Source organism: Amphiura filiformis, chromosome 2, assembly GCF_039555335.1.
Source record: "Amphiura filiformis chromosome 2, Afil_fr2py, whole genome shotgun sequence".
Classification (NCBI taxonomy): domain Eukaryota; kingdom Metazoa; phylum Echinodermata; class Ophiuroidea; order Amphilepidida; family Amphiuridae; genus Amphiura; species Amphiura filiformis.
Window position 1 is genome coordinate 20,315,560 of NC_092629.1, and position 72,089 is coordinate 20,387,648.

The window sequence follows — 72,089 nt, forward strand, 5'->3', positions numbered from 1 at the left end:
TCTTAGGTTATAATTATAATTAAGTTTATTTATTTATTTATTTATTTATTTATTTATTTATTTATTTATTTATTTATTTATTTATTTATTTATTTATTTATTTATTTATTTATTTATTTATTTATTTATTTATTTATTTACCGGTAGGGCCTATCTATTTATTTATTTATTTATTTATTTATCAGTTTATTTATGCCTTTATGCCTATTTATTTACTTATTTATTTATTTATTTCTATATTGCTTTATATACCGGTATACATATTTTTTTCTTTTCTCTTTTTATATGTTTTATTAAAATACTTATACTAATTACTATTTTTATCATACTTATTGTTGTTGTTGTAACAAAATGTTGTTGTTATTGTTTACATTCTTAAATTATTTTCTTTATTTCCTTACGTGTACATTTTGGCGCGTGTTTGCGGTATTTTGCACGTGCCTGGGAGCTGGCATGTTTCTACAAGTCCTCCATTTCCGAATTGCACAACAGAAAAAATTTGAACGACGACCGCGGGTAATCCCCGAAAAGTTCATGTTCGGTCAAACTCTGGGCGTAATCATTTATACATATTCATTACAACACCAAACCAATCGCTGCGAAGCCATTCAAGGTTGTTTATCCATATAAGGTAATAAAGGCGGAGATTATAATTACACCGAGCCAATCACAACACCTTTCATGAATAATGCATTACTTTTCCTATGAACACGTTGCAGGTTCCAGCCGTGCAGGTTTATGGTACACGTTTGCATAACGTTGGCATGTGACAGCCAAATCCGGCATTCTTTACCACAACTCACACAAATGAACACCGACCGAATGTAGGCTCCGTGAATATGTCACTTCTATAGCTATTTTATAGCTAGGAATATTGCTTCAAACCGAGGAATACTAAACAGGATTATAATCATGACTCTCGAAGAAGAAAATAGCGTTTCCCAAGTTGGAAATCGAGTCGAGTAAGTATAAATTTATCTTTGTTTTTGGTCATCGTATATTTTGTGTGTAGTAACTTGGCATGCCTTTGTTGCCTTTGTTTGTGCTAGTGACAGGCATTGCATCAGCTGGTTTATTGTGGTGCAATTTTTAACTGGGATTTAATCAGCCAGCCCAGCTGCTCGATGCACCCGGTTTTTAAACACTAAACAAAGACACTTGTCCAATTTTCTTTTGTGCATTTGCAACTTTATTGTTTAAAATATAATATAAAGGTTTGAATTTCGATTTTTGAAAATAATTTAAAATTGTGTTACTATTTATTTGTAATATTGTTTACTTTTATAATGTTGTAGAATGTAGGCCTATTTGCATTTAAGATTGTAGTAATCTAATTTATAATTTGTAAATAAGGTTGATTTATAATTATTTATATTAAATTGAATTAAATTTGTATGATTTCATCATATGAACAGGCATCATCAATCATAAAATAATCATTTATTCCATGTTTTAATTTTGAAATAATAGGGCCTATAAATCAGTATGTTTGTGTTCCGGATAAACATTAGCTCTACATTTAGGCCTATTTTATGTCAATTAAGTATTATCATTACATTTTAAGAAAAGAACTAGTTTGGCAAAAACATGAATTTAGGCCTATATAGTAACATCCAATATTAAAACTAATTAATGAACAAAGTTCTGAGTGTAGTAAACAAGTTAACATTTAAAATATGTTTACCAAAACATTAAAAAACTAGCCAATTAGTTTTATTTTGGAGTTATTAAGTAAATTGTGGAAAGATAACTCATGAAATATTATTCTTCCCAGCTTAAAAGTTTTAGTTTTGATTTTATGACGTATTAAAACAAGGAAATAGGAAGTGTTGCAGTAATGATGTTAAGTACCACGGTAATTGATAATTATCATGTAGAATAAAAAATGCAAAACTACTAGCAATAGCATGCACATATTAATTATTATTTAAACTTTTAAGTGACAAATCTGAAATTTATGTACTAAAGTGTATTTATCCTAGACAATATTTTGTAAGCTAAGATAAGAGTTTAGTAAACTTTTTAGTGAAGTACCATTTATATGCCCTACCATACTATTTCACTCTGGTAAAATTTTAGAAATTAAACAACCATAGTTTTCTTAACTTGAGCTTCCTGTGCTCTATGCAAGAAAAATACCACATGTTGCATTGGCTTAAATTCTATGCATACCTGAAATTCCATCCACAATTGATCCGTAATCGATATTAAAATTTCAGAGCAATGTCTATTGTTTTGCAAAAGTTATTTCCAATATTCACAACTTTCACTTCAAAAATGTGGTTTCCTTTGTTGCATCAAAATATGCAGAGTTGCAGACTGTCTCAAAATATGCCACTGGAATGCCAGGGTTTCCATGGGTTTTTGATACAGGAATGTGCAGAATGTTTAGTAGTAAAATGATGACAATGGTGCTTTGTATGCTAAATAGATGCACTTTTCCTTTTGTTTTAATTGATTTATTACAATTAAATGGTATTTTTACTGGGTATGCAATGTTACAATTTAGATACTTAGTTGACCTGCTATTGTCTATGTGTAGGATTTAATCACCTGTTCATGTCTGCAATCATACTGTAGGCTATATTTTATGTTGATTGAATCATATTGAATACAATACCGGTCTTTTCAAAGATATTAATCTCACAGCAGGTGCGAGTGACCAGCATCGGTATATTCAAAATTTATCAAAAATTGTTTTCACCTATTGCTATGGTAGTTCAGCATATATTAATTATTATCGTCACCATCATTGTCATTATCATCATCGGGTTCGTCGTCATCATCATCATCTCTATCATCACATCATCATCATCATCACCATCATCATCCCAGTAAATAGATAATTTTTCAAGAAACCTTATATTTATCAATCAACATCAGGTCCATCTCAAAATTATTTCTCCTCATCTTCATCATCTTCATTTTTGTTTATCATAAACACTGGTACAATCATCACATCTGACATTTCTTTTCTTGGTAGCTGGTCCCTGGATCATCTTAAAGCGTGGGCGAACACTAGGCAAAACATAACACCATCACAACCAGGTTCTCCCTGATTCACAGTGAATCACCTTCATAATAAGCTGTGTAGTACTCACCATGCTTACTGATTCCTATGCTGGCGAAGGTAACAAGCCCAGCTTCGCCATATAAGGAAGTGTGTTACGCATCTAATACATAATAATTAGTCACATGATGTGTGTTGAGATGAATTCTGCAGGTGCTCTGAGGGTGAAATAAAATATAAAAATAAATAAAATTTTGATCCATGAAATAAAAGAAAATTTAACAAATTAAATAGTGATCCAAGGGTGAAATGTAAAGAAAATTTAACAAATTAGATTGTTATCCAAGGGTGAAATAAAAGAAAATAAACAAATTAAATTGTGATCCCAGGGTGAAATAAAAGAAAATTTAAAACAAATTAAATTGTGATCCAAGGGTGAAATAAAAGAAAATTTAAAATTTTGAAATATTGAACTGCCACGGAATGTTGTTTAAGCCCGTCAATGTAAAATTAATATTTTATAATTTGTTTAGACAAAATAAATTCCAATTAGGACACAGTTTTACGTAAAACATTGTAATTTGTAAGACTTTTTTAATGAGAGTTGTCAATGAATGATAGCTTACATGCATTGAAGCATCAGATTGTGAATTCACTTGATGAAGGGGCATCATGTGATGTGTGTTGATTCATGATCCTTGTTACCATGGCAACTGGTGGCATGACAACTAAATCAACAGTGTGTTTCCAATCCAAGTCATGTGATTGATCCATACGTATACGCCAGAGCGTATACAACTAGTGCTTCGCTATCGAAATAAAAAAATTCTTGATTAATCGGTGCATGATGAAATGATCAAATTTTACATACTTATGTTGCCTGTAAATTAAAGAAGAAAGATTAAAAATATCTTTGCTTTAAAAATATTAATTTAAAAACTTGTCCAATGCTCACACATCATAGATTTAGAATACACATTTGTGTTGCAAAATAGGCAAACTAGATGGTTTTTATCTGTTTTCATCAGCAGAATCTCCTCATGAAGGGGCAACATATTGCCAACCTTGACTAAAAGAACAAAACTTGGATGGATGTGCAGATTAAATTGATATTTTATTGAATTCTTTGTTGACTTGGTTCTTATTTTATTTTTATTTTGTTCATTTTAATTTATTTGTTGTTCCCTTTTAAAAGGTAAATATCACTTTCTTTCTACGCAATAGAAATTACTATAAAAGGACCTGAATCTGTCAAGGACCCATGACTTTTCAAGTCCCTTTTCCCTTTTGAGTCATGTACCAAAATAAATTCTTAATTTAGGGTCATTCTGTGGTGTTTACATACATAGTCATTCACTAAAATAAATTGTAAATTTAGGGTCATGTGACTTACAAACCTGTCTACAAAATCAAAATTGTAAATACAGGCAAGGAATCATAATGCCGACTGAATAGGCTTTTGACGCTCGAGTAAATATGAAAGTAGTCACTTGATTGTCATGAGTCACCTATGACGTCTGTACTACAGTGTAAACATTAATATGGTGTGATGATCCAGCAGAAAATATTGTAGGGAAAACTACATGAAGGAGGAAGTAGATGTTTGATAAAAAATCCATGGAATAAAATCTCGGGGAAAATAAAATGGTAAAAATATTCAAAAAAGGTGTACAAAAGATACTTGGGGAGGTGAAAATGATACCGGTATTTAATTCAAACATTAATGTACAGAGGGGCATAGGGGACCTTAAGTCATGTTGACGATCCCAGCAAAATATTGTAGGGAAAGGATTAATGAGGAAGTACATGTACATGTAGATGTTTGATAAAATCCCTGGAATAAAATCTTGAGCAGGCAATGGTATTAAAAATTAGAGATATTTTGGGGAGGTGAAAATTTTAAACATACAAGTGGCATAGTCATGATTCTCCAAAGGTAGGGAGGGGGGGGGGGCAAAGGAACTTTCAGGGGGGGGTTTGATGTGATGGTAAAGAAGGCCTGAAAAATAGAAATATCATGTCAGTTAGCATTGAGGGAGAGGGGGGAAGGGGTGTGAGAGACCAGAAGGAGAAAGGAAGACCAAGAAGCCAAAAACTATTAGGCCTATAATTCAACTGACATTTTGCATTGAATTTACTAACAAAATAAAACCATCTGGCACTATGAATCTCAATGTGTGTGTGTGTGTATGGGGGGGGGGGGTAGACTAAAGGCATATCATTTCTTAATGTTATAATCATGATAATCAGCATAAAACAATAGGATGACTATGAAAATGCTATTTTAAACTTTGCAAAGGTGGATGCAAAATCAGGACTAGGGTGGAGTCCCAGCGCCTGCTGTCAGGAGAGCAATACAGGGATTTTTTCTCCATTCAATCAATTCCAAATTTGGAAATCAAAATTATATTGCCTACAAATGATTGCATTGCATTGATCCAAAGTTTATGTCCATGAACTTTACAAATAGGTGAAGTACTGTATAAAAAATAAACAAACTGCACAACAGGCTTTGCAGGTCTTATCCTCACCGGTCTCGAGCAACACATAGCCCTACATGTGTATCATAAATAGTATAAAAACACGCTTTGCACAGTCTCATGAACAACACGTAGTCCTTCCTACATGTGCTACATGTAGAACCGATGGCAATTTTCATGCTACATTTCATTTAGCACTTTTTGCATTCCAAGCAAGTACCAAGTGTCCTTTCATTTGCTCCAATGCAGGAGGGGGTGGGCAGTTGCTCCTTGTATTCACATTTGCTACCTGACAACAGTTCCAACACCTGCTACATTTTAGGGAGGGGAGGGTGGAACTGTATAAACTTGATAATGGTATGTACAATGTATTGGCAATAATACACACCCAACATAGAATAGGCCCACACCAGATAGGACTGCCTTCAAAATCACATTGCTACCGTTGTGTCTGAACAAAGTCCAATAATTTGTTAAATGCAAATGAATGATTCATTAGGTGAGAATTTGTATCGACTGAATTCCAATACTGGGGAAAATGTCAATTTCATGGATAGGATTCTTCCACTGTTCTTAATTCGATGAGAAATCATTATAAATTTGAAATTCTTGGTGTATTTAAAATTAAATTTTTTGAAGATGACATCTATAGATTGTGTTACGAATTATTTTAGGCCAAGTAAAATAAAATACATGTAGGCCCTATTACATGATTCACGTCTGGGTTTTTGAAAAAAAGGAGGAGGAGGGGCTTTTTAAAAGGTAAAGAAAATATATTGCTAAATGAGTAGGATGATGAAGATGATTAATTAAGTGTCGGCCAATTTCCAGAAGTTAAAATCGGAGTGTGATACTACTTTCAAGATCACTATGGACCACAATGGCGCCTCATCCCATGACATAGTTCAATAACCTCAATTAAACAACAATACTGCAAAATTTGACCTCAAGTTTGACAGTACTATGAGTTTTTGTACCCAAATTTCCAAAGGTCATTCAATGAATGTACAAATTGTATTGGGGTTAAAGAAATGTGCCTTGATGAGCATGTTGTGGATCCTAGTATCTTTCTTGCCTTTACTTTCAATTGCATAAAATGGTGATGAACTGTGTATCAACTGAGTTCCAGACACTAGGATCCCACTAACATGCTCATAGATCAGTACACAGTTCTTTAACCTCAATATATTTCAGCATTCATTAAATGACCTTTGAAATACATGTGGTACAAAAACTCATACCCTGCAACTTACGATCAAATATATGGTTAGCACGCAGACATGCATTATTTAAACTGTGGCACTGACAATGAGACCAGAAGTTGAAACCAGAAGAACAAGAAAGGTGACATATCATTGTCTGCCTGCCTGCCTGCCAGGGGAAATTGTTTTGGTTTGCCACAGAATTTGACAACCTTTCATGCGTCACCTAAACTAAGGTTCCCATTAAACGAAACTGTTTGTGTGTGCATGTAGGATCCAATGCCAATACCCAACCATGGGAAGCAAAAAGGACTTCCCCCAATGGTAGACACATGGTAGATAGACATACACACATACCATACTGCCAAAAGTTTACAAGCATTGTATAATCTCCGGCCCATGGTCCAGTGGGTTGGCCTAAAATATACATGGCCCTTGCTTGGTCCTTAAAAACAGGATGTGTTACCGGTATCAGATTTTCCTGTTTTTGTTTTGGTGCTAAATTTGTGAAAAACCCCGGTGAGAAGTGGAAGTTATTTACTTGTTGCTAGGAGATAAAAATCAATAATATAAAACCATATAAGGAAATAGTTGTGGGTGATGATAGTGCTAATTGTTCAAATTAGGCCTACAAACAGTATGTGGTGTGAAGAGTTAGAGGGAAGAAGGTTTTTGACACAGTGGCATTGTTTAGAATCAGACTTATTTGTGGATTATAATAATGTGGATTCTAAGGTATCTTTTGATTTCATTGTCATTAGTATTTGTTTTGTCTTAAAAAGTTTTGTTACCACTGATGATCATGTAATATTTCTTTTCTTCTTTACATTTTTGTTGAAAAATTTGTTAATTGTGTTATATTGGATATTAGTAGGCCTACTGGTCATCACCAGCATCATTCATTATCATCATCATTGTTACATCGTTACGTCATCACCATTATAATCATGTCATTATTACCATCATGAACTGATAGGCCCTACATCGTTCCATTTTTATAAAAACATGTACCGGTATGTAAAACATATAAATTATTATCATGAACATCCACAGTCGTTACTTTTTATAAAACTTTTTATGCATGTTTTTGTCACATTATATGACCAATTAACAAGGAAATTCATCTTAATTTTGTTCATTTCAGTAACAAACCTCAGATGGAGATGGGAGAAGTCTTAAGGGAAGTTCTCCTTCGTGCTAAGGATGACGGCAGGATAACGTGTGGTGTCTACAGGTCTGCTCATAAGCTGGACATGTAAGTTACAATGTAACATTATTTAAGTTTTAAATTCTGAAATAGCCCTTTGGAAGAAAGTGCACACTATAAAATTAAAATAAACAAGGCTTCGTCCGTTTCGAAATTACTTCCAGATCTGATATAGACTTTTAATTATCAGTTGTCACACTTCAGTAGCATGTGGGAACAAAACCCGAAAAACAAGGATGTCTTTTATATTGGAACAATGGGGAACAAAACTCTGCCTGCTGATTTGACATGCACCTGTAATTATTTGTCACAACAGGTATTGTGTGAAAGGCAGAACAATGGAATCTTTATATTTTGGTTTCCTCTTTTATTAAAATTGAAAAATTGCTTTTTCCAGGATAATGCCCATACAGCTGAATTGTAAAGTTATTATTTAAAAAAGGACACTTGTTTTTTTTGCCCATAAACTGTTTTGACCAAAAGTAACCTAATTTTTATAGTATTAGTTAGTGTTAATGACCTGTGTTTCAGTAGCCGCTGTATCATGTCAAAATCCGCAAAACTATTTGAAAAACATCACACTGAGACCAAAATTACAATGAAGTGTAAAAAAAGTGGATACCCTCTGCAAAGGATTGCAGATCACAAAAGAAATACGGTTGATTAAAAAGCAATAAATATCATGGATTTAATATGTGAATTAGTGGGTACATGTATAAACATTTGATGCATTCCAGAAAATGTAAATCTTTTGAAAGTCATTCACCTAACATGCCCAACATTGGTTTATAATAATACATATTGTATGATGTGTGTTTGATGTGTTTTGTTGTACAAACTCCCTGTTGCCTCCTAACAGTAGAATTCAGAGAAATCTGGATGCTTGATGTAGGGCGTTGAACCCCGCTACAAGTCTGTAGCACACATGGAGGGAAGTTGAAACACTGTGTGTTTGCAGGACACACAAACATTGAAATAAATGTTTAAAAATATATTTTCTTTACTGGGATTGAAGTGATGTACAAAGTGTAATTTAGGGTTTATTGACCTGAAAGAGTTACGGAGTGCAAAATTTGTGAAACAAAATTTGTACCTGGTACTTATGTAATTTACATTTTATAATCCTATAATATTTTCTTTGAAAAATATGCAGTGGGGCTCGATATTTTATTCAATAGTCATTTCAATTTAACTAATAATTATGCAAAATGTATGATCATCGAGATAAATGGTATGATATATTTACAGAGACAACCAGAGACTGAGACAACCAAAGATAATTAGTACCGTATCTCAAATCGTCGTCCCACACCTCCCAGTAAACTTTTGAAACCTTCTCTGGTATTAAAGAGGCCGATGATACTCAGAATTCAAAAACAATAGGAGATAATTATCTCCCATCTTGATTGTACCTCCTCGCTTTCAGCTGATAGGCCTGGGATGAGACCTGGAGGTGATGAATGACAAGACAATAGAATAGATAAGCCACCAATGTTGTAGCATAAACTTGAAGTCGCCAGCAAAACCCAAACAATATTGACATTAAACTCTGCCCATAGGCGCTACATGTTTATCTAGTCTACCAGACTTGTTTTGAAATCAATTTTCTTGAATATATTTTAAAATAAGCATTTTGTTTTCAAATGAGATGAATCATGACCATGCATCTGCATTTGTCCTGATTTTGATCAATTCCCTGAAATTAAGTTCTTTTGGTCAAAAAAATTAGAAAGCCTTGAACTGAATTTTGATTCTAGATAGCCACCAGATCATGACAATGTGCTTCAAGCCAACATCCAAATAAACATGCAAACCATGAGTTGACCTTTGGCACAGAAATGGTCAAACAAACTAGAAAGATGGATAAAATAATGTAGGGAGAAATTGCCTTTTTCTTGGGATCAATCTGTATATAAACAGAAAATATATGGATATCCAAGGCCGCAGCGTTACCACAGAAACAATAAATTCAATGGTATGACACTCCCAATCTAATTAATTACATTGTAGTATATCTATTGTCTTTCCATCTCATTGGTTTCTGGGCTATTCCAGTTGAAAACCACCCCCCCCATGGAAGACACTTAATCTGCCAAACAGGGGGTGTAGCTTTCAAATGCAGTCACCCATTCAGGTAACCCCTTTTGAAATTCATACTCCCTGTGTGGAAGATCGGGGTGCATGCATTTCAACTGGAATAGCCCAGTAAGTGAGTAACCAAGACCAAGTGAACAACAAAGGCCCAAACACCTGTCTCTGTCAAATCCTCTCAACCCTCCAGGTCAAAAAGTCTCAATAGAAACAATACAATGCATCAATATCTAATCATGTGTCTTTATCTTGTATCTTTCCAGGGACCCAGACCATGTGATGCTGTGTATCCATGCCGACAGCTCCCAAGAAGATGTTGCCCTCCATATCCATTTCACCCTCATGGAGGCGTTCTGTACCGAGAATTACATCAGGCTATTCAAGGTAAATGTTAACCAAAGTTGAAAATTTTCTTTAAAAAAATTCAAAATTTTAGAATTGTATATTTTCATGACCATATTTGGAATCAGTGCGAAAAATGCATTCAAATGAGTACAAACAAGCCTAGTATTGGTTCAGTGGTTCTTGAGATAGCTGTTGATATTTTGAGAAAATTGAACCGTGATCTCTTTAATATTGTTGGCGCCTATTGCCAGCACACAAAGCTTAAATGTCCTAGCAGCCTTTGTTATCATTTCCATTTAAACTGCGGTTGATTTTCTTTTTCTTGGCAACACTTCAAATTGGAATAGATCACATTATGTTATGTATCCATTTGAATTATATTACCAGAAAATTCATAATAAATTTCAGTAAAATTGAAATATTAGACAGTATGTAGGCGTAGTTGGGGCAACGTTCTTAATAACAATCACTTATTTGTTCAATCTGTTGCTACCCCCCATTATAATTATGTAATTCAGAAACCATCATTTATGTGATAATCAAATTTGCATGTTAATTGCCAAAAATGATTGTTATGAAACTCAAATATTAAAGTACCATTGTCCTGGTAGTTATTATCATTTTATTGTGATGCAACAGAATTATTTTGGCAATTTAGTTCCAATTCAGTATGTATTGGTGCGTGCACTGTGCCGAATCGTGCAGGGCATGCAGATCACAAGACATGAAACGTGCTAGCTTGGTTTTCCACTTTGTTGGTTTTGCTTATTTTATGAGCCCATAGTATAATTATCTTTTGAAAGAAATCTACCTTTGAACTTGATTTAGCCATTGTCTTTTGAGGGGGTCAGTATTTAGTAATTCTTACCATTGTAGCATTGTCTAGCATGCAGTGTGGTTTTGACTTTTTGCCAAGAATTAATTGAACTGCTACATTGGACACTGTTTCCATAGACTCTGACAGTTTCCTAGTCCTCGCCATAAACATGTTTATTTAGATAATTACTTTGAACTTGAAATCTTTATACTTTCAAGAAAATATTATTTGACATTTTCTAAGTGGTCAGTGCTTATAATGGTCATTGACATTTTGTATTCATATTTAATTTGCATATTTATTGGTGACTTGCCAGAAAAGCAGTAGCATACAACTTAAACCAAGGTCTTTCCAGAGAGGCCAAATTTTTTGTCCGTTTCTATGAAAATAGGTTTGAGTTTGTGATACATATTTTCTTCATAACTGGTGAATCAGCTGTCTCCACACAACATGAATTTTTGAGTAAAATACATATATTTTTGTACACATAGGCCTACACATTGCATTTAATAATAGACCATTGTTTTAAATGGTCTATGATTAGTGGGTCGGTACAGTACATGGGAAATTGAGATTCAAGCATTTTTTGTTGGAAATGAACACATTTCTTAGAAGCAAAATAAGGAAACATTCTGTTTTGATGTGAAATTATATCTTTCATTTGCCAATTTGTGGCATCAATAATAATTATTGATGGCACACTTCAATAAGGCCAACAAAAAAATTGTTTGTTTGTCCACGTCCGACGGACCGTGTACCCTGGTCCCGACCGTGTATAAAACAGTGGTTAGTATAAATTAAAGAAAGAAAATGCAAAGAAAATAAACAGTATAACATGCAGAACCATCTCAAGAGTTAGACCAGTAAAGTGCTGTGTGTTTTGACTTATTTACCAGTCTTCAAATTGTCAGTTTCAAGTGCAATGTCTAAAAAAAGAAATTTAAAAAAATCCGACCTACCGACCCAACTGTTTCATAAGCCTCTATGGACAAACAAACATTTTTTTTTGGCCTAAGCATGGCAAAAAGTAAAGGATTGCCCCAAAATTGTCACTTTCACAAAGGTAAAATCATCAGGATACATAAGACCCTTTAACTGGTTGGTCACTAAACTGTAGCACAGTTGCAAATGTTTTCTCCTTTTATTCAATTTGGGGTTCAACTCATCCATAAACAAATTGCTGTGAACTTCAAATGAACTTGATTGTCAGTTGTAAAAAAGAATATATTTCAAATAACAATTGTTGTACAGGAACAGTCACATTTGGCTACCATAACCTTTGAAAGAGGAGTTAAAGAATTATCAGTTTCTCCAAATTGAAGTCATCCATTTAACTACTGTACTCATCTCTGAACTGTGGATGAACTTTGTTCATCTGGATTTCATAGCAACTTATAAATGACAATTGATTGAATAAAAAAATACAATATATGATAACAATAACATAAACTGGTAGTACTTAGTAACACAGGAGTGACAAAGACCAATTTACATCCCTCAGTTTTTAAAAAATAATAAAAAAGCAATTACAATTTCTCCAAATTCAACTCGACCATACAAATGACAACTGCTGTAAACTATGGATGAACCCAAGTTAGTATTACCGCTGCTCGACTAGTCACTGCCTTTACCAGGAATTGCATAATACTCATGAATAATGCAGCGGATGGCATTTATATATGGGGCTAGGGAAAACGACCTTTTGATATGCTGTGCAGGCCGCTATCATAGAGTGATTGAAACTGGGAAAGTGCCGGTTTAACTATGTATGATACAGCTTTATCTTTAGACTAAATTTCTTTCAAGAACCACTACTCCAATACTAGGCATACAAAATGTATTCATATTTGATGCAATTTGCTTGTAGAATATAAACCATGATAAATTTTGTGCAAAGATTAGAATAATTTCTTGTGATTTTGTGATGACTCATGGCACAGGACAAACATAAACATTGCATACAAGTTGGGGCTCATTGTGGGCTAACTACTTTTGCAGAAGGAGTCATGTGATTATTTTATTTTTGAAATCAAAGTTTTAGTAACTAGTGAAAAAATAAGGGAAAACAAATCAAGAAAGTGTTTTGGATGAATAATGATTTTGATATTTTAATTCAACGTTAGTCATCATGACAGCCCTTCAGTTTGCACATGTTATCTTATCATTATCAGCGTGCTGGTGTAGACCAGACATGACTGGATGCAATAAAATGTGATTCGGAAGTTTAAATTTATTTTGCAAGATATGCAAACATGCACACTATTAATTTGTATGTTTTTAGGATGCGCTGTGGCGAAATTTGTATAATTAGCCATTTTCAACTGCCAATCAAAGATAATGCCAATTCATTGCAAAAGAAAACAATTGTACAAAATATTCTGTAAAGTTGACAAAAAGAGGAAAGTTTAATTGATACAAATAATAATTTAGACATCATAAAACATATTGGTAGTCATTTTGCTCATCATGACATGTAAATAACGGCAGGAAATAAACTAAGAGATAAAAAAAAACAGACTGAAAATGTTAGGGACCATGACATCAATTTTATGAAGTAAATTGTTTTCCAGACATCCCAACTCAAGACTTGATTGTGTAAATGGAATTAAATATTCTTTTCAATTCAATTTGTAGCGCATCCCGCCCAAAGTCACAGTACTATTTCCAGTACACACCCATGATATTATTTAGCTCACATCACATCTCGTGATTTATTTAAGCCAATATTTTCACTACAGATAATTTTCACATAAACTTGTGAGTTTCACTAACATTTTCGCAAGGTGTTGGAATTCACAGTTGTATAATTATGCTTCATTATGAAGCACATTGGCGGGGCATTGATGTTGGATTCGGGGTTGTTGATAAAACAGTGAAATGCATGAAAATAAAACTACAGCAAAAATTTCAGCTCTGGCAGTAAATGAATCTCACATGACATCTTGTGATTTCCAATAAAGCAGACTCATGAGGAGGTTATGTGAAGTTCACTTTGTCATCTGACCAATTGCCAGAACTGCAAAACAAGTACATTTGGGGGATTATTTTATTTCATAAATTTTGAATTTAGTTCAATTCACAAACTTCATCTGCAAATTACCCCCCCCCCCAAAAAAAAAAGAAATCATCATTTACCATATGTGGGAATCCTCCACTTGCGTCATGGAATTGTGCTTCAAAACGTGTTCTGTGAGCTTCTGTGTTTACCCGTGTTTATACTGCTGTGTTTCCATGGAGCGCTATTACAATTTATTTTCATGGCAGAAAAATTTTAGTGCACAGAGAAATCTGTTATTTTGAGAATGAGCTGAATAATTTGGGCTTATGAGTACAGTTTTGAAGTATAAATTGATCAAATGAAAAGTTAAATTTCCCATTGAACTTGAATATTGACATGGTATGGAAGTGATCTTGAGTCTAAATTAATGAAAGCACAAAATTTCCAGGTACACAAAAAATTCTTGCAGCTGTAAAGCGTTGTTGGGCTGTATCACCATGTTGAGCAGTGTAGCGAATGTCTATACAGCAGATCAGGAGATTGGGGCGAAGGAGACGGGCCAAGCGACTTCCAAGAAAATTATTATGGCAGTAAAATAAGAAACCAACTTACCTAGAAAGGGAGACAAACAAATTGAGTTTAGTGAACTGCCAATGGAAGCCTAATTGAAATGTCATTGATTTTAAGAAGACAACTGTTTAATGTGACAGAATTCCTTCAACTCATCGCATTTTAAAGGAAAGAAATAACAGATCAATGTCTTGCAGTACATTAAAGTCTTTCTTAGAATTTGGATGGTACTACTAGGAATTGTACATTTGTACTAAAGTGCAGACAAAACATGATGTGCTTTTAATTTTTCCTAAAACAAGAAATTAAATGAAGTACATAAAAAATTAAATATTAAGTAAAGTCATTCTACATTATACATAAATGTTACCTGAGGGAGCGACTCAATTTAAAATCAGCACCCCTTGTGTAGAAGATTAAGATTGTGTCTTCCATAGGGGGTGTAATGGATTTCAACTGGAATAGCCCAAAGGTCTTGATTTCCTCCTTCCAGTTTCAAATTATAAAAACAAAACCTCTTTTGTTATGAATGAAAACTGAAAATAAAATAAGTATGTCAAAAGTAAAACTTGTTGGAAATCATCCATATGAATTCAGGATGTGAAAATGAAACTTACTGCTGCATGCTGAAAGTATCACAAACTCAAAACCTGATTGACACAAATTTATGCAATCTTAAAACTTCAATACCGGTACCATTTATTACGTTTTGACAAAATAGACAGTGTGGACTGTTAGCCTATGTAGTAATTACAAATATACAATCTAAAAACCATTCAGTAATATTTATTTTGCTTTCAGTTTTGACTAGTCAATTTATATTAATCGCAAAACATTTTTTTATTTTTGTGTGTATTCCATAGGTTGATGGTCATGAGCAACTCGCCAAGTTACTAGGGGATATGAAACACAAATCCAACATGGCTACCGCTGATGACAACTCTCCCGTAGAAGAAGCGCCAAGGATATCAACAGAAGACTGCGTCTGTTTGCTGGTTGAAGTAAGTACAAATTGAAATACAAAATATTTAAATTTGCAAGGACTTTTTTGGAACTTTTGAGTAAAAGATGGGGTGACATTTTATCCAAAATAGTTTGTTCTTGCTTAATGGACTTTGCTCAGCAACAAAACAAAAAAACAAAGTCTCTTTCAAGGACTTATTATTAGAGTTGGGCGACTATCACTTTTTTCCTAGTCGACTAGTCGGCAGCAAATAGTCGCGACTACGACTATAGTCGCGACTATCTGTGGTTAAAATTGGACTGAAAAATCGGGTGAAAGATTGGTGGCAATTTAGTATTTATAATGCATGATTACAGGACCCGTGATTGCCGGCATCGCATCACAGTTTGCTACACAAACCAGCACTGTTGCGATACAAATTGCTACACTGTATCGCACGTTTGCGATGCAAATATTTGACTGTAAAATGCTGTAATATAGGCCTAACTTTTCTGTTTAATTAAATTCACTTGCCACTTTCCAGCAACAGCACAAGAAACTTCAATATAATTTCTCAAACCTTCAATATTCCAATAGCGATCTTCGTTCGTTTCCATGTTTTGCTGTGCATGAAAATATGTAAACATGCCGGTACGGCAGTGCATATTTTCCATGGTATGCTCATGAACGTGTTGCATCGTGCATGTACGATTAACTTTCACCTCCGACCTCACGCCACCTGACCTCATCTAGACTACTGCATTTGTCGCTACAGGGGTGGCATTGCAACATTACGACTGTTTGTCAGCTAATTTGTTTATTTTCCTGTTGCTTTCTAAATATTCTGTTACCACAATAAGCATAACTTTTTGAAATTACGTGAAAAGTACTTCTAATCTAATAATATTTTCCTAAATTTTCCCTTTTGGAAAACACTTCTCGGAAGTTCTCGCTGTTTCTTTCCAAAGTTGAAATAATCTCATACCTTCAGTAGTTGGTACAAACACCCAACCTGGTCTGTACATGCACGCTGCTACACCTGTTATCGCTGCATAAATTATAATCATAATGAGATGTTCGACAGTTCTAAGTAATTTGAGTTTTTTAACGGCTTTTATCTTGTGGGAAAGTAGTTCGACAACAAGTCAATAACACCAATTTAATGATGATTTATGGACATTATGATTACTTGTTGGTTAGTGTTACTATTGGTAAGACAATGACTAACATTTTTTCACATTTTTCGCAGTTTATATGTTAGTATTTGGTTGGTTTTGGTGCGAATAACTGGCACTTTTAAAGTAATTTTTTACCACGAAAATATACTTGCATTAGGCGACTTTTGGTTTTCAATAGTCGTAGTCGCGACTATCAGTAATAGTCGCGACTAACGACTATTGGCGACTTAGTCGCCCAACTCTACTTATTATAAATTATAAAATTGAAAAAAAGGAAAAAAACTGTAGAAAATCAAGCAAAGTTCTTGTTATATTTTAATATCAAAACATTGTTTTGACAATTAATAGAGCAACTTCTTAAAAGTGAAAAAAGTATGCATGAATGGTGTTTTTCTGCAGAAAAGTGACTTAAAAAGTTACTTGTGAAAACAGCAATTATTTTTAAAGCATTAATTTATCTGGGATATCATAATGTGACAATACAGGTTACTGGGTAACTATTATCATAAAAAACAATACAATAAACTACAATAGTGCACAACACACTGCACTTTGAGCACATGATATTGTTTGTCTTTGCCATTGGAGGTCACTAGTGTGGCCATAGGCCAACTTTGTGATAAGTTCCAAAGTAAAAGGATATTTGTATCATTCTGTTCCTAAGCTTTCTTGGAAAGATATGAAAGGATATCATATAAACCCTGAATATCACAACAAGGAAGTTCCCAGGGAAACTCAATTATGATATCCTGGTACAAGAATATTATACATACACACATGTCAAGAGGCCATTAAAGACAGTGTTTCCAGAGAACAGTTTTCAGTTGCCTGAGGTTATGTAACTTTAGATCTCGATTTGTTTATTATTTCACAATAATTATTGTTTTTAAAAAGTTGCTTCGTAAGTGGGATAAAGTTTTGGATGCTTTCCTGAAATCTAAGTCACATAACTCGTATTATTAGGGAAAAAAGGGGAAATAACATTTACAATATATTCCATTTGAAATCCATACACCCCCTGATCATCTAGTACTTCCATGCCCTGATGAAGACATGATGTTAATCTTCCACACAGGGAGTGTGAATTTCAAATAGGGCTACCTGAGTAGGTGACAACTTTACATAAAACTACATGTATGCACACACACATCTAACCATTTTCTGTTTTTCTTTCTTTTTTTCTTCTTTTTTTCTTCCAGTATCCCAAAGAAATGGATGCAACCACGACAGCACTGCTTGAATTCTACCAGAGTCACATACAGATGGGACCTTTCCCACACATCAAACTTGCGGAGTGAGGGAAACGTGACAAACTCTCACTTAACCAGGGTTGAACTTGAACTTTGGCCTGTAAGTTGGCGCCAAGCGGGTTTATAACTGCAGAGTGAGGGAAACGTGACTAAATCTCACCAAAGAACTTTAACCGATATACCTATTATCAGTAGGTGTCTGTGATATCGTGAATATCAGCCGTGAAGGTGCTTAACCAGGGTTGAACTTGAACTTTGGCCTACATTGGCGCTACCCAGGTTTATGACTGGTATCACTAGGTGTATGTGATATCTTGGATATCAGCCATGAAGGTGCTTAACCAGGGTTGAACTTGAACTTTGGCCTGTAAGTTGGCGTTACCCAGGTTTATGACTGATATCACTAGGTGTATGTGATATCTTGGATATCAGCCGAGAAGGTTCTTATAACCAGGGTTGAACTTTGGCCTGTAAGTGGGCTCTAACCAGGTTTATGACTGATTAACCATTGGTGAACTCTGCCTGTGTTGGTCAATAGGAGGATGAGTAGGCTGTGTGGAACAGCAAACTGTTGATGAACATCAAAGCATAACTCTGGGTCATCATGTTCCACAAGTAAATATGCTCATGTCAAAGGGCACAGTTCTGACCTCCATTCATATCTCAAAAGTTGACATCACATAGTGGGTATGAGTTTTTGTACCCAAGACATTCCAAGGTCATTTTATGAATGTACAATCATATTGAGGTTAGAGAACTGCATCCTGACAGATGAGCATGTTGTAAGTGGAAATGGCTGGACGAGGAGAAAGGGTGTAACATGTATATCGTCGTCTGCCGTTTCTCAAAAGGCTGCCTTGTGCGATTTTTATTATCAATGTTGTATTTCATATTGTTACCTTATATTTCAGCATGCTTCTTTCTTTTATGAATGGACATGAGATTGTAATATTGTGATAATACCTCAAAATTAATATATAAAAGCTAATTTGACAGTGTATCTCGATCATCACAATTAGATGACAATAAGAAAAAATTCACAAAAGGCAGCTTTTAGAAATATGACAGTATGTGAAGCAGACCACGATATGTTGAACATGGTGTGTGCATGTTACACAAACTTTAAACTGAACCATGTGCTTGGTAATGGTTTAGATGAACTAGTCGAGAGAAGGGTTTTTTGGAAAGTAGAAACACCGGTAATGGTGAACTATTGGGGTGCATCGTTTTTAGAAAGAGACGGTCTGCACTTTTTGCAGCTTTGTTTGCAAATTTGGCTGGTCCATTTGGAATCCATACACCCTATGGAAGACTAAAATCTCCCACACAGGGAGAGTAAGTTTCAAATGAAATCACCCATTCAGGTGACCCCATTTGAAATTCACTCCCTGTGTGGAAGATAAGCTCTTCCATAAGGGGTGTGTGGATTGTAACTGGAACAGCCAATTTGCAATGTGCAGAGTTGCATTGCAGTAATGGCATTGCATTTGCATTGCAACTTTTTATAGGAGTTTTGTCTTTTGTATGTGACTTGAGAGTTATTGATACTCGCAAGTATTCAATGTCGGATGACATTCTGCAATTTGGTATGTAATATGATGGGTCTAGAGAGAGAGAGAGTGAATACAGTTTCATGCTGATACACAGGACTTTCCTCAAACTGGCAAGAAAAGGAAGCAAGGTTGCCAGTCTGATGAAGTGATCTCTTGAACATACCAATTTTGTAGGCAGTGGCATGCACAGGGGGGAGGGCACTCCCCCCCCCCCACTTTTGTCAGTCAGTCGGGTAACATTGGGTTGACCTTCCACCGTTTTTGAAAGCCTGTGCATGCCACTGTTTGTAAGCATTTTGCTACAGTGAAATTGTTGGTTCAATTACATTTGGCTCATCGAGGTATAAGTGCCAGAAAGTCCTATCTGCAATAGCTGCCCTATAGCCATTTGACAAGTTTCTGTATCTATAGTGTATGCATCTCAAAATATGACACCTGGCAGCTATTGCAGGTAAGGCATTCTTGCCCTAAACCCTTGATAAAATAGATTCTTATTGTGCTGTTACAGTTGAAATCCATATTCCCCTATATGGAAAACATGACCTTAATCACCCACACAGGGGGTGTAGATTTCAAATGGAATCGCCCATTTAGGTTACCCCATTTGAAATCCACACTCCCTGTGTGGAAGATTAAGGTTATGTCTTACATAAGGGGTATATGGATTTCAACTGGAACAGGCTTTTTTTGGTCATACGTGAAGTTAAATATTACAAATTAAAAAAAAAAAAATCATTACTTTTGATAAAAACAGTAAAAATAACAACTACAATTGTAATGAATTTTGTAAGGATTTTAAACTGCCTAATGTAGTTTTTAAAGTTTACCATTGTTAAATAAATGTATGCCTGGCAATAATTTAAATTGATTAAAAAATATGGAACGAGACAATACAACTAAACCGGATCACTATTTTAGACCAAGTGAACCGGATCACTATTTTAGACCAAGTGAACTGGACTGATATTTTATTACAAACACTGCCAGGTTGCATGAAAAAAAAATATATGCAAAAAACTTAAAAATCATTTTTGCCTAAAATTTCTCATGAGTGCAACATATTTTGATAGGATGGACAACCTATAAATTATTTATTGTGTTCAAAATGTCATGTGTTACAGAGAGGGATTTTAGGGAAATGTGACGTTTGTTGTGTGAAAATATATTAGAAACACTGCCCCTACGATTGTGCACTTAATGCAGACTAGGCCCCAGTGACTAGGCCCTCTGCATTTGATTATGAGTGTCTGTATTACATATTTCCAGAAAACACACATTCCCCTTTTTTACCGCAAAAACATCTTTTCTGGTTTTAATTAGTGAAAAATTGCAACAATATGGATTCAAACCTGAGAGTGAATTTCAAATGTGGGCATGGTCATGTTCACAGTAAATTTGGAATCAAGTGCAAAGGGCCTTAAACATCGACAAAGATGTGGAAGATAAGATCTGCAAGTCCTGTTCATAATTTGAGGGGGGGGGTGAGAAACCAAATTAAATGTAATGTAAGAGGTGAATTCTCAATCTTTTTATCAGTGTGTTCAAACAAAATAGCATTTTATAGATAGCAAAATAAGAACATTAAAGTTAAGCTTTTGCCAACCCTCTCCACATGGGTGTCGACTGCAGACGACAAGATCGAAATTTTGCGTACAAATTCAAAAATGTCAGAATTGTACATTTGCATGACCATATTTGGACTTGGCATGAAAAATACATTAAACAGAGTACATTACTACAAACAAGCCTGGTACTGGTTAAGTGATTCTTGAGATAGCTCTTGATATTTTTAGAAAATATCTCAAAATGTGAGCTTTTTATATTGAAGCCTAAGGGCCTGCAACATGTATCCTCAGCAAAGCAGTGGTGGTGCCAGAATTTTTTCATGGGGGCAAGATGTTTTCATTTTAGGAGGAATATCCTACAATTTAATTACCTAAAATTTTTGCCCTAAATAATGCAATTTTCTTTGATTATATTTGTTCAGGGGATGCCGCCACTGTAGCAAAGTATACTTACTACACAAAGTAGTAAGAGTTAGGTCAATCGTTTTAGCTTGCTGTATCCTATACGAATCTATCAACTTGTAACCATTACCAACAGTAAAATCATTATTTTGGTTAATATTTATCCAAGGATAGATTCTGTTAAGGATTGAATGCTCAGCCATTGGCCAATATATATATATATATATATATATATATATATATATATATACATTGTAAAATGAAAATGTGTACATTTTGTAAGTAAGATTTATTATAATGTATATATGAACTATTTGTAAATAGTGTACATAAACAAATTTGTTATAAGTTATAGAAACAAAAAGTATATATGAAAGAATAAACAATACAATAAAATATGAAAAGTATAACTTTTGTGTATCTGGACCTCTTTGTAGTAGAAGTTTCCAATTTCCCTCTCCTCCGCTCCCCTCACAGCTTCAATGTACTGGCTGCTAGCCGATTTACCCCCTACTCGATACTGGCTATGAGGCATCACGAGTCGTGGCTTGGTCACATGAGTCCATACCTGTAAATGTTGTCCTGGGGCATCATTAACAGTAGAACAATTACAGCTGTAGGTAAAGCAAAATACACAAACATATGAAATATTTAAACCTGAAAATTGAAACAAAATTTAGTTCAACATATGTAAAATGTAATTGGGGTAGGTTGTTGTATGGGGTAGGTTGTTACAGTGTAACAACTCCAGGGAGTTTTACACACATAAGCCATTATAACACAACCATGAGGCAGAATTACAGGTCATGACTCTGGGATATTATTAGTGACCTACACATACTATATTTACCGTAACAAGCTAAACACCTCAAAAGAAATAAGTCCCCCTCTGAACATGTCGTCATAACATCGTAAGGTTTCGTTTTGTACCAACAAAACTAACTTTGAAATAATTATATGACTGTTTACTAAGTGCTGTGTGCAAATGAGAGATTTTCATGACTTCAGGGCTGAATGAGCCTAAATTGAAGAAAAAAAGTGCCCTTTCCAAAAGTCACAAAGTAGGCCTATGCTTGTTAACTGCAAGGCGTATTGTGACAAGGAATGGAACTGACCATCTTACAACTCACTTTACTGAACTCTGCACCAAGGGGATTTGCATGGCTGAATGATCAAGAATCGATACACATTACAGTAAATGTTCACTTGGTGAGGATTTTAAACTGCACTCAAACACATGGGGTTTTCCATTAGTAACAAGCCATGAATCAACTTTTGTGACAAGCATAGGCCTACTTTGTGACTTTTGAAAAGGGCAGTTTTTGCCTTCAATTTAGGCTCATTCAGCCCTGAAGTCATGGAAATCTCTCATTTTCACACAGCACTTAGTAAACAGTCATATAATTATTTCAAAGTTAGTTTTGTTGGTACAAAATGAAACCTTACGATGTTATGACAACATGTTCAGAGGGGGACTTATTTCTTTTGAGGTGTTTAGCATAATGCACCTCCAGTTGTTAGAGCTATTACAATATTACAGTTTTGTCAGAAAGTTACTAGGAAAGGACAAAAAAAGTTTTTTTGATTTAACATTTTAGTAGAGAAATGGAGAAAGCTCGCGATTGGCAGTATACCCCAGTGATATGTAGGCAACATATGGATGTCAGTCAGCCTGTCCTCTCTTATTCCAGCTTGGCACACTGAGAGGTGTAACAACTTCCCCTTGTAACTTCCATCCCCGGTCTCCCCTATAGTATGCCAATCATCTCCAGAACCATCTCTGCAAGCAAATAAGTGACCCTTAACGTTGAAGATGGGTTGAAATGACAACCCTAAACGTCGAAGATCACCTTTAAAATGTACCGTTTTTCCTAAAGATGGCATCTACGCCAACAGGTCAAAATTCGACCTTTTTTTGATGTTTTTAGTGACGAGCATGCGTACCAAATATCCCAAGTGAACCGGTAGGCTATCTCCCCGTCAGTCCGAACCACCGCTTGTCCGAATTTTTTAGGGTTTGGGTTAGGTAAGGCTTAAAATTCGGACTAGCAGTGGCTCGGACAGGCGGGATTTCGGATTCAAAGCCCCGACTCAAGAGATTTTAGATTTTGGCAGAGGATTTTTGAACCAGATCTCACCCCCGGTCTCATCATGCTCACTAAACTGCTAAACGCGGTGTTTTTCGGCGCCGGGCTAAAAAGAAAATGTATAGGGAAATTTCTTTTTTCTTTCTTTCAGGCTTTTTATACCATCAGGACCTTAAGCGTGTCATCACACGGAGTGACTGTTTAAACAAACAAATAAATAAGCAAGCAAGCAAGCAAGCAAGTAAGCAAGCAGACAAACATACATGATCGATATTCTTTGACATAACATTTGTCAAAAATCCCGTGTACTTTTGAAATCAAGAGATGGCGTCATAATGTTCCAGAAAAAAAATCTCAGGGCCAGTCCAGGCTGGACGCTGACTGTTCATATATCATCCAGAATTGCTTGTTCGAGTTAGATCTCATAACATCTGAACACATAACGAATTGTATTTAGATCCTAATGCTAGGCATTTAACTTTCAAAACACCAACCTGTCCTCGATTTCTATAAAACACTGTTTTTGCAGTGAGGGTTATCAGTGTAGGGGAGACCGGGGCAAAGTGGACCAACATTTTTTTGTCCAGCCCAAACAGGATTAAGAAGCAAGGCAAGGCAAAACTTAGGGTTTATAATCTTACCTTAGGACTGCAACTAACAAATTACATTAAAGGAGTGTTTCGTGATCCTAGCATCCTCTTTTTATGACATTTTTCAGTACATATCCACGAAAAAAGCATATTCCTAAAATTTCAGTTGATTCCGATATTGCGTTTGCATGATTATGTGTATTACACTGCTCCATAGACAATACGTTGTAATTTCGTTCTGGTGCACCAGAACGAAATTCAAATTTCACGATATCTTTGCTAAACGAATTAATCTGCAAGAAATATTTTGTACATAAACATTATGTAGCCAGAGGTTTCCAGTGATATAAAATCTCAACTTTTTTTGAGAAAAATGGGGGATGAGGCTGTGGATCACGAAATACCCTTTTAATAAAGTTGATCAAAAATGCAGTTGTATTAAATGGTGTGAACTTGAAAAAGGTCGTTCCGCTTTGCCCCAGGTTCACTTGGGCCGGGGTAGAGTGAAACGTGCAGGGGCATTACAGAAATGCATCCCCTTCAGTTGTTTCTTCATTGTCAACACCACTTAGGGCCTATACCTCCTGGTATATCAGTGGGCAGATAAATTTCTAGTTCTGAGTGGGGTCTGTTTCCGGTGTTCCACTTTGCCCCATCCATGTTATAATAGACGTAGGCCTATGCACGTTTCACTTTGCCCCGGTCCATTTTGCCCCGACCAAGTGAGATTTCTCCCAACATGCATCACTATCATGTATGCTAATTATGTATGCTACCCCTGTTATACCATGCATAGAGTAGACTTAAGCCCATCTAACAATACTGTTTAATAGTATAATAGATGACTGTCGAGCGAAGTAATTCCGCAAAAGCACAGTAGGCTACTACGGCAGATAATTATATTTCTATAAATTATCGGGTTTTACATATGAAAAACAAACATTTTCTGTAAAAAGCACACATATACATACCGGTACCTGAGACACTCAATCACCTCAATTATGCTGCATGAGTGTGAGGTTTTTATTACATGAGCTTGGCGATTAAGGGCAGCATATACAAAAGTTAATGGGGGTGTTCCGCTTTGCCCCGTGTTCCACTTTGCCCCGATCTCCCCTAGACCAATACGACCCACTGGGCACATTTGGTCAAAAGTAACCTTAAAGCGCCCAATTAGGGCAAATTTGGGTGTGTTTTGTGAATACTATTATAGGCTATACTAATGGTTGGCAAATTAAAAAGTATGGACAGAGAAAGTCAGCATCCGAAAGTCTGCGTGGCACATACAAACATACAGACTAAGCAATGAGTGACTCCGCGGAGTTTTACCATTATTTGTTTGTTATGATTTTATATCTTTATTTGCACGGTGGTTTGTTCATTTATTTGTCAGTGTTTGTGTGCTTTCTTTTATTGCTTTTACTTTAGGCCTATGTTTGTAAAGGACCTAAAGGGGGGGAGGGTAGTGGAGTCCCGCATAATTTGGCTTTGTCCCCCTCCCCGTCAAAAGAAAACAAACTGGTATATGAAAATATCTCAGATTATTGTGACATGATCATTATTGTGTTGCATTGAAAGCTAAACTATTTCCCTTTACAATGGGCTAAGTAAAAGATGAAAATTAATACAAAATAATAAAACATCCTAAACGCTGAAAAGGAAAAGCAAGACAACTAAAGAGAAGAGCAAGCAATTGTTTTTAAAATGTGTAAAAACAACTTGATTTTAATGCTAATTATTGCACATTCTGAGGAAGTCTGATTATCATATTTGAACTAGTCAAGTGGGGGGGGGGAGGGTTCGATGAAATATTTTTTGTGTAAAAACTGAAGCATAGGCCCTATGTCTATGAATATTAGCTGCACAACCTTTATAACAATTCGTGATACCGTACCCAATTGTGGTATACAGTTGGTGTCGTTTACTAGGCAGAGAATTTTATTTCAATTTTATATTCGCCAAAATTTAGCAAAAATAAATGCCGAAAAGATTATGAAAAATCGATGTAAAAATTACAAATGTCCCCACTAAAGATTACTGTTTCGTCTTTTGGAATCTTATCTCATCTGAAAGAAACTTTGGGGACCTATGTGGACTTTTACTATAAATTGCAAAAATCAAGACCGTCTTGAAAGAAAAATGGTTGACTGACTACCTTTACCTGGCAGACCAACGTGATGAGCACACGGAGCACATGCACGAATTCAAAATCGATTCTGCATTGTGGAGTAGTATTTCTATTCTATACCCGATCAATGTTGAAGTTGCCTTTCGCCCCGGCCTATAGCCTATGTTTAAAATTCAATTTGGCTACCAATAAGTCATGTGGTCCAGTGGATTAGCGCGCTGGACTTGAGTTTTATGTATGTATCAGCGGCGTGGGTTCGAGGCCCACCTCTGCCGAACTGAAATTCCATCTTTTTTTTTAAATTTCATATTAGGGAAATGGGACTGGCCACAGAGAGAAGAGGTTCACTCCTCTCTTCGCCAAACTGCAAGTGATTCTAAAATGGTTCAGGAAAATTTTTAATGCTAATTTATTGCACATTCAAGGGAAGCCTGGTTACCATTTTGAAATAGCCGACGAGGGGTTTTCAAGGAAATATTTTTTGTGTAAAAACTGAAGCATCCTATGTACGAGAATATATCAATATATTAACTGTAGGCCTACATCATTATAACGATTCGTGATACCCACGCGTGCTATGGTTTATGTGGTTTAGGAGGCAGAGAATTTCATTGCCGGATTTCTGTATGTAGAACACATACTGCACATTACTGTCCGTTTTCCTATACACAATACACAGTGCTCTTTCCCATTGACGCGTGACCTTTACAAATAGCCCTACGTTAACAGTATGGGGATATGACTAGTTAACGTCGCTGTGTGAAAAATAACCGGCCAATATTAAAAGTACTCTTCTAAAGTTCTAGAAAATATAGTTTTTAACATGTCCTAAATTTTAGCTAATTTAGATGTTTGGAAATATTCGTACTTTGGTGTTTTAGTTAATGTTATAGGTAATAGTACATTGCCTAGTTAACGTCGCTGTGTGAAAAATAACCGGCCAATATTAAAAGTACTCTTCTAAAATTCTAGACAATATAGTTTTGTAACATGTCCTAAATTTTTAGCTAATTTAGGTGTTTGGAGAGGGTCGTACTTTTGTGTTTTAGGAAGGACATGTAAACGACAGATAACACCAAAAATATGAAGAAATTATTTCCAAACCGTGTTAAGTCAAAAATCATTATGTTGCTCATTTTCAAGAATGCTGGTTTACAAAAAGCACGCCATTGTCTGATTTCGTGAACAAAGCCACACATAACATTGTTTCCTTTCGTTTCCTTTATAATCGGTTACCCAACTGAAGCTATGAATACCAGCTTTATTGCGATATCGCACATGAAAACAGTCACTTGTGCACAACCAGAGAAGATCCGATTTAATCAGTTGAGCTGTTTCAATGAGTGTTATCTTGGTTTAATAGATTTTAATGGGGTTAAGTCCTGCAAAGGTCGAGATGAATTCTACTGTAGACATGACTGCATCATGACGCAATATCAACAATTGTGTGTAGGGCCTAATAACAGACTTGTAACGAGTCATGACTCGAGACTCGACTTTTCAAAAATGAAATGACTCGACTCGGATTTTCAAATTTTCCCCATAGAGATTGTACAGCGACTCGAGTCATTTGACTCGACTCGACTCGAGATATTGCAAGAAATGACTCGACTCGACCATGAAATGACGTGACTCGTTACAACTCTGCCTAATAATAGCATACACATTAATGTTTTTAAGCAAATAAAAATTTTAAAATATGGTACGTTTTCTGGTACGTTTGCTTGTAATCGCAACTTCAACATTGGCCTACCACGTCACGTGGTAAACCAATGTTGATAATATGTTCAAGGGTGTAGTTCAAGGGTTCATACCACTAAATCCGCCTGTGAAGCGGTTTCCGGTAAAAGTTTATCACGACTATAGTCCCAACTTTGCATACAAATTGTGCAAAATCGGTGCAATATTAACAATTTTAGTGTTGAAAATCGTGTTTTACTAGAACATGTGAATGTGATCTCTACTAATTTGAAAAGAAAACGCAAAAGTTTGAGTGATGTTTACGATAATGAGCGCATGAACACACGAGGTCAAAACGCGGTTAGCAGTCGGACGTAAACACGGGAAAATCGGGCCTTTTTATATAGCGCTAATTTTCTCAAAAAGTAGACCTAAAATGTTGTGTCATTTTCAGATATGTTATGCAGAATTGTGTTCTGATTAAGATGATACCTATTTTGCACGTGAAAGTCAATGGAAAGCTATTTAGTGTTATGTACCCTCAAATAAATTTCAAGATGGCTACCAACAAGACAGGTAGCCGAGCGGGCGCGGCGCTATAGGCCTACCAATACTGTATCCGTGATAGCGGCGCGGCGTGAGTTCGAGCCCCACCTCTGCCGTAGGCCCTACCTTTTTTAAATTTCATATTAGGGAAATGTGGCTGGGAAAATGTATGTATGGCGTATAGGGTGGAGTGCGCTTCGTTCATGTTATCATCATGATCATGGTTATCCGAAACCAGACGTCACCATGCCATAGTATGGGGAACTCCGCCGCCTCGATAGCTTAAAGTTGGCTTTTTTCCATTTTTTTTTATCTCTGAATCTTTTTTTTTTCCCCATTTCCCTGTACTTAGATCTGGTGGTGGGAGAATGATGTGTACAAATAATGGGCTATCCACCAGACTCCTTCAATGTAAATTCAATAGGCAGTATTAGATACATAGCTTCATAAAAAATATGTATCAAAAAGTGAAACCTTTAAAAACAGGGTAAGAACATAGACCCACACCTACCCACCCACCCCAACACAACCACCCTTACACAAACAAAACTAGATATATTGCATCCTTAGTAAGGCTGCGAAGTCTAGCCGTGACCTTGAAATGACCTCTGATGACCTGGAAATGACCTTCACCACATATTTTGCATCATATCCACATAACGTATACTAATTTCCATTCAAATTGAACAAACTTTGCAATTTGACCCCTTTTGACCTTTGGTTGACCTCTGGTGACCTTGAAATGACATCCATTATATTTTGAATCATATCAAGATCACATACATTAATTTTCATTTAAATTGGACAAACTTTAGAACTTGACCCCTTTTGACCTTTCGTTGACCTCTGGTGACCTTGAAATGACCTCCAATATATTTTGAATCATATCAAGATCACATATTCTAATTTTCGTTTCAATCGGACAAATTTAAGAATTTTACCCCTTTTGACCCCAAAACAGACCCCTCCTCCATGTTTAAGCCAAATCTGATTACAATCGTATATGAACATAATGCTAGAGCCCTTTTGGCATTATTCGGATGATCACAGCACGTAATATGCAGAAAATATTGAATTTTAAAGTGATTTTCAGTAATCAACCATTTTTGTCCCCTGTATGACCTTGAACTCAAAATCTGTGAGGACCCCATAGACACCAACTAATGTCAATGCATATGTGTCAGTCGCATCTCTGTACCATAGAATCTGTAGGAAAAGAAGCATTTTGAAGGTATTTGGTTATGTGCCGGAAATACCACCTTAATGACCTTTGACCCCAAATCTGTGAGGACCCCATAGGCCCCGGCTATAGCCAAGGTCAATGTATAAATCTCATTACTGTACCACGTAATCTGTAGGAGAAGAAGCATTTTTGGTAAAAATCACATTTTTAGCCAAAATTACTCATGCATGACGTTTGACCCCAAATGGGTCATGTCAAATGTAAAGGCTGGGGTAGTGGAGCTTGTGCCCAAGTTTGGTCATAATCGGTCAAATAATAAAGGAGCTAGAGCAAATTATGTTAAATGTTGACAGAAAGAAGAAGAAGAACTAGACTAAGCTGTGGTCTAACCCACGAACACAGCCGTGTTGTTACCCCTAATGACCTTTGACCCCAAAATATATGAAAACGGCCATAGACATTGGCTAATGTCAATGCATGGGTGCATGTGGCACCACTTTGCTATGTTACTTGTGGCAGAAGGGCATTTTGATGGTTTTTCGTCTCAGACCGGAAGTGACCCCTTAATGACATTTGACCCCAAATAAAAATACCACATATGAATTGAGTACCCACAATTCATGTGTGAATATACCGTTACTGTCATATGTTTTTCTTAGCAAATAAACAATTTTGACGGTTTTTCGTTTTATACCGGAAGTGACCCCTTAATGACGTTTGACCCCAAATAAAAAAATACCACATATGAATTGGGTATCCACAATTCATGTGTGAACATACCGTTACTGTCCTATGTTTTTCTTAGCAAATAAAAATTTTGACGGTTTTTCGTTTTATACCGGAAGTGACCCCTTAATGACCTTTGACCCCAAATCTGTGAGGACCCCATAGACACTGGATAATAACAATGCATGTATGCAAGTGGTGTTACTGTCCTACGTAATTTGTGGGAGAAGAAGCATTTTAAAGGTATTTCGTTTTGTACCGGAAGTGGCCCTTAATGACCTTTGACCCTAAATACAAAAAATACCACATATACACAGGGTAATTACAATTTATGTGTGAACATACCGTTACTGTCCTATGTTTTTGTTAGCAAATAAAAATTTTGAAGGTTTTTCGTTTTATACCGGAAGTGACCCCTTAATGACCTTTGACCCCAAATCTGTGAGGACCCCATAGACACTGGGTAATAGTAATGCATGTGTGCAAGTGGGGTCACCGTCATACGTAATCTGTAGGAGAAGAAGCATTTTGAGTTGAAATCACGTTTTTGACCCTATGACCCCTGCGTGACCTTTGACCCCACGAGTTTCATATGACATGTAGGGGCATGGTCAATGATGGTTGTGACCAAGTTAGGTCAAAATCGGCGTAAGCATGTAAGTGCTAGAGCAAATGTAGTGGTCGGCAGAAAGAAGAAGAAAGAAAGAAGAAAGAAGAAAGAACCTGTAAGAAAAAAGACACAGCCGTGACTAACGTCACGGCTGTGTAACTAGATATATTGCATCCTTAGTAAGGCTGCGAAGTCTAGCCGTGACCTTGAAATGACATCTGATGACCTTGAAATGACCTTCACCACATTTTGCATCATATCCACATAACATATACTAATTTTCATTCAAATTCTATAAACTTTGTAATTTGACCCCTTTTGACCTTTAGTTGACCTCTGGTGACCTTGAAATGACCTCCAATATATTTTGAATCATATCAAGATCACATATACTAATTTTCATCTAAATTGGACAAATATTAGAATTTGACCCCTTTTGACCTTTCGTTGACCTCTGGTGACCTTGAAATGACCTCCAATATATTTTAAATCATATCAAGATCACATATACTAATTTTCATTTAAATTGGACAAACTTTAGAATTTTACCCTTTTTGACCCCAAAACAGACCCCTCCTCCATGTTTAAGCCAAATCTGATTACAATCGTACATGAACATAATGCTAGAGCCCTTTTGGCATTATTCTGATGATCACAGCACGTAATATGCAGAAAATATTGAATTTTAAAGTGATTTTCAGTAATCAACCATTTTTGTCCCCTGTTTGACCTTGAACTCAAAATCTGTGAGGACCCCATAGACACCAACTAATGTCAATGCATATGTGTCAGTCGCATCTCTGTACCATAGAATCTGTAGGAAAAGAAGCATTTTGAAGGTATTTGGTTATGTGCCGGAAATACCCCTTAATGACCTTTGACCCCAAATCTGTGAGGACCCATAGGCCCCGGCTATAGCCAAGGTAAATGTCCAAATCTCGATACTCTACCATGTAATCTGTAGGAGAAGAAGCATTTTTGGTAAAAATCCCATTTTTAGCCAAAATTACTCATGCGTGACGTTTGACCCCAAATGGGTCATGTCATATGTAAAGGCTGGGGTAGTTGAGCTTGTGCGCAAGTTTGGTCATAATCGGTCAAATAATGAAGGAGCTAGAGCAAATTATGTTAAATGTTGACAGAAGAAGAAGAAGAAGAAGAAGAAGAACTAGATATATTGCATCCTTAGTAAGGCTGCGAAGTCTAGCCGTGACCTTGAAATGACCTCTGATGACCTGGAAATGACCTTCACCACATATTTTGCATCATATCCACATAACGTATACTAATTTCCATGCAAATTGAACAAACTTTGCAATTTGACCCCTTTTGACCTTTGGTTGACCTCTGGTGACCTTGAAATGACATCCATTATATTTTGAAACATATCAAGATCACATACACTAATTTTCATTTAAATTGGACAAACTTTAGAACTTGACCCCTTTTGACCTTTGGTTGACCTCTGCTGACCTTGACATGACCTCCAATATATTTTGAATCATATCAAGATCACATATACTAAATTTCATTTCAATCGGACACACTTTAGAATTTTACCCTTTTGACCCCAAAACAGACCCCTCCTCCATGTTTAAGCCAAATCTGATTACAGTCGTATATGAACATAATGCTAGAGCCCTTTTGGCATTATTCGGATGATCACAGCACGTAATATGCAGAAAATATTGAATTTTAAAGTGATTTTCAGTAATCAACCATTTTTGTCCCCTGTATGACCTTGAACTCAAAATCTGTGAGGACCCCATAGACACCAACTAATGTCAATGCATATGTGTCAGTCGCATCTATGTACCATAGAATCTGTAGGAAAAGAAGCATTTTGAAGGTATTTGGTTATGTGCCGGAAATACCACCTTAATGACCTTTGACCCCAAATCTGTGAGGACCCCATAGGCCCCGGCTATAGCCAAGGTCAATGTATAAATCTCATTACTGTACCATGTAATCTGTAGGAGAAGAAGCATTTTGGTAAAAATCACATTTTTAGCCAAAATTACTCATGCATGACGTTTGACCCCAAATGGGTCATGTCAAATGTAAAGGCTGGGGTAGTGGAGCTTGTGCCCAAGTTTGGTCATAATCGGTCAAATAATAAAGGAGCTAGAGCAAATTATGTTAAATGTTGACAGAAAGAAGAAGAACTAGACTAAGCTGTGGTCTAACCCACGAACACAGCCGTGTTGTTACCCCTAATGACCTTATGACCCCAAAATATATGAAAACGGCCATAGACATAGGCTAATGTCAATGCATGGGTGCATGTGGCACCACTTTGCTATGTTACTTGTGGCAGAAGGGGCATTTTGAAGGTTTTTCGTCTCAGACCAGAAGTGACCCCTTAATGACATTTGACCCCAAATAAAAAAATACCACATATGAATTGAGTACCCACAATTCATGTGTGAACATACCGTTACTGTCCTATGTTTTTCTTAGCAAATAAAAAATTTTGACGGTTTTTCGTTTTATACCGGAAGTGACCCCTTAATGACGTTTGACCCCAAATAAAAAAATACCACATATGAATTGGGTATCCACAATTCATGTGTGAACATACCGTTACTGTCCTATGTTTTTCTTAGCAAATAAAATTGTTTGACGGTTTTTCGTTTTATACCGGAAGTGACCCCTTAATGACCTTTGACCCCAAATCTGTGAGGACCCCATAGACACTGGATAATAACAATGCATGTATGCAAGTGGTGTTACTGTCCTACGTAATTTGTGGGAGAAGAAGCATTTTAAAGGTATTTCGTTTTGTACCGGAAGTGGCCCTTAATGACCTTTGACCCTAAATACAAAAAATACCACATATACACAGGGTAATTACAATTTATGTGTGAACATACCGTTACTGTCCTATGTTTTTCTTAGCAAATAAAAAATTTTGAAGGTTTTTCGTTTTATACCGGAAGTGACCCCTTAATGACCTTTGACCCCAAATCTGTGAGGACCCCATAGACACTGGGTAATAGTAATGCATGTGTGCAAGTGGGGTCACCGTCATACGTAATCTGTAGGAGAAGAAGCATTTTGAGTTGAAATCACGTTTTTGACCCCTATGACCCCAGCGTGACCTTTGACCCCGCGAGTTTCATGTGACATGTAGGGGCATGGTCAATGATGATTGTGACCAAGTTAGGTCCTAATCGGTGAAAGCATGTGAGTGCTAGAGCAAATGTAGTGGTCGGCAGAAAGAACCTGTAAGAAAAAAGACACAGCCGTGACTAACGTCACGGCTGTGTAAAGAACCTGTAAGAAAAAAGACACAGCCGTGACTAACGTCACGGCTGTGTAAAGAAAGAAAGAAAGAAAGAAGAAAGAACCTGTAAGAAAAAAGACACAGCCGTGACTAACGTCACGGCTGTGTAATAACTAAGGTGCAGTGAAGCAGATAATTATGTCAGGCGGATTTATCCGCCTGATATACTGTGAAGCTCTCGAATCTTCTTTCTTCTTTAGTAGAACCAAAAATTGCTACTAGTGCCAGACGCTTGCACCAATTTTGACCAAACTTGGCCACAAGAAGCACTGACCCAAGCTTAATATAACTTCTACACGGATAGGGGTCAAAGGTCACATAAGGGTTATTAGGGGTCATTTTGTGAAATTCTTAAAAATGCTATTGCTCCTTTAAATGACATGCTATGACCACCAAACATGGTCAGCAAGAACCGCTGGCCCAAGCTTCAAGTAAGTTGTACCACAGATTGGGGTCAAAGTTCAGGTAAGGCTTGATAGGGGTCATTTTGTGACACTATTTGTGTGAAATGTAATGAAGCAGCTATCATTAGAGGCAGCAATTTGGCTGATAGGCAGTTAGGGGCAGTAACAACATGGAGACATCTAGAAGTCTAGTGTTTTGATAAACAAGAGATAACCACAGACAATGGTTCTGCTGTCTGTGCTTCAAAACGTGTAAAGTTTCGTCAGAATTGGTCTATTGCCAGGTGGTGAATGCCGTGCATTCATTCAATTCAGTAAATTTCCATCGTCAACCGTGTGGAAAATGTCATACGGCCGCCGCCGGGCGGTTTCACAAGTTGCCGGCTCTATCATGCCACTCGCCGCCTGGCTATTGCAACTGCAATCGTAATCCATACATCAAAACGTGTAAATTTTCGTCTAGTAGACTATTCCAACTGCAATCCATACACCCTTCATGCAAGACATGACTTAAATCGTCCACACAGGGAGTGAATATTACAAACGGAGTCACCCATTCAGGTAGGCCCATTCGAAATTCACACTCCCTGTGTGGGAGATTAAGATAATGTCTTCCGGAGAGGTTGTATGAATTTCAACTGGAACAGCCCAGTTGGGGTGTATGAAACCGCAAGTGGGCGATTCACACGAAACAAACTGAGGTATGTTCAGATGCCAATTTTGTTACATATCTTGAGTGTAACTTGTGATGTGATGCCTGTATGTTAGATATAAACAGCTATATAATTTTCACTGATGGCTATAGGTGTGTGTGTGTGTGGGGGGGGGGTGATATCTTGGCTAAAACTGCATCACGCCTTCCCATGATGCATTTATGAAAATCAATAACTCCCACTATATAGTTTCTACAGATGACGCAATAATGGTGAATAATGGGGGGGTAAGTCGAATGTTGAAATATGACCGCATAAAACTGCAAAGGTCATGTGAGGTCAAAGGTCAGGTCAAATTTGAAGTTGCTCCGATCAGGCTGTAACTTGGGGAAAATGATCCCTGACACTTGGGGAGTATAAAACCACAAAGGTCATGTGAGGTCAAAAGTCAGGTCAAATTTAAAGTTGCTCCAATTGGGCTGTAAGTCCGGGCAAATGATCCCTGACACTTGGGGAGTATGAAACCGCAAAGGTCATGTGAGGTCAAAGGTCAGGTCGAATTTGAAGTTGCTCCGATTGGGCTGTAACTCGGGGAAAATGATCCCTGACACTTGGGGAGTATAAAACCACAAAGATCATGTGAGGTCAAAGGTCAGGTCAAATTTGAAGTTGCTCCAATTAGGCTGTAAGTCGGGGAAAATGATCCCTGACACTTGGGGAGTATGAAACCGCAAAGGTCATGTGAGGTCAAAGGTCAGGTCAAATTTGAAGTTGCTCTGATCAGGCTGTAACTTGGGGAAAATGATCCCTGACACTTGGGGAGTATAAAATCACAAAGGTCATGTGAGGTCAAAGGTCAGGTCAAATTTGAATTTGCACCAATTAGGCTGTTAGTCGGGGAAAATGATCCCTGACACTTGGGGAGTATGAAACCACAAAGGTCATGTGAGGTCAAAGGTCAGGTCAAATTTGAAGTTGCTCCGATTGGGCTGTAACTTGGGGAAAATGATCCTTGACACTTGGGGAGTATAAAACCACAAAGGTCATGTGAGGTCAAAGGTCATGTCAAATTTGAAGTTGCTCCAATTAGGCTGTAAGTCGGGGAAAATGATCCCTGACACTTGGGGAGTATGAAACCGCAAATGTCATGTGAGGTCAAAGGTCAGGTCAAATTTGAAGTTGCTCCGATCAGGCTGTAACTTGGGGACAATGATCCCTGACACCTGGGAAGTACATGTATTAAACCCTAAACCGCAAAGGTCATCCGAGGTCAAAGGTCAGGTCAAATTTAAAGTTGCTCTGATTGGGCTGCAACTCTGGGGAAATAATCCCTGACACTTGAGAAGTATGAAACTGGAAAGGTCATCCAAGTTCAAAGGTCAGGTCAAATTTAAAGTTGCTCCGATCAGGCTGCAACTTGCGGCAAATGATCCCTAACACTTGGAGAGTGTAAAACCGAAAAGGTCATCCGAGGTCAAAGGTCAGGTCAAATTTAACGTTGCTCCCAATATGAAACCGAAAAGGTCAACCGAAGACAAAGGTCGGGTCAAATTTAACGTTGCACAGTATTGCTGCGTGATGATGTCATCACAGTCATACGCCTAACTTACCTCGTGCCCTTGCACAGTCCCTAATACCTCAGGAGTATAAAACCGCAAAGGTCATCCGAGGTCAAAGGTCAGGTCAATTTTAAAGTTGCTCCAATCGAGCTGTAACTTGCAATGATCCTTGACACTTGGAGAGTATAGCATGAGTTTACCCGAGGTCTAAGGTCAAACGATACTAATCAGAATCAATCACCGCCTGACATTCGTGGCTCGTGAGCCACAGTAGCTCTAGTTATGTATTGTGACTGAATGGAATTATACAGGTGCAACTTGACAAAGGAGTGAGTACTGGCGCAAATAACCTCAGTAGTTGAAAGCGCCATACAAATCAACCAAAAACAAAAAAAACTAGACTTAGCTGTGGTCTAAGACCACGAACACAGCCGTGTTGTGACCCCTTACTGACCTTTGACCCCAAATTTTATGAAAACGCCCATAGACATTGGCTAATGTCAATGCATGGGTGCACGTGGCGCCACTTTGCTGTTATTTGTGGCAAAAGGGGCATTTGGAAGGTTTTTCGTCTCAGACCGGAAGTGACACCTTAATGACCTTTGACCCCAAATAAAAAAATACCACATATGAATTGGGTAACCACAATTCAAGTGTGAACATACCGTTACTGTCCTACGTTTTTCTTAGCTAATAAATTTTTTGAATGTATTTCGTTTTATACCGGAAGTGACCCCTTAATGACCTTTGAACCCAAATCTGTCAGGACCCCATAGACACTGGGTAATAACAATGCATGTGTGCAAGTGGCATCACTGTCCTACGTAATTTGTGGGAGAAGAAGCATTTTAAAGGTATTTCGTTTTATAACGGAAGTGGACCCTTAATGACCTTTGACAATAAATAAAAAAATACCACATATGCACAGGGTAACTACAGTTTATGTGTGAACATACTGGTACTCTCCTATGTTTTTCTTAGCAAATAAAATTTTTTGAAGGTTTTTCGTTTTATACCGGAAGTGACCCCTTAATGACCTTTGACCCCAAATCTGTGAGGACCCCATAGACACTGGATAATAGCAATGCATGTGTGCAAGTGGTGTCACTGTCCTACGTAATCTGTGAGAGAAGAAGCATTTTGAGTTGAAATCACGTTTTTGACCCCTATGAGCCCTGCGTGACCTTTGACCCCACGAGTTTCATATGACATGTAGGGGCATGGTCAATGATGGTTGTGACCAAGTTAGGTCAAAATCGGTGTAAGCATCTAAGTGCTAGAGCAAATGTAGTGGTCGGCAGAAGAAGAAAGAAAGAACCTGTAAGAAAAAAGACACAGCCGTGACTAACGTCACGGCTGTGTAACTAGACTAAGCTGTGGTCTAACCCACGAACACAGCCGTGTTGTTACCCCTAATGACCTTTGACCCCAAAATATATGAAAACGGCCATAGACATTGGCTAATGTCAATGCATGGGTGCATGTGGCACCACTTTGCTATGTTACTTGTGGCAGAAGGGCATTTTGAAGGTTTTTCGTCTCAGACCGGAAGTGACCCCTTAATGATATTTGACCCCAAATAAAAAAATACCACATTATGAATTGGGTACCCACAATTCATGTGTGAACATACCGTTACTGTCCTATGTTTTTCTTAGCAAATAAAAAATTTTGACGGTTTTTCGTTTTATACCGGAAGTGACCCCTTAATGTCCTTTGACCCTAAATAAAAAACTACCACATATACACAGGGTAACCACAACTTATGTGTGAACATACCGTTACTGTCCTATGTTTTTCTTAGCAAATACAATTTTTTGAAGGTTTTCGTTTTATACCGGAAGTGACCCCTTAATGACCTTTGACCCCAAATCTGTGAGGACCCCATAGACACTGGGTAATAACAATGCACGTGTGCAAGTGGCGTCACTGTCCTGCGTAATTTGTGGGAGAAGAAGCATTTTAAAGGTATTTCGTTTTATACCGGAAGTGGCCCCTTAATGACCTTTGACCCTAAATAAAAAAATACCACATATACAGAGGGTAACCACAATTTATGTGTGAACATACCGTTACTGTCCTATGTTTTTCTTAGTAAATAAAATTTTTTGAAAGTTTTTTCGTTTTATACCGGAAGTGACCCCTTAATGACCTTTGACCCCAAATCTGTGAGGACCCCATAGACACTGGGTAATAACAATGCATGTATGCAAGTGGCGTCACTGTCCTACGTAATCTGTGAGAGAAGAAGCATTTTGAGTTCAAATCACGTTTTTAACCCCTTTGACCCCTGCGTGACCTTTGACCCCACGAGTTTCATATGACATGTAGGGGCATGGTCAATGATGGTTAGGACAAAGTTAGGTCAAAATCGGTGTAAGCATGTAAGTGCTAGAGCAAATGTAGTGGTCGGCAGAAGAAGAAGAAGAAGAAAGAACCTGTAAGAAAAAAGACACAGCCGTGACTAACGTCACGGCTGTGTAAGAAGAAGAACTAGATCTGGCTACAGATCTGGACCTAGCCGGGGCCGGAAATGCCAGTCTTAAAGTTTGACCTTTGACCGCTTAACTTTGACCTTTGGGGTCATAAATATTTTCAACATGTTACCCCTTAATGACCTTTGATCCCGAATCTAAAAATATACTGCAGGCACTGGATAGTAGCAATGCATATATGTGAAAGCAACGTCAATTTGCTGTTTACTTTTCGAAATAAACAAAATTCATTTTTGGTTTTTTGACCGGAAGTCACCCCTCACATGACATGATCTCAAGAATAGAGAAGATTCAAATTATAACTGGCAGATAATAATAGAACACACCACTAATATATTTTGTAAAGTAAAATATCATGGTAAATAATGAGTTCTGTTTTGGTAAAATATACCAGATATTGCGATAGGCCTACATAAAAAATACAACAAACAGAATACAAAGAATACAGGAGTATGATTTTCTGTGATGTCTTTGGTACATTTAATCAGTCATTTGTACGGAAATGTAACAACAAAAATAATAATAATACTATTTGATAATAATAAAATAATAATAATAACACTAATAATAATAATAATAATAATAATAATAATAATAATAATATACGTTTCTCAGTAACCATGTAGGCGTACATCACAGTTGAAAATGGGAATTTGCTTTAAATTTTGCCAAAATCAGATGAAAATTTTGGTGAATGTTGACAAGTTAAATTAAAAGTAAAATCACACTTTTTTCCCATAATTTTGAAAATAAAAATCCGCATTGGGGCCGATTTACAACTCCTACACATGGTACACGCTACAGGAACCCGTCGGCTACGAACTTGTTTGTTTGTTGTTATTGCGGCGGCAATGTTTTAGCCCCGCCCATAACTTAAAGTTTCGCTGATGACTGTAAACAAGTTCAGTACACACGGTCCCTGAGTATACATGTACCTACATTATACATGTACGGAAATGCGGCGCATACATCGGTACGTATCGCGGCAAAGATCAGAGCAAAATGGTGAATACAATCCAGGAAAAAACTACGCATGACAGTCGGAAGCGAAAACATGAAAGGAGGGTATCAGGCGAGGGTATCCGGCCCGTCTGGACATGCATGCCGTGCGCGTAGAAAACTGATGCCGTGCGCGTAGAAAACTGAGGTGAAATGCAACGTTCTAACATGTGAATTTAATAATAATGCATAACATTTTCAAAACAAACAGAAAATTACATATTTAAAACTAAAATTTTCTGGTGCAAGCAATTTAGCACACGTTTTCTTAATCTTTTATCACAATTACATAATTATAGTTATCAGCACGTTATAGAATTGTTTTGGATTATAAAGGTTTTAGTTTTATGTTTGTTGGGAATCTGTAACAAAGTTTGTCATCGTTGCCTGTGAAGGATTATGTTCAAGCACTAATTGTTTATAATCAGGAGCAAAAGAACAAAGAGAATAGGAAGACCGATTGATACCATACACCAAACCCATTTCTGAGAAGTGCACCTGATAATTTCAAAAACACCCTTGTTTGTGACATAAATAGGAAAAAGGAGCGCAGCATTTGATACACAGCTAAAAAGAATTTTATAATTCATTCACTCACTAGTGGGGGAGTTTTTTTTGTTAAAAACTTCCACGTCCCTCCTGAGTATCAAATGGTGCGCCCATAACAGCTCATAACTACGGGAGTGGTATACCAAAAACACAGGTGTACATCATTTCCCCAGGTTACTAGACCTTTATGCACAAACGTACCGCGCACATAGCAATGCTCTATAATTAACCCTCGCAGATGGTCTGTGAACATGAACATAGTCATCGAAAAATATAACAAAATCAAAACAGCTGATTTTACATAATTATTTCGCTTGTTTTATGACAAAATGTATCGCAAAATATTTACAAGACATGTGCAAAACAATTTTTTTTTGTTTTCCCAGTTTTTTTACAACCTTATCAAAGTGTCATAAAATAAAGCATGGCTTTAGAAAAAATTGCAGTTTCACTAAAATAAGAGATGCGATTTTCTTTCGTTTGATAAACAAAAATAATAAACAATTTAGCACAATTCACAAGCCTTATTCAGTTTAATGACATTAAAAAGTCCCATGCAGTGATCCGAGCGAAATGGAGCTATAGAGAAATTACATTTTCATGTAAAATGTCATATTTTGTCTTGAATACACAGCTGACTCAACCACTTGCAGTCTATGTTAGCACATGTATGCTACCAGAGAAGATGTAATAATTTATTACATCTTCTCTGATGCTACTAACAATGGTGTAAATAACTGAATTTTGATCATAATCTTCTGAATGAGCTAATCACTGAATGGGTCTTTAATATCAACCAACAAGTCATTCGATGTAACTATTACATTCAATAGGATCACATGAAATATACAGCTGTATCTTAAAAGATTAGTAACAATATGGCACACAAGTACAGAGTTGGCAAAAAAGATACATTTGCTCATTACATTTTAAAACAACAGACGCTGGACGTGGGCTACAGACACTCGGCTGCGGCCAGAATAGATACTTTTCGTCCCCGGCGCAAATGTCATTCACCATAGTTTATAATTATATCAAAGGAGAAATAGGCAAATAGCACTCAGGTAAAAAGAATTGCGAAAGTTTATGAAGTAGCATACAAGCTCACCTTTTAGCTTCCATGAGTCTATTTCAGGAAACAAACACGAAATATATTCCAGCATAGGAAATCATTCCCATGGATGCAGTAAAATTTTTACGAAACAAAATTACTGCAAAAGTCCATACACTGCTTTGTTCTTGTCTCAGGCTCTGTCCGACATATTCACGCTCAAAAGCACAGGAAATCCATTCAGCAAATTGAAGCACAAAAGTAATTCCAGGTTAGAAAGTCTACTTTCCAGGATAGATCCATCCATAACTGCGCTCGCACTCCATCAGACGCAGTTCCGTCTTCTGGATTTTGGTGAGGATATGCATGAGTTAAATATCCGAGTTTGACGGGGCGCTTTCAGCGGCAAGTCCTGGCTCTTGGTCGCCGTATAAACCTGTTGCCTAACTTAATGGTGGACGGGTCACGGCACATTTATACTATTTAAAAGTTTATAAATTCCAATGGTAAAAAATCCTTTTAAATTCATATTTTTTCCTTGCCACGTTCATTGTTGCTATTTAAAGCTATTTTGATAACCAACTTTAGTGTATACATGACCCTTGTGGATTCAGGCGGATTCCTCCGGCGGTGTTTGCGAAAGATGCTGCAAAGAAAATCATAGAAAAACAAAAACAGAAATAATTTTTTATGTTATTAAACATTTCCAATGAATGAATGAAGATCAATGGTCATCCCGGAGTCATCCGAATTAGTTCAACATGTCGAACATGCCCGCGAACATGAACATTCCATGTTTTCAATATCTAGTCACTGAAAGGTGGTCTTAACACTGGAATTATGGAAAATGTTGTGCCTCATAACTGCTAAATTGTTGATCGACAGTATATAAAAGATATTCATATTTTAATAGAAAAGACTTGATGAATCCATCTGGGAGGTCAAATTTGGGCAAAAATGCTAATTTCTTGAGAAAATCCTAAAACAATATTAAAAACTAGAAGTATCTAGGATCAACTTCACAAAAAATATTTGGGCGAAAACAGGTTTTTTATGATTTTTGAGCAAAATTTAGCATTTCTTGATGACTTTTGGTGGAAATTACAAAATTTTTATTGACCTTGGAAAGAATCTGGATGTCTTTCAGGTTTCACTGAGGAATTAATCATATCAATCAATTATAACTGTAATTAATCAAATGAAAAAGTGTACTTACAAAATATTTTTGCAGGTCATGCTGGGTTTTATGTCTTGGTACTGATGATGATGTGCTATTAGGAATTTGGTCCTCGAGAGTCTGATTTGTAAAACATTCCTCGAATCTTTGGTTATTCTTTTGTGACAGATTTTCTTGAATGATCTTGAAATCCCAATTTGAAGACTTACTTAGTTGCAGAGCATTTCCGTAAACGTGGAAAGGCTATAAACATAGGGACCTATATTGACCGAATTCTCATCAAGTTTGTAGCCTAGTAGGCCTATAAATTATAGGACCTATATTCATGATAAGGCCTTGGTCTGGTTCATATGAAGTTCTATAGGCTTAGCCCTGGTCCCATGGACGTGTGTTGGTCTGGAAAACCTTTAAGGAAACCTGAAAAAAAAAGGTAAATGTAATATAAAATTTTAACCAATATCAGGGATTTGGACACAAATATAATTTGATATCAGAACAAATCTAAGATTACAGTAGTATCTCTGAAGACATAGGTTATTTTATGAACAGATTCATTTTAGTTTTGGAAATGGACAATGTAATTGTATCTATGATTTTTATTAATCAAAACAACGAAGTATAATGGTCATTGCAGCCTCTATACTGTTTAAGGTTTTAATCAGGGCTGCAGTTGGACTATTCATTGAATATTAAAAGAAGAGTATTTTGCAAGTTTTAACTCCCGGAATTGGTCTTGGTATTAAATGGGTTATAAAGTCATATCAGTCAACATAATCAAAATGTACTTACAACATACATGTAAATTGGCCATTGTTTTCTTGGTACTGCATGCGTCGAAACAGAATTTCATCCTCAAATCTCATTCTATAGTATGTTATTGTCAATATTTGCCACGTTGTAATATTCCATAGTCTTGGTGTGGCCTTCTTCTGTCCGATGAGGTAGAAGATCGTATATAGCATCGTACGATACCAAAGCTGTCGACTGTGCCATGTCCCCTGGGAGCTGAGCCGATATGTCTGTGGTTGTTATTTACGTGAAATGTGGCCTATACTCCTTCTGCCTTTTCAAGGCTGAGAATCTTGCCAGGTGATGGGGTCTCGTTGCGGCGCGGCGGTGGTGAATGGGGGGGTAGTGGAGTAATTTCCACTACCCTGTTCCTGTTCTTGACACAGTCTTCTAACTCTTCTACACTATTTCGTTTGTTCATTGATCAAAATTTAATTCATATAAATTATTCAAAATTCCTTTAAATATCATGCTCCTATTTCTATGTTTCTAATTCAATTCATATATTATTCAAAATTCCTTTAGGTATCATGTTCCTATTTCTATCTTCCTTATTTAATGTCCACTACCTTGTACTCTATGTTCCTTATTTAATGTCCACTACCTTGTACTCTGTTCCTGTTCTTGATATTTCATTGGTAAAGTTTCTGTTCTTCAAGTATCTTTTCTGTAATAATATCAATGTTCGTTATTCAAACTCAATCTTCTAACTCTTCTACTGTCCCTAATTTAATTTCTACTACAGTAATAATATCAATGTTAGTTATTCAAACTCAGTTTTCTAAGTCTTCCATACCATATCGATTGTTCATTATTCAAAATTCTTTTTAAAAATTATGTTCCTATTTCTATGTCCTTAATTTGCACTATCCTGTTCCTGACATTTCATCCATGAAGTGTCTGTTCTTCAGGTTCCTGATTACCAGATTGCTAATACCTAATCGCGATGAATGTTGGATTGTGGTACGAATAATATGTATTAAGTACAGATGCATAATATAATGCGGGACATGGTTTTATGTAGATATGATCAAGAAGGGTGCCACCAGCAGTAGTAGGATCTGTGATAACTTGATGGTATTGGCTTAAGGACTGGAAATCATTTGCTCTACCTCCCATTAAATTGTGATTGAAGTCGCCAACAAATACTGTATAATCTGTATCCAGTAAATCAGTTTGTGCAGTGATGTTATTCATTTCTGTACAAAATGTGCCCGCACTAGTTCCAACGGGTTTGTATATTACGGTAATTAGCATGTTTGTGTTTCCATGTGTCCTAATTGCAAGTGCATCACATACATTGCTTGGAATGGGCACTACTGTGTAGTTGACACCATTTTGAATGTAAATTGCCACACCTCTGCCTCGAGTAGAATGTATTGCTTCTAAAGAGTAGCCTTCTATTACAAGAGAGTCTAGGCTACTAATGTCTGTCAACCATGTTTCTGATAAACAAATAACATGTGCTTTCCTAATTTCTGTATTGCTCTTCATGTCTTCGATGTGTCGACGTAAGCTCTGTATATTATGATGAGCAATTATGAAATACTTATTCTGATCGATGGGTAGCATAGGATTGGCATTGGATAGATCACAAGTAGGCATCTCTGCAACATATCGTGCTACATCTGGATTGCAATAGATCCTGGAAAAATCACAGTTGGTTAAATGCATTCCTCTAAAGTTGTCACTCGACTAAGTGCAACGTATGCCATTGATTCTTTGAAACATTTCATAGAAATCACAGCTTGTTCAGTTGTCAGTCCTTGGACTTTGTGAACAGTAACAGCCCAAGCAAGTTTCAATGGAATCTGTTCTCTTGTGGTACTGAAGTTTCTTCCTTTCAATTGAAATGTTTCCTTGCGTGGCATTATAGCGACACACGATACATACTCAGGTGGTATAACTTGTGATGATCGAGCCTTCCTTCCAATTTTGTCACTGTCAAACCTGACATAGATAGCCTGTGGCATGTTCTTGGAGTTACCGAATTCAATTCCTTTAATGGTACCAGATACTCCATTACAAAGACCATCGGGAACATCAATGTTAGCTATTAGCATAGTTCTAGCACCTACTGCTAACTTCAGATAAGGTACAAGTGACGTGTCGTCTTTTCGACGTGATGTGTCATGTGGTGTTTCGTGGACTTTGATCACTCTGCCACCCTTTTGGTCAACGTCTTCTGCTTTGATAGTAAATGTTTCCGTGTTTAGTGACGCTAACTTTGTTTCATTGTGACTGTCAACATCCACGTTGAGGTAAAACAAGTGTAACGCGTCAGAAGGTGCTTGACGAATGTGCTCATGAACTATGCGGGAACGTAAGAGTTCCTTGTCTGCTTCTTCTAGTGGTTCGTTTTTTTCCGCACGCGAAGTCGGTTCAACATTTGGGCAAATATTGCATCATCCCGCTGTCGCATTATTTCAGTTAGTTCAACTTTCTCAAACAGTGAATTCCACAAGTCTTTCAAGGGTTCTTCGTGTGGGAAACACAAAGGTGTGGGTGGACTTATCGGTGGTAATTGAAAGAAATCTCCTACTGCCAGGATAGAGACATTGCCAAAGTAGGAAGTGTATGATGTTCCTTTGATTTGTTGTAATCGTCCGTGAATGTACGACGATAGCTGAGTAGCACTAACCATAGATATTTCATCTATAATTACAAGCTGTACGGGTTGATACTTTGTGCGGAGCGTGCTCAGACTTTGTTCTCCAAGAGGTTTGTAATCTTTGGCCATTCTAATACCTGTTTTAAGGCTGTACAGATGGTTTGACCAGAAATGTTATATGCAGCTGTTCCAAGATGTGACATTAATAGCACAGTTACATCATCAGCGGACTCGGTCATTGTTGCAAATTTCTTTTGAGCATAGTAACTGATGCATCTGATCACATGCGATTTTCCAGTTCCTGCACCTCCAGTGAGGAAGATATGAAATGGGTCTATTCTATGATTTCTGGCTTTTTCATCGCACCATTTAGCAACATGATTAAATAACTGTCGTTGTTTATCATTAAGCTGACGCATCATAGTCTCTGCCTGTTCTTCAGTTATATCTGGATTACGGGTTTCAATAGCACACCTTGGTAAACCTGCATCACGTTGGCCAGGTATATTTCCTGGTTGAAGTTCAGGAACTTCAATTTCAGCTAAGTCATCATCTGAGTCTTCGATTCTGACATCTTTTAATCTATCATCAATACGTTGCTGCTCAGATTGTGGAGCAATTCCTGCCCAAGCATCTTCCATATTTTCTACTTCTTGAAGTACTTCCCACGCTTCATCTAGTTCATCTGTTTTCGGTTCGAATTCTGACATGTTTTGTTCAACCACGTCTTTAACTCGTAGTCTGTCATTGTTGATAGTTGTGTATCCAGTCATATGATAACTTTCGTAGGTGGGAAAACTATCTGGCTTGATATTTGGACTCCTATGAGGAAGGTACAAACGTAGCATATTCATATGATACCTCTCACTGTCTTTCTTTTGATACCCTTGGGTAACGAATGACAGCTGGCTTTCCTTTACGTTCTTTCATCTTGATGCCATAGGTGTTCAACTGTATTAGTTTATCACGACGATCAGACGCTTCGTCATCATCGGTTTCATCATCTACGTTATCATCTGGGTCTCTATTGATATTGTCCGATTTGGCCGACACTTGATAGTGAGTTGAGTAAAACGTGGCCATGCACATGTTGTTGTACTTTGGCGTACTTGGTCTATCAAGATATTTTTCAATTTGAGTAGTCTGCCATACTTGCTCAGAATTACCTGCATTTGCTTGTAGTTGTGTCAGAGGCAGAGATATCCGTTGTCCGTCTAACGCAGTTTGCAGAAACATTACTTTTCGTGTGCTATTTCGCAAAGGCATACTACAGATAAGGTAGACTGCTCCCATGACACTAACTTCTCTGTTTTGGAGGTAGATACTTCCAAGCTTTCGTAATTGCTGTATGGCATCATTGTTTCCTTGTGCTGCTTCTTTCTGAGCATTTCTGAGCAAGTCACCCATTTCTCTTTCTGATTTAGTAATGTAGGAAACAATATACATAACGCATGCATATGGATCGAGTACATATTGAATATCCATGTTGCCATTCCAGCAGCGAATCAGGTCTGGATTGTAATTGTTGATCCATTGGTCTTCAAGACGCCTTTTTAGGTACATCGTTTGCCGCTTTGAAAGCGTCTCTAGTGCCTGTTCAAATTCGTCTTGTCCAATTCCAGCTAAACAAAGAACGTCATAAAAATCTGCAAAGTCATGATCAGGATTCTGTAAAAGTTCCCAAATGTTGTTCAGCATATTTTTTGCTTTTGTTTCACGATCTAGGGTTTTCTGATGTTCTTCATCATTTTCATCTCTTTCTGCTGTTGGAGTACAAATGAATGTTCTGTCTGATGGCGGTTTTGGAAAATTAAACCGGCATGTTTTCCCGGTTTTTCTGCACGATCTTGTGTGATTTTTACTGTGAACTTGCACACTCGTAACAATTTCATGTAATTCAGGATCAGTTTCTGGTGGAATTTCGCATGATATGTATCTATCAACGAATTCTAGGACCTCATTATCTGGATCTTCACCCATTTGGGGGCATTTTCAACCCACGCAACCATGTGTGAATATGCGGCCAGCCACGTTGCTGGAATTCTGTCCTGTAGAAGTAGTCTTTGACTTTGCCAATAGGATTAGCTGGTGACATAATCACGTCATTGATAAATGTGTGTAGTCTTTCCTGAAACAGTTTGGCAGCTGCAACTGGATTGGACATGATGATATCGCAATGTTCATCCCATGACATATTCTTATGTTCCTCTGGTGTCATTGGTGGTTTTCCTAACATCTTAAGGATAGAATTGTGTATTTCGATCCATCGTCTATCAGCAGCACTAAATGTCACAAAGAAAGTAGGAATTCCTAGTTGACGAATCATTGCAAAGATATCTTTCTTCGATTTTTCCCAGTATGCAGGGGTTCCTCTAAGTTGAGCCAGGAATCGGTAACCTTCGTCTCTTTTAATAAGTTGCTTCACCTGTTCGTGGTCTCGTAACATAGATGCTGTGATTTTTTTTCCATCTGAAGTTTTTGTGCAACCTATTCTGGTAGCAATAGATACATTTGAATGAATTTGATGTACTTCTGTGCAGTAGAGAGCAAAAATATATATTCCGGGTTCCTGGCAAATCTATTATCAGCTGAAAAGAGCCTGGCATTGAAATATCTAGAAGGCGACAGCTTTTGTTCTCGGCTCTCGTTATACGTATTAGAACCATCTGGAAATTCTACTGGGAAGCACTTCGGTTCCATTTCTAAAACGTGTTCTGGCTTATTACCTTGTCCTGGAGCCACTGACAAAATAGTGCTATCACTCTTGTCTGCTGCGTACTGTGCAAAATCTACAGCATGTAAGAATGAATACAGCGGTGCTGACGTGTTTGTAACATCATGTTCATTTTCATTGACTTCATTACTTGGAATGTTATCTCGATAAACAACATTGTCATCTCTGGTCTGATCTTCATTATCAGAATGATCGTCTTCATTGCCATCATGGGAGTGTCGCAAACTTATATCTCCACACTCATCAGTGACATTATCTACATTCATATATTATTGTCATCAGCATGATTGACCGATTCATCATTGAGATCGTTGTCAAAGTCATGAACATAATCAACATCATCATTATCTTGGATATGATTCACATTGGGGGAGGTATCACTGTCACCTTGTGTACATTCATCTCCTGAATCTGGTATGTCATCTTCATTATCATCGGAGTGGTCACTGTGAATTAACTGGTCATCTAACATGTTGTCAAAAGCTTCAAAGTTAATGTCAATATCTTCGTATTCAGGGTTGTTTTCTTTCAACCAAACAAGTGCTGATCTTATTTTACTTGGATTGACATCTTGGCACATGTGGTGTCCTTTATATTCCAGTTTTCTTTTCAGTTTTACTCTGATCAGACTATGGTCCGTTGGCAGTCTTGGTAAACTTTGGGCAACTGAGTTAACATCAGCTTTTACACACACTATCTGGCCATGAACTCCTTTTTGAGCACCCTTAATTAGAGATATCATCTTCATAAAAGGTATTGCTGGGGCTATTAGGTGCCTTTCTAGCATATTCAAATGCGGAAGTTCGGGAGGCTGTTCTTGTATGTTCAACCCGTTAACTGTTGCTATTGTTGGCATACGTTTAGCTTTCATACTTCCATGACAGGTATTACATATCCATGTTTTGTGGTCATCCCTATCTTCCACTACATTTATATCTTCAATGGACATGCCAGGAGGGAGACTTTTGAGTAGAATCCGTTGGTTGTAGTTTTCTTTTCTGAGTATTTTAACCTGGTGTCTGAAGTTAATTCTTTGACATATTTGACATGCAAATATCAGCTGCATACCTTCTGTGCAAAATGATTTGAATCGTGAAACAACCGTGTCAATATCAGAAAGCTTTCTTGATCTACGTAATTGGTTTTTCTGGATTTTTGATACCTTCTTTTGAGGGTCGTTATAAGCATCTTTAGATCTTTCGCGGGCTTGAGTACGTTTACGTCGTCCTTTCTCTGGATTTTGGTATGCTTCATGTGCTTCTTGTTTCTTTCTTTCAGCTATATCTGGATTCTGATATGCTTCATGTGAATGTACACGTGCTTGTTGTTTCTTTCTTTCACGTCTTTCTTCTATCGACGTATAATCTTCTCTTGCACGTTTTCGCTTTTTGGCAAGAAGGTCACTTTTCTTTTCTTCGGAAAGCCCTTGGTACCAAGTTTGCCATCTCGAGAGTCTGGGACTTGGCTCACTTATTTCATTTTGAGAGCTTGTGTTTTCCGTGTCCTCTTGATCTGATGAGTCATTTGTCCGTGTTGGAAAGAAGGAACACCCTGGGTCACTTTCTGTATGTGTATCTTCATTAGTAGCAATGGGTATAATGTAAAACATTCTTTCAGCCAAGTGCAATTTGTTAGCCAAACAACTCAAGTATGTATGCAAATGTTGAAGGTCTTTAAAAAACAATGCAATGGCAGTGCCGTCTGCAATAGGGAAACCAGACTGATCTCGTGAATGAGAATCAAACTAGACTTAGCTGTGGTCTAAGACCACGAACACAGCCGTGTTGTGACCCTTTAATGACCTTTTGACTTCAAAATATATGAAAACCCCATAGACATTGGCTAATGTCAATGTATGTGTGCACGTGGCATCACTTTGCCATGTTATTTGTGGCAGAAGGGGCATTTTGAAGGTTTTTCGTCTCAGACCGGAAGTGACCCCTTAATGACCTTTGACCCAAATAAAAAATACCACATATGAATTGGGTAACCACAATACATGTGTGAACATACCGTTAATGTCCTATGTTTTTCTTAGCAAATAAAATTTTTTGAAGGTTTTCGTTTTATACCGGAAGTGACCCCTTAATGACCTTTGACCCCAAATCTGTGTACACCCCATAGACACTGGGTAATAACAATGCATGTGTACAAGTGGCGTCACTGTCCTACAGAATCTGTGGAAGAAGATGCATTTGAAAGGTATTTCGTTTTATACCGGAAGTGACCCCTTAATGAGATTTGACCCCAAATAAAAAAATACCACATATACATTGGGTGACTGCAGATCACGTGTGAACATACCGTTACTGTCCCATGTTGTACTTAGCTAATAAAAAAATTTGAAGGTTTTTCGTTTTATACCGGAAGTGACCCCTTAATGACCTTTTGACCCCAAATCTGTGTACACCCCATAGACACTGGGTAATAACAATGCATGTGTGCAAGTGGCGTCACTGTCCCACATAATTTGTGGAAGAAGATGCATTTTAAAGGTATTTCTTTTTATACCGGAAGTGACCCCTTAATGAGCTTTGACCCCAAATAAAAAAAATACCACATATACATTGGGTGACTGCAGATCATATGTGAACATACCGTTACTGTGCTATGGTTTACTTAGCTAATAAAAATATTTGAAGGTTTTTCGTTTTATACCGGAAGTGACCCCTTAATGACCTTTGACCCCAAATCTGTGTACACCACATAGACATTGGGTAATAACAATGCATGTGTGCACGTGGGGTCACTGTCCAACGTAAGTTGTGGGAGAAGATGCATTTTTAGTTGAAATCATGTTTTTGACCCCTGTGACCCCTGCATGACCTTTGACCCCACAAGTTTCATGTGACATGTAGGGGCACGGTCAATGATCACTGTGACCAAGTTAGGTCAAAATCGATGTAAGCATGTGAGTGCTAGAGCAAATGTAATGGTTGACAGAAGAAGAAGAAGAAAGAACTAGACTTAGCTGTGGTCCAAGACCACGAACACAGCCGTGTTGTTACCCCTTAATGACCTTTGACCCCAAAATATATGAAAACCCCATAGACATTGGCTAATGTCAATGTATGTGTGCACGTGGCATCACTTTGCCATGTTATTTGTGGCAGAAGGGGCATTTTGAAGGTTTTCGTCTCAGACCGGAAGTGACCCCTTAATGACATTTGACCCCAAATAAAAAAATACCACATATGAATTGGGTAACCACAATTCATGTGTGAACATACCGTTACTGTCCTATGTTTTTCTTAGCAAATAAAAATTTTGAAGGTTTTTCGTTTTATACCGGAAGTAACCCCTAAATGAACTTTGACCCCAAATATGTGTACACCCCATAGACACTGGGTAATAGCAATGCATGTGTGCAAGTGGCGTCACTGTCCTACATAATCTGTGGAAGAAGATGCATTTTAAAGGTATTTCATTTTATACCGGAAGTGACCCCTTAATGAGATTTGACCCAAAATAAAAAAATACCACACATACATTGGGTGACTGCAGATCATGTGTCAACATACCGTTACTGTCCCATGTTTTTACTTAGCTAATAAAATTTTTTGAAGGTATTTCGTTTTATACCGGAAGTGACCCCTTAATGACCTTTGACCCCAAATCTGTGTACACCCAATATACTCTGGGTGACAACAATGCATGTGTGCAAGTGGTGTCTCTGTCCCACATAATTTGTGGAAGAAGATGCATTGTAAAAGTATTTCTTTTTTATACCGGAAGTGACCCCTTAATGAGCTTTGACCCCAAATAAAAAAAATACCACATATACATTGGGTGACTGCAGATCATATGTGAACACACCGTTACTGTGCTATGTTTTACTTAGCTAATAAAAATGTGTGAAGGTTTTTCGTTTTATACCGGAAGTGACCCCTTAATGACCTTTGACCCCAAATCTGTGTACACCACATAGACACTGGGTAATAACAATGCATGTGTGCAAGTGGGGTCACTGTCCAACGTAAGTTGTGGGAGAAGATGCAGTTTTAGTTGAAATCCCGTTTTTGACCCCTGTGACCCCTGCATGAGCTTTGACCCCACAAGTTTCATGTGACATGTAGGGGCACGGTCAATGATCATTGTGACCAAGTTAGGTCAAAATCGATGTAAGCGTTTGAGTGCTAGAGCAAATGTAATGGTTGACAGAAAGAAAGAAGAAAGAAGAAGAAGAACCTGTAAGAAGACACAGCCGTGACTAACGTCACGGCTGTGTAAAGAACCTGTAAGAAAAAAGACACAGCCGTGACTAACGTCACGGCTGTGTAAAAATATAAAACCGCCAGTCTCTGAATTCTTGTAAATGGCCATCATGTAACAATCAACATTGAAAATTACCTTATTTGTAATACTAAATGATGTTTCCAATTCAATAGTAAGCGGGTCGCGTTCAATGTTTGGATCGTCAACAAGCCTTCCGTACCTTACAGTTTCGTATCGAACTGTGTAAGTGCTATTACCAAGAGCAAAATTAGTTGGCAATTGATCATTCGTCAAAATTCCGTCATTAGCAAGGTCAAAACATGCTTCTAGTTTGGTAGCGGTAGTCTTATATAAGGCATCTCCATGTGTCAACATTTCGTCTATATGAGATGAATTCAATATGCTCTCAACATGCTCGATACTACAGAGCATCGCTAAACTGTTACACGAGCACTGTTTTGCTCTTGATAGTGGGGAAAAACGCTCATCACCTTGATGGAAGTTTCCAAAGACCTTATTTGTTAACCCTGCTTCATGCCTTTCTGAACTTGTACGAAGTTTTTTTTTTTTTTGCTGTTCCGACATCGCACGGGACCTTCTCGATTTGCGTGGCATATTTGTTAGTTAGGCCTATTCAATTTATTCAAATACAATCGTTTTGTCCTTAAGTATAATTGTAATCGCTATACAAATGAATTTCTCGTAGTGAAATAAGCTGTGATATAGTATAGGCTCTACAGCGTTATTAGATATTTAATGGTATTTTCCAGGTAACCAAAATTCGTATATAGTAGGCCTAGGCCTACTGGGCAGTAGGGTGAATATAATATCAAGCACTGATTTTAAGTTATGATGATATTGAGTATAGTGTTCTTTATTCAAGTTCATATGTTCGTTCGTGATCTTTTTATGGACGAGGAATTTTCACAATATGAATAATAAGAAAGTTTACTGAATAACTTATTGCAGTTTTCTTTTAATCAAATGTATATCAGTTCTTATAATATATAAAAGTATATAAGTATGTATAAAGTATAAGTATATATCAAGTTCTTGCACTCAAGTTAGTTATCGTCCTGGCTACGTTTATGTGGCCCCACAGCCTGGGGTAGGCACCCGAAGCTAGGCAACTTCTAGGTCTCAAACGGAAAGAAAGAAGGCAGAGAAAAGAGATGAGAAGAATAAAAGAATGAATGAGATGAGTAAATGATTGATTGAATGAATGATCGGGTAAATGAATGAATGAAGGAAGGAAACAAGCAAGAAATTAAGAAATAAGAAAACAAGCAAGTTATTTTCTTATTTCACGTTCACATATACGAGGTTTTTATACGAGCAATCACAAACGTGTCTTGTTCAGAGCAACGCCACAGACACACTGGGAAAATAATTTTCCCATGGCTATCAAAGCAAGTGCGTGCACCAACCTGTTTTCACTCACCCAAACCACGCCCACATCACCGTACCCACATAGACATTGTATTGTGTACCACGCACCTATGCACGCACACAAACCCTTTGTGTTTCGCCGAATGTACTATGCGTGATGTCGGCTGTAACACTAAACACTGCATTGTCCCCCGGGCATTGTCCACTACACACACACACACACATCCCGCACACATCAGATGTCGTGAAATTGGTAAAAGATTTATCTAATTGAGCAAAAGAAAAAAGTGAGAAGAATCATAGCTGCTACTGCTAGAAATGATGAAATAAATAATACACGTAAATAAGTAAATGATAACTAAACAAAGAAATGAATATAAAAAGGTCAGGTAAATAAAACTGAATTGTGTGAGGGTGTGATAGTAGGCTTTCAACGACGGGAGTTCATAATAAAAAAAATGAGGTTCTTCATATCCGGCCTGTTTATACTTTCCTGGTCAAGAAAATTCATAATTTCACTTTTTCAAAATCACCCCCCCGCAAAAAATCATGGCTACACCACTGAAGAGGTTGCATGTTTTCTGTAATAATTTGACTTTCCTGATACAAATAATAATTCTTCCGCTTGTTTTTGAGATTTTTATTTAGCCCAGTTTATGATGATGATGATGATGATATCATCATCATCATCATCATCATCATCATCATCATCATCATCATCATCATCGTCATCGTCATCGTCATCATCATCATCATCATCATACATGTGCTATAGAAGTATAAACAAAAATGTTAGCATTACGACATAAACCAGAATCCAGACATACAATAATTAGGCACTATTTTTCAGTTTCCTTTTCAATTTAATGACCAGGGACCCCCCCCACACACACACCCCCACACCCCAGCTTGGGTGAACCATAAATCTTTAAATCTATGAGCGAACACTTTATATTTAATTTTTTTAAATGCGTCTTGTCATCCTGTTTTTAATTATTGCATCAAATTTAAATCAAAGTCTGGGCCTATATGAAGCTGCAAACGTTTTGCTCCCTCTCCGATCATACTTAGTCCATACAGGACCAACGCAATATTTAGCACCATAATCAACGCCGTCAGGCGTTGGTCCTTACACATTAGGTCGCTACCCCCAGCAGTGTCCCTCATTATAATAAACAGTGACCAAAACCAAACCAGTCGATGAGTTACGTCATGAATCCAAATATGGAAAAAAGCCCCGCCCACCATTCAGGCTATCATTCAACCGCATCTATTACATAACTGGGACTCTCAAGTCATCTCAAGTACTTGGTATCTCAATCGATTGATTTTGAAAATGCAATAAAAGCAATACAAACTTTTGAGGTCGCTTACCAGTGTAAATCGGGCTAGTATGAATTAAATGAAAGTGTTTTGTTGCTATATCAGTGCAGTTCGAGATAGTGTAGGCCTAATCAGTGTTAACAAAAAGTCATTTGTATGATTCTAGGTTTGCTTTCCTTTTTTTATTTAATATTGTCACATTTATCAATAGGCCTAACCGTGATACCATTAAAAAGGCTAAAAGAACATTAATTCTACACACCGTTTATTTGGAACTGAACTTTGATTGATTAAAGTCATAATGTACAATCTTATATAAATATGAATTTGGTTAATTTTTTTCAAACCTGATTTTTTTGGCATATTTGTAATGTATACACATCTCACAACTTGCACCTAAATGGAATCAACCAAATTTGTTGTGTTTGTAAGTAAACAGAGCAAAGTTCGACATAAAGTCATAATTCAAGAATTATGACTTTATCATCATGTCCTCCTATAGAACTGCGTGTTAAACGGCCAAAATAACAACCAGTGTTTACTTCGTTATTTCAGTTCAAAATGGACAAAACCATTCCCGATAATTAGGGCCTATTACTGGTATTATTTTAGCATTTTGAATATATAATGACACAAATTTGAAGGAAATCGTACATTAAGCCTTTAACACCTAACTGGAAATAACAGAGTGAGCAAAATAAAATAAAAGGCGATACAACTCGCAACTTAAAGTACTGTTGATATTTCAAATGCATGTGAAAAAAAAAAAAGGAACGGAAAAATTACAGTATATTTCTTTAATCCCGAAGGCATGAAAGGGCCTGTGATTACTATTTGAATTTAGGGTTTTGATTTAAACTATTTTAATATCAAATCTTTAAAAAAAAACCATGGTCTTCTCGTTTCAACCGAGGGGCATGGGATTCACCACTTTTAATTGATCAATCGAAAAATAAATTGATGATTTAATAAAACAATATAAATTTGATGTAAATAAATAATAAATAAATATTTTCTTTATATAAATAAATGGATAAATAAATCAACAAATAATTCGAATAAAATGAATAAAAACCATAAGTCTGATAAATGGCAAAATATAAATCAATAAACGAATAGAAAATAAATAAATGAATAATAAAACAAATACTGATGAATAGAAATAAATATATTAACGAATAATTAATGAATACACATTATGTTAATTCCGATTCTTGAAATTAATAAGTTCAGCAAGTTCTTTCTTTCTTTCTTTCTTTCTTTCTTTCTTTCTTTCTTTCTTTCTTTCTTTCTTTTTCTTTCTTTCTTTCTTTCTTTCTTTCTTTCTTTCTTTCTTTCTTTCTTTCTTTTCTTTCTTTCTTTCTTTCTTTCTTTTCTTTTCTTTCTTTCTTTCTTTCTTTCTTTCTTTCTTTCTTTCTTTCTTTCAGGCCTATAATTATATTTATTTCATTTATCATCAATTATGTTTTATTATTAAAGTAAATAAATGAAAGAAACCCAAAGTTTTTATGAAGCGTGTGTCCTCCAATTCTATATTTTTCTTAACCATGTTAAACGAATAGGCCAACTATCACAATTAATAGAGGTTGTGCATATGACGTATCATATACCTTAAATATGGCGGACTACTCAAATCCATTCAACAAAAGCAATGAGTGCAATCTACCGAGACAGTTCGTCTCACATAGAGCGTGTTTATAGTGAGCCAGATTATCCGGTATTTAGCTGGACTGCCACGCAGTCTATATTTGTTTATATTTTACTAACCATTGCCAATCTAGACTACGCGACAGTTTAAGCTAAATAACGGATAGATTGTCTCACTATAAACACGCTCATACATAACAAATGCACTACGATCAAATAGGTTGATTAAAACATTTGATTAAATGGACTGCACTGGCCCATGATTACGTTGAAGGACGTCGGTTCAAATCCTTTGTTTGTAGCCAATTACTAATTTCAAGCACAATCTCTATACAAAAATAGTAACGAATCGTGGTTAACCAGGACAATATTAAATGTAGTGATAACAAAAGGAACTGATTGTGTGCAACCTACAGGTCAGTGAACTGAGGGTAAGAAGAAAACCGAGTATTATAATAGCATGAACACATATCAACTGAAGAGGATTAATAATCAATTTCGTTACGCAATACTTGTGTCAATCCCAAGCTAGAAGCTAGTGTTCTGGTAGCAGGTAGGCAAGCCACACCTACTGACAGCTATTGATGATATTCAGTCAATCGGATTGGCTGAATATCATTAGTAGCTGTCAGTAGGCGTGGTTAATCAGTTTGACATTTCCCCCGACTTTCCGGGAAGGATATGTCTAATGTAGAAGGACCCACGCCTGACGGCGTGGACTATCGTACTAAATGGAGCGTGGTCCTCCTTGAAGGACTAATCATACTCAGTGCACGGTTTACCCCAGACGGGTAACGTGATTGCATGTGGGTTTAATTACTCATGTCTTGACACTGTGAATCTTGTATAACTCTCTCTCTCTCTCTCTCTCTCTCTCTTTTAAGGGGGTACTACACCCTTGCACAATTTTGTGCCTATTTTTGCATTTTTCTCAAAAATTATAGCGCATTGATGACAAGTAAGATCTGTATATTATAGGGGCAAGGACTACAACTACTGTACTAAAAAATTATTTCAGCACAGACAGCAGATGTGGAGTTACAGTCAAAAATGAGGGAAAACCACTATTTGATCAATAAATCAATAACTACTTGCATTGAGTTGCTGAATTTTCAGTGCAGTAGTTGTAGTCCTTGCCCCTATAATATACATATTTTACTTGTCACTAATGCGCTATAATTTTTGAGAAAAATGCAAAAATAGGCACAAAATTGGCCAGGGGTGTAGTACCCCCTTAAGTTTGCCGCGACGTGTACCATGTCTATGCTGTTGTCACAGATTTGGAGTCAAATGACGGTCCGATAAAACTACCTTAAAGCCTTAAATGTACGATTTACGTCAAATGTTGTTATTCTTTATTCAAAATGTTGAAATAATATTAGTAATAACTGGACAGCAAGGGTTGATGTCCATTTTAAGTTGAAATAACAAGGTAACGGGAAAGAACCCCCACTGGTTATTTTGGCCATTTAACATGCAGTTCTATGGGAGGACATATTATCATAATTTTAAACTATTTTCAACATGTTAAGAATGTTGTAAGAATCATTCCTGTTGAATTTGAGCTTGATTGGACCAATTTTAAAATTTGACCTTTGACCCTTAACCTTTGGGGTCATAAATATTTTTAACATGTTTAGAATGCCGTAAGAATCATTCCTGTTGAATTTGAGCTCAAGTGGACCAATTTTAAAATTTAACCTTGACCCCTAAACTTTGACCTTTGGGGTCATTAATATTTTTAACATGTTTAGAATGCCGTAAGGATCATTCCTGTAAAATTTGAGCTCGATTGGACTAATTTTAAAATTTGACCTTTGTCACCTAAACTTTGACCTTTGGGGTCACAAATATTGTTAGTAGGCCTATGTTTCGGATGTCATAGGGATCATTCCTGTGCAAGTGACATTAGCGTACTATGTTACATGTGGCAGATATGAATTTTTGAAGATTTTAGATTTTAACCGGAAATGACCCCTTAATGACCTTTGATCCAAATTCAAAACATCTCACACCATTAATGTTGCATCACTGTAGCATGTAGGGGCTTTATCCGTCTTCCATAGGCTGAGATACAGCTAATTTTCCGTAATTTTAAACATTTTTTTGCAAATTTGACGTTTTGACCTCCTTAATGACCTTTGACCCCAATATAAAAAAAACCTCATATACACCACAAAAATGCATTGTTACAGTTTAAATAAAAAAAATTTACTATGCTTAATTATAGAGATAAAAATTCTTGAAGTTATTTAGCTTAAAACCGGAAATGACGTGTAAATGACCTTTGACCAAAAAAATAAAAATACCGTGCATACATCGGGTAACACTAATGCATACATGAAGTTTTCGTAACTCTGGTCTGTTTACGTTTTGAGATAAAAAAAATTGAACATATTTGATGATATTTGGTTTTTGACCGGAAGCGACCCTTTGATGACCTTTGACCCCAAAACTGTAGACACCCTAAAGACCCTGATTAGTAGCAATGCATGTGTGCTAATGACAACACTCTGCTATGTTATTTGTAAAAACAGTGATTTTTGAATATTTTTAGCTTTCAGACCGGAAATGACCCCTTAATGACCTTTGACCCAAATTCTGTGAATAATTTATAGGCACTGGATATAGCCGATGCATATGTGTAAGTGACATCATCGTACTATGTAATTTGTGGCAGAAGAAGCATTTTGAAGATATTTGGTTTTTTACCAGAAATGACCCCTTAATGACCTTTGACCCCAAATTTGTGAATATCCTATAGACACTGGATATAGCCGATGGATATGTGCAAGTGACGTCACTGTAGGATGTAACATGTAGGAGAAGAAGCATTTTGAAATTTGTTGCCAGAAAGAAGAAAGATCCGATAGCATCACAAGACCTAGCCGGTGTCCCGGCTAGGTAAGAAGAAGAACTAGATCTGGTTACAGATCTGGACCTAGCCGGGGCCGGAAATGCCAGTCTTAAAGTTTATGGACATCTCACACCATTAGTGGTGCATCACTGTAGCATGTAGGGGCTTTATCCGTCTTTCATATGCTGAGATACAGCTACTTTTCCGTAATTTTAAACATTTTTTGCAAATTTGACGTTTTGACCTCCTTAATGACCTTTGACCCCAATATAAAAAAACCTCATATACACCGCGAAAATGCATTGTTACAGTTTAAATTAAAAAATCTACTATGCTTAGTTATGGAGATAAAAATTCTTGAAGTTATTTAGCTTAAAACCGGAAATGACGTTTAAATGACCTTTGACCAAAAAAATAAAAATACTGTGCATACATCGGGTAACACTAATGCATATATGAAGTTTATGTCACTCTGGTCCGGTTACGTTTTGAGATATAAAAAAATGAACATATTTGATGATTTTTGGTTTTTGACCGGAAGCGACCCCTTAATGACCTTTGACCCCAAAACTATAGACACCCCAAAGACCCTGGTTGGTAGCAATGCATGTGTGCTAATGACAACACTCTGCTATGTAATTTGTAAAAACAGTGATTTTTAAATATTTTTAGCTTTCAGACCGGAAATGACCCCTTAATGACCTTTGACCCAAATTCTGTGAATAATTTATAGGCACTGGATATAGCCGATGCATATGTGTAAGTGACATCATCGTACTATGTAATTTGTGGCAGAAGAAGCATTTTGAAGATATTTGGTTTAATACCGGAAATGACCCCTTAATGACATTTGACCCCAAATTTGTGAACATCTTATAGACACTGGATATAGCCGATGCATATGTGCAAGTGACGTCATTGTAGGATGTAACATGTAGGAGAAGAAGCATTTTGAAATTTGTTGCCAGAAGAAAGAAGACCAAGAAAGATCCGATAGCATCACAAGACCTAGCCGGTGTCCCGGCTAGGTAACTAGATCTGGTTACAGATCTGGACCTAACCAGGGCCGGAAATGCCAGTCTTAACTTAAAGTTTGACCTTTGACCGGCTATTATGGACATCTCACACCAATGGTGCATCACTGTAGCATGTAGGGGCTTTATCTGTGTTCCATATAGGCTGAGATACAGCTACTTTTCCGTAATTTAAAAACAAAATGCAAATTTGACGTTTTGACCTCCTTAATGACCTTTGACCCCAATATAAAAAAACCTCATATACACCAAGAAAATGCATTGTTACTGTTTAAATAAAAAAAATCTACTATGCTTAGTTATGGAGATAAAAATTCTTAAAGTTATTTAGCTTAAAACCGGAAATGACGTCTAAATGACCTTTGACCAAAAAAATAAAAATACCGTACATACATCGGGTAACACTAATGCATATATGAAGTTTATGTCACTCTGGTCTGGTTACGTTTTGAGATAAAAAAAAAAATGAAAATATTTGATGATTTTTGGTTTTTGACCGGAAGCGACCCCTTAATGACCTTTGACCCCAAAACTGTAGACACCCCAAAGACCCTGGTTAGTAACAATGCATGTGTGCTAATGACAACACTCTGCTATGTAATTTGTAACAACAGTGATTTTTTGAATATTTTTAGCTTTCAGACCGGAAATGACCCCTTTAATGACCTTTGACCCAAAATCGGAGAATAACTTTTGTGTACCTGTAATAGCCGATGCATATGTGTAAGTGACATTATCGTACTATGTAATTTGTGGCAGAAGAAGCATTTTAAAGATATTTTGTTTTATACCGGAAATGAACCCTTAATGACCTTTGACCCCAAATTTGTGAATATCCTATAGACACTGGATATAGCCGATGCATATGTGCAAGTGACGTCATTGTAGGATGTAACATGTAGGAGAAGAAGCATTTTGAAATTTGTTGCCAGAAGAAAGAAGACGAAGAAAGATCCGATAGCATCACAAGACCTAGCCGGTGTCCCGGCTAGGTAAAGAAACTACTGGGAAACAGGAGTCTAGCCGCCGCTCGGCTAGACTAAGAAGAAGAAAGAAATCGCCCAGAAACAGGAGTCTAGCCGCCGCTCGGCTAGACTAAGAAGAAGAAGAAGAAAGAAACTACTGGGAAACAGGAGTCTAGCCGCCGCTCGGCTAGACTAACAATACAAAAACAACAATCACAACACAACATATACTAGATCTGGTTACAGATCTGGACCTAGCCGGGGCCGGAAATGCCAGTCTTAACTTAAAGTTTGACCTTTGACCGGCTATTATGGACATCTCACACCATTAATGGTGCATCACTGTAGCATATAGGAGCTTTATCCGTTTTCCATATGCTGAGATACAGCTACTTTTCAGTAATTTTAAACATTTTTTTGCAAATTTGACGTTTTGACCTCCTTAATGACCTTTGACCCCAATATAAAAAAAACCTCATTTACACCGAGAAAATGCATTGTTACAGTTTAAATTAAAAAAATCTACTATGTTTAGTTATGGAGATAAAAATTCTTGAAGTTATTTAGCTTAAAACCGGAAATGACGTCTAAATGACCTTTGACCAAAAAAATAAAAATACTGTGCATACATCGGGTAACACTAATGCATATATGAAGTTTATGTCACTCTGGTCTGGTTACGTTTTGAGATAAAAAAAATGAACATATTTGATGATTTTTGGGTTTTGACCGGAAGCGACCCCTTAATGACCTTTGACCCCAAAACTGTAGACACCCCAAAGACCCTGGCTGGTAGCAATGCATGTGTGCTAATGACAACACTCTGCTATGTAATTTGTAAAAACAGTGATTTTTTGAATATTTTTAGCTTTCAGACCGGAAATGACCCCTTAATGACCTTTGACCCAAATTCTGTGAATAATTTATAGGCACTGGATATAGCCGATGCATATGTGCAAGTGACGTCATTGTAGGATATAACATGTAGGAGAAGAAGCATTTTGAAGATATTTGGTTTTATACCGGAAATGACCCCCTTAATGACCTTTGACCCAAAATCTGTGAATAAATTATAGACACCGACCAAAGTCAAGTCACATGACCTAAGCATGTCACCATCACATGTTATTTGTGGAAGAAGAAGCATTTTAGAGTAAAAATCACATTTTTGCCATTGTCAGCAGGTCAAAGGTCAAATGGAGTTCAATGTCATGTCACATATGGGGACATGGTCAGTGGTGTTTGTGACCAAGTATGGTCAAAAACTGTCAAAGCATAACAGAGCTAGGGCGAAACGTGGCAAGTCACGCACGTGTTGCCAGAAAGAAGAAAGATCCGATAGCATCACAAGACCTAGCCGGTGTCCCGGCTAGGTAAAAACAAACAAACAAAAACGGATGGTGCAATGATGTAGCCTAAAAAGCAATAACAACTAGATATATTGCATCCTTAGTAAGGCTGCGAAGTCTAGCCGTGACCTTGAAATGACCTCTGATGACCTGGAAATGACCTTCACCACATATTTTGCATCATATCCACATAACGTAAACTAATTTCCATGCAAATTGAACAAACTTTGCAATTTGACCCCTTTGACCTTTGGTTGACCTCTGGTGACCTTGAAATGACATCCATTATATTTTGAATCATATCAAGATCACATACACTAATTTTCATTTAAATTGGACAAACTTTAGAACTTGACCCCTTTTGACCTTTGGTTGACCTCTGCTGACCTTGACATGACCTCCAATATATTTTGAATCATATCAAGATCACATATACTAATTTTCATTTCAATCGGACAAACTTTAGAATTTTACCCTTTTTGACCCCAAAACAGACCCCTCCTCCATGTTTAAGCCAAATCTGATTACAATCGTATATGAACATAATGCTAGAGCCCTTTTGGCATTATTCGGATGATCACAGCACGTAATATGCAGAAAATATTGAATTTTAAAGTGATTTTCAGTAATCAACCATTTTTGTCCCCTGTATGACCTTGAACTCAAAATCTGTGAGGACCCCATAGACACCAACTAATGTCAATGCATATGTGTCAGTCGCATCTCTGTACCATAGAATCTGTAGGAAAAGAAGCATTTTGAAGGTATTTGGTTATGTGCTGGAAATACCACCTTAATGACCTTTGACCCCAAATCTGTGAGGACCCCATAGGCCCCGGCTATAGCCAAGGTCAATGTATAAATCTCATTACTGTACCATGTAATCTGTAGGAGAAGAAGCATTTTTGGTAAAAATCACATTTTAACCCAAAATTACTCATGCATGACGTTTGACCCCAAATGGGTCATGTCAAATGTAAAGGCTGGGGTAGTGGAGCTTGTGCCCAAGTTTGGTCATAATCGGTCAAATAATAAAGGAGCTAGAGCAAATTATGTTAAATGTTGACAGAAGAAGAAGAAGAACTAGATATATTGCATCCTTAGTAAGGCTGCGAAGTCTAGCCGTGACCTTGAAATGACATCTGATGACCTTGAAATGACCTTCACCACATTTTGCATCATATCCACATAACATATACTAATTTTCATTCAAATTGAATAAACTTTGCAATTTGACCCCTTTTGACCTTTAATTGACCTCTGGTGACCTTGAAATGACCTCCAATATATTTTGAATCATATCAAGATCACATATACTAATTTTCATCTAAATTGGACAAATATTAGAATTTGACCCTTTTGACCTTTCGTTGACCTCTGGTGACCTTGAAATGACCTCCAATATATTTTGAATCATATCAAGATCACATATACTAATTTTCATTTAAATTGGACAAACTTTAGAATTTTACCCTTTTTGACCCCAAAACAGACCCCTCCTCCATGTTTAAGCCAAATCTGATTACAATCGTACATGAACATAATGCTAGAGCCCTTTTGGCATTATTCGGATGATCACAGCACGTAATATGCAGAAAATATTGAATTTTAAAGTGATTTTCAGTAATCAACCATTTTTGTCCCCTGTTTGACCTTGAACTCAAAATCTGTGAGGACCCCATAGACACCAACTAATGTCAATGCATATGTGTCAGTCGCATCTCTGTACCATAGAATATGTAGGAAAAGAAGCATTTTGAAGGTATTTGGTTATGTGCCGGAAATACCCCCTTAATGACCTTTGACCCCAAATCGGTGAGGACCCCATAGGCCCCGGCTATAGCCAAGGTCAATGTATAAATCTCATTACTGTACCATGTAATCTGTAGGAGAAGAAGCATTTTGGTAAAAATCACATTTTACCCAAAATTACTCATGCATGACGTTTGACCCCAAATGGGTCATGTCAAATGTAAAGGCTGGGGTAGTGGAGCTTGTGCCCAAGTTTGGTCATAATCGGTCAAATAATAAAGGAGCTAGAGCAAATTATGTTAAATGTTGACAGAAGAAGAAGAAGAACTAGATATATTGCATCCTTAGTAAGGCTGCGAAGTCTAGCCGTGACCTTGAAATGACCTCTGATGACCTGGAAATGACCTTCACCACATATTTTGCATCATATCCACATAACGTATACTAATTTCCATGCAAATTGAACAAACTTTGCAATTTGACCCCTTTGACCTTTGGTTGACCTCTGGTGACCTTGAAATGACATCCATTATATTTTGAATCATATCAAGATCACATACACTAATTTTCATTTAACTTGGACAAACTTTAGAACTTGACCCCTTTTGACCTTTGGTTGACCTCTGCTGACCTTGACATGACCTCCAATATATTTTGAATCATATCAAAATCACATATACTAATTTTATTTCAATCGGACAAACTTTAGAATTTTACCCCTTTTGACCCCAAAACTGACCCCTCCTCCATGTTTAAGCCAAATCTGATTACAATCGTATATGAACATAATGCTAGAGCCCTTTTGGCATTATTCGGATGATCACAGCACGTAATATGCAGACAATATTGAATTTTAAAGTGATTTTCAGTGATCAACCATTTTTGTCCCCTGTATGACCTTGAACTCAAAATCTGTGAGGACCCCATAGACACCAACTAATGTCAATGCATATGTGTCAGTCGCATCTCTGTACCATAGAATATGTAGGAAAAGAAGCATTTTGAAGGTATTTGGGTATGTGCCGGAATTACCACCTTAATGACCTTTGACCCCAAATCTGTGAGGACCCCATAGGCACCGGCTATAGCCAAGGTCAATGTATAAATCTCATTACTGAACCATGTAATCTGTAGGAGAAGAAGCATTTTTGGTAAAAATCACATTTTTAGCCAAAATTACTCATGCATGACGTTTGACCCCAAATGGGTCATGTCAAATGTAAAGGCTGGGGTAGTGGAGCTTGTGCGCAAGTTTGGTCATAATCGGTCAAATAATGAAGGAGCTAGAGCAAATTATATCAAATGTTGACAGAAAGAAGAAGAAGAAGAAGAAGAACTAGATCTGGTTACAGATCTGGACCTAGCCGGAGCCGCAAATGCCAGTCTTAAAGTTTATGGACATCTCATACCATTAACGGTGCATCACTGTAGCATGTAGGGGCTTTATCCGTCTTCCATAGGCTGAGATATAGCTACTTTCCGTAATTTTAAACATTTTTTTGCAAATTTGACGTTTTGACCTCCTTAATGACCTTTGACCCCAATACAAAAAAAAACCTAATATACACCACGAAAATGCATTGTTACAGTTTAAATAAAAAAAATCTGCTATGCTTAGTTTTGGAGATAAAAATTCTTGAAGTTATTTAGCTTTAAACCGGAAATGACGTCTAAATGACCTTTGACCAAAAAAATAAAAATACCATGCTCACATCGGGTAACACTAATGCATATATGAAGTTTATGCAACTCTGGTCTGGTTACGTTTTGAGATAAAAAAAATGAACATATTTGATGATTTTTGGTTTTTGACCGGAAGCGACCCCTTAATGACCTTTGACCCCAAAACTGTAGACACCCCAAAGACCCTGGTTGGTAGCAATGCATGTGTGCTAATGACAACACTCTGCTATGTAATTTGTAAAAACAGTGATTTTTGAATATTTTTAGCTTTCAGACCGGAAATGACCCCTTAATGACCTTTGACCCAAATTCTGTGAATAATTTATAGGCACTGGATATAGCCGATGCATATGTGCAAGTGACGTCATTGTAGGATATAACATGTAGGAGAAGAAGCATTTTGAAGTTATTTGGTTTTATACCGGAAATGACCCCTTAATGACCTTTTGACCCCAAATTTGTGAATATCCTATAGACACTGGATATAGCCGATGCATATGTGCAAGTGACGTCATTGTAGGATGTAACATGTGCAAGGAGAAGAAGCATTTTGAAATTTGTTGCCAGAAGAAAGAAGAAAGAACTAGATCTGGTTACAGATCTGGACCTAGCTGGGGCCGGAAATGCCAGTCTTAACTTAAAGTTTGACCTTTGACCGGCTATTATGGACATCTCACACCATTAATGGTGCATCACTGTAGCATGTAGGGGCTTTATCCGTTTTCCATATGCTGAGATACAGCTACTTTTCCGTAATTTTAAACATTTTTTGCAAATTTGACGTTTTGACCTCCTTAATGACCTTTGACCCCAATATAAAAAAACCTCATTTACACCGAGAAAATGCATTGTTACAGTTTAAATTTAAAAATCTACTATGTTTAGTTATGGAGATAAAAATTCTTGAAGTTATTTAGCTTAAAACCGGAAATGACGTCTAAATGACCTTTGACCAAAAAATAAAAATACTGTGCATACATCGGGTAACACTAATGCATATATAAAGTTTATGTCACTCTGGTCTGGTTACGTTTTGAGATAAAAAAAAAATGAACATATTTGATGATTTTTGGGTTTTGACCGGAAGCGACCCCTTAATGACCTTTGACCCCAAAACTGTAGACACCCCAAAGACCCTGGTTAGTAGCAATGCATGTGTGCTAATGACAGCACTTTGCTATGTAATTTGTAAAAACAGTGATTTTTGGAATATTTTTAGCTCTCAGACCGGAAATGACCCCTTAATGACCTTTGACCCAAATTCTGTGAATAAATTATAGACACCGACCAAAGTCAAGTCACATGACCTAGGCATGTCACCATCACATGTTATTTGTGGAAGAAGAAGCATTTTAGAGTAAAATCACATTTTGCCATTGTGAGCAGGTCAAAGGTCAAATGGAGTTCAATGTCATGTCATATATGGGGACATGGTCAGTGGTGTTTGTGACCAAGTATGGTCAAAAACTGTCAAAGTATAAGAGAGCTAGGGCGAAACGTGGCAAGTCACGCACGTGTTGCCAGAAAGAAGAAAGATCCGATAGCATCACAAGACCTAGCCGGTGTCCCGGCTAGGTAACTAGATATATTGCATCCTTAGTAAGGCTGCGAAGTCTAGCCGTGACCTTGAAATGACATCTGATGACCTTGAAATGACCTTCACCACATTTTGCATCATATCCACACAACATATACTAATTTTCATTCAAATTGAATAAACTTTGTAACTTGACCCCTTTTGACCTTTAGTTGACTTCTGGTGACCTTGAAATGACCTCCAATATATTTTGAATCATATCAAGATCACATATACTAATTTTCATCTAAATTGGACAAATATTAGAATTTGACCCCTTTTGACCTTTCTTTGACCTCTGGTGACCTTGAAATGACCTCCAATATATTTTGAATCATATCAAGATCACATATACTAATTTTCATTTAAATTGGACAAACTTTAGAATTTTACCCCTTTTGACCCCAAAACAGACCCCTCCTCCATGTTTAAGCCAAATCTGATTACAATCGTATATGAACATAATGCTAGAGCCCTTTTGGCATTATTCTGATGATCACAGCACGTAATATGCAGAAAATATTGAATTTTAAAGTGATTTTCAGTAATCAACCATTTTTGTCCCCTGTTTGACCTTGAACTCAAAATCTGTGAGGACCCTATAGACACCAACTAATGTCAATGCATATGTGTCAGTCGCATCTCTGTACCATAGAATCTGTAGGAAAAGAAGCATTTTGACGGTATTTGGTTATGTGCCGGAAATACCCCCTTAATGACCTTTGACCCCAAATCTGTGAGGACCCCATAGGCCCCGGCTATAGCCAAGGTCAATGTATAAATCTCATTACTGTACCATGTAATCTGTAGGAGAAGAAGCATTTTTGGTAAAAATCACATTTTTAGCCAAAATTACTCATGCATGACGTTTGACCCCAAATGGGTCATGTCAAATGTAAAGGCTGGGGTAGTGGAGCTTGTGCCAAAGTTTGGTCATAATCGGTCAAATAATAAAGGAGCTAGAGCAAATTATGTTAAATGTTGACAGAAAGAAGAAGAAGAAGAAGAAGAACTAGATCTGGTTACAGATCTGGACCTAGCCGGGGCCGGAAATGCCAGTCTTAACTTAAAGTCTGACCTTTGACCGGCTATTATGGACATCTCACACCAATAATGGTGCTTCACTTTAGCATGTAGGGGCTTTATCCGTCTTCCATAGGCTGAGATACAGCTACTGTTCCGTAATTTTAAAAAAATTTTTGCAAATTTGACGTTTTGACCTCCTTAATGACCTTTGACCCCAATATAAAAAAACCTCATATACACCGCGAAAATGCGTTGTTACAGTTTAAATTAAAAAAATCTACTATGCTTAGTTATGGAGATAAAAATTCTTGAAGTTATTTAGCTTAAAACCGGAAATGACGTCTAAATGACCTTTGACCAAAAAATAAAAATACCGTGCATACATTGGGTAACACTAATGCATATATGAGGTTTATGTCACTCTGGTCTGTTTACATTTTGAGATAAATTTTTTTGAACATTTTTGATAATTTTGGTTTTTGACCGGAAGTAACCCCTTAATGACCTTTGACCCCAGAACTGTAGGCATCCTAAAGACCCTGGCTAGTAGCGATGCATGTGTGCTAATGGCGACTCTCTGCTATGTAATTTGTAAAGACAGTGATTTTTTGAATATTTTTTACAAATTTTTCAGACTTTTACCGGAAATGACCCCTTAATGACCTTTGACCTCAATGTTTTAAAATAAGTTTTAAGCACTGCCACATGTTGATTCATATGCATGAGTCACATGATCATTGCATGTAATTTGTGGAAAGAGAAGCATTTTTTTTTTAATCAACATTTTTGGCCATAAGGTCAAGGTCAAAGGTCACAGTCAGGTTAAAGTCAAATGTAAGGTTTGGCCTAGTCCAGTGGTCATTTGGCTCAAGTATGGTTGAAATCTGTCAAAGCATAAGAGAGCTAGGGCGTAACGTGGCAAGTCACGCAAAATGTCACGCTTTGTTGCCAGAAGAAGAAAGAACTAGACTTAGCTGTCGTCTAAGACCACGAACACAGCCGTGGTGTGACCCCTTAATGACCTTTGACCCCAAAATATATAAAAACGCCTATAGACAGTGACTAATGTCAATGTATGGATGCACGTGGCACCACTTTGCTATGTTATTTGTGGCAGAAGGGCATTTTGAAGGTTTTTCGTCTCACACCGGAAGTGCCCCCTTAATGACCTTTGACCCCAAATAAAAAAATACCACATATATATTGGGTAACCACAATTCATGTGTGAACATACCGTTACTATCCTATGTTTTTCTTAGCAAATAAAAATTTTTGAAGTTTTTTCGTTTTATACCGGAAGTGACCCCTTAATGACCATTGACCCCAAATCTGTGAGGACCCCATAGACACTGGATAATAGCAATGCATGTGTGCAAGTGGTGTCACTGTCCTACGTAATCTGTGAGAGAAGAAGCATTTTGAGTTGAAATCACGTTTTTGACCCCTATGACCCCGGCGTGACCTTTGACCCCACGAGTTTCATATGACATGTAGGGGCATGGTCAATGATGGTTGTGACCAAGTTAGGTCAAAATCGGTGTAAGCATGTAAGTGCTAGAGCAAATGTAGTGGTCGGCAGAAAGAAGAAGAAGAAGAAGAAGAAAGAACTAGACTTAGCTGTGGTCTAAGACCACGAACACAGCCGTGTTGTGACCCCTTACTGACCTTTGACCCCAAATTTTATGAAAACGCCCATAGACATTGGCTAATGTCAATGCATGGGTGCACGTGGAGCCACGTTGCTGTTATTTGTGGCAGAAGGGGCATTTTGAAGGTTTTCGTCTCACACCGGAAGTGACCCCTTT

The 72,089-nt window shown here is 37.0% G+C and overlaps 2 protein-coding genes and 1 long non-coding RNA gene across 3 annotated transcripts; 1 reads left to right on the forward strand and 2 right to left on the reverse strand.

Moving 5' to 3' along the window:
- The first annotated feature begins 752 nt into the window (after window positions 1–752).
- On the forward strand, window positions 753–21,727 carry LOC140145970 (growth arrest and DNA damage-inducible protein GADD45 alpha-like). The gene is made up of 5 exons (XM_072167706.1): window positions 753–962; window positions 7,837–7,947; window positions 10,254–10,374; window positions 15,584–15,721; window positions 18,041–21,727. The coding sequence occupies exons 1-5, from the start codon at window positions 913–915 to the stop codon at window positions 18,137–18,139; spliced, it is 519 nt and encodes a 172-aa protein (XP_072023807.1). The 5' UTR covers window positions 753–912; the 3' UTR covers window positions 18,140–21,727.
- Window positions 21,728–42,343: 20,616 nt separating this feature from the next.
- On the reverse strand, window positions 42,344–44,220 carry LOC140135585 (uncharacterized). Its single transcript, XR_011856546.1, has 3 exons — window positions 44,124–44,220; window positions 43,374–43,751; window positions 42,344–42,803 (listed from the first exon to the last, which is right to left on the reverse strand). It is a non-coding gene; the product is annotated as an uncharacterized lncRNA (long non-coding RNA).
- Window positions 44,221–45,787: 1,567 nt separating this feature from the next.
- On the reverse strand, window positions 45,788–46,767 carry LOC140138876 (ATP-dependent DNA helicase PIF1-like). Its single transcript, XM_072160658.1, has 2 exons — window positions 46,574–46,767; window positions 45,788–46,364 (listed from the first exon to the last, which is right to left on the reverse strand). The coding sequence occupies exons 1-2, from the start codon at window positions 46,765–46,767 to the stop codon at window positions 45,788–45,790; spliced, it is 771 nt and encodes a 256-aa protein (XP_072016759.1).
- Window positions 46,768–72,089: the final 25,322 nt, after the last annotated feature.

Excerpts from the sequence above, each read along its gene's own strand:
- LOC140138876 (XM_072160658.1), bottom strand. The coding sequence starts at position 46,767 with ATGGTTAGTGCTACTCAGCTATCGTCGTACATTCACGGACGATTACAA. Across the intron at positions 46,365-46,573 it reads AAAGACTTGTGGAATTCACT|TCACAATGAAACAAAGTTAG; the intron begins GTTTGAGAAAGT and ends GGATGTTGACAG.
- LOC140145970 (XM_072167706.1), top strand. The coding sequence starts at position 913 with ATGACTCTCGAAGAAGAAAATAGCGTTTCCCAAGTTGGAAATCGAGTC. Across the intron at positions 963-7,836 it reads CAAGTTGGAAATCGAGTCGA|TAACAAACCTCAGATGGAGA; the intron begins GTAAGTATAAAT and ends TGTTCATTTCAG. Across the intron at positions 10,375-15,583 it reads ATTACATCAGGCTATTCAAG|GTTGATGGTCATGAGCAACT; the intron begins GTAAATGTTAAC and ends TGTATTCCATAG.